This window comes from Leptosomus discolor, chromosome 4, assembly GCF_034619465.1.
Source record: "Leptosomus discolor isolate bLepDis1 chromosome 4, bLepDis1.hap2, whole genome shotgun sequence".
NCBI lineage: Eukaryota > Metazoa > Chordata > Aves > Leptosomiformes > Leptosomidae > Leptosomus > Leptosomus discolor.
The window spans coordinates 52785380-52857468 of NC_141394.1; the positions used below are offsets into that span (position 1 = coordinate 52785380).

Consider the following 72089-nt stretch of genomic DNA (forward strand, 5'->3'; position numbering starts at 1 on the left):
CTTGCATTTGGGCAGTTACACATTTAAATTGCATGTAAACTCAACTAAAATCCTGGTAAAGTATAAGTTACAGAGTGCTTAAGTGCATTGTAAATAAATAGGTACTTAACTAGTACTCTGCCTCTGACAAACGTTTCTCAATGCCTTTACTAATTTCTAGGGGACAGAAACAAAGGAAGAAAAGAACTAGCAGTGTTTCTGATGGGAAAAGAAAAGGGATTAGAAGATAAACTTGAGCACAACCCTGGGCTCAACAGATACTGACCCCAAAGCCTCATGTCTGTCGAACAAGAACAAGGGGATTCTTTCTTTCATCCCAGATATAAATTCGGTGCTTCGAGTTAGGCTCTTCTTTGTTATGGTCTCTGTACGACTATAGAAAGATGAAACGACTCGGGGGCAGGGGAAAATAGCCCTTTCCAGTTAGCACTATCCAAGCCTGCCTGTGGAAAAGATTCACCTGGGTAAGACAAGATAAAGAATGGGCCCCCAGGACGGAATTTTTTGCCTCTGCTCTCACTTAGATAAGATGACTCGTTAAACGGCCTCTCCTCCAGATGCAGTTTACTGGAAGCAGCCCGCCTCCTCTATTTTGACCAACTTGGCAGGGCCCACCTATCTTTGGTGAACGCTTTTGGACACAACTATTAGCAAAACAAGCACCGAAGCCCTCGGCCTCCCAAGGCAGGGGAGCAGGGGAGCAGTTCAGGCTCCGTGGTGGGGTGAGACCCAGTGATAGGCAGCTGCATCCCTGGCGGGGAATGGGCCAGTGGGAAGTAGCGCATATACCCACGGAAACCTCACAACCGGTCTGCAAGGCTGACAGTGCAGGTGGGAAATAAGACGAAGATCCACGCTCTCTTCTACCCTCCTCTAGTTCACACCCCAGAGCTCTCGAGAGGGTTTGCTGCTGTGCAGACCAACTTTGGAAGGGTCTCAGTCCCTCCACCTCTCTTCCCCAGGTACATAGAGCACCCCTGCTGGCCTCCAACCTACAGTACCTGCCTGGGAAAACTCAGGCTTGGCTGGATGTGGAAAGGTGTTTGCAAAGCCATTAGCTTCATATTCTTTTATTTCTTAAGTTCAGCAAAACAGGATTAACTAGAAAAATGACTGTACTCCTTCCAGGCACGGATCCAGAGAAGGATCACTGCAGATTTGGTTTGATCTGCAGTCATCTCGTTCCACAACCTGGCTCACGATATCTTTTGTTGGCTGTTTGTTTTTTTCTTCAGATCTGGCTCTCTACTGCAAATACACACAATATAGCAAAATATATACAGCTTCAGTTAACATTGCAATGATGCCTGTAACCGTGCTCAGCAGATTAAGTTTATGTGTAACAGCGTGTGGTAAAGGACAGTATTACAACAATGTTTCAGCTACACAGTGGTAGTAGTGAGTAAAAGTAAGAGAAATTATTGAAGTCGTCCGTCTCTCACCCCCTGCACAATACAAACAGTTAAAACATCTGGGCTGCTCTCCCAGATGCCACTCAAACATCTTCTCGTACCAGGAGAGGCTGAGTAGATGAAGCACTGCTACCCACCGAGTTAATCCTCACCGAGTGATCTGGAGCATTCCCTTGACTGGAAGGTGGAGTTGAGAAGTTTGCATAAACCTGCAGAAGCCAAAGACTGGTGTCAATACTCTGCAGATTGCTCCCTTCATGCATACTTGGAGAGCTCTCTTTTCCTAACCTTTTCCCACTGTATACTACACCCTGCCGTGGAAGGGTTCCAGTTCAGGTGTTTCTTTACAAATCTAAAGAGAGTTTCAAAAGGTCTTGGGCTTAATTGCCTTTTTAAGGAATGAACAACCTCAATTTCAGTTAGTAACAACACTGCAGCTTCCAACTACATGCCAAATTTCAACTGAGCTTGAAAAACTGCAGTCAGGTTATTACTAAACTCCCCCAGAAACCTCACTAATACTTCCTTCACATTCTTGCTTTTGTTTTAGTAATGCCTGCACCTGCCAAAAATATGCTACAGGATGCAATTGAACACCAGCAGCTTTCAGTTTCCTCTTTTCTCAAATTGTCAGGAAGCCATATACTCTGTGCCCAAACAACGCATCCAGAAGGTAAAAGGAAGCTTTATTTTTAAACCAGGTTTTAAACTTACTTTTTTAAACCCCACTAACACACAATGTTATTGCCAGAGAAAATCTCTGCTTCTGATGTGCCTCCAGTTTTAATTTGGACTGTTTTGTCCAGACACCCTCTCAGAAAAATCTTTTACTAGGGAATGGTCGAAAGAGCAGTGAATATAGTCTGTCATGACATACCTCTAAGGTTATATAAATAAAGCTAGGCGAAAGAAGCGAGAAGAGGCAGAAGAGCACTGAAAGCTCAACCCCTTTGTCCAGAAAGCTTTTCTAATAAAAACTAAATATACTTCACTTCTGAGATACTTCCCAGATTAATAAAATTTTTCATAGTTTAAAATAAGATGAATTTATGCAGCACCATTGCATTCTGTAACACCAAAACTGCTGTGCCAGTTCTATTTTGAGTGAGAAACATCAACCATGCAAAGAGTCTTCTCCAGCTGGTATGTTTTGGGTATGGGCTTAGACAGCTGCTGTCTAATGGCACAACTAAGCAGCAGTGAGCAGCCCAGACATCATTCCTACCACCCAAACTGACACTGCAAAGCTGCATAAATAATACTGGAAAACTAATGACGTGCCCAGGCTCTTTGCTCCTCACAGCTCGAGTCTAACTTCTTCCTTGAAACTGCTTTGACGCCAAAAAACTGATGACCCATAACTTACCCGGGGGGCATTATCTGAAAGCTGCTGCTCTATCAGCTGTACAATTTGTTTAAATGTGGGTCTTTGTAAAGGATCAGCATCCCAGCAACTCTTCATTATGTCATACCTGCAAAGATACTGAAATTAAGTACTGCTCATCAGGAAACCCTTAGAGCTGTTATCTCACCTCCATTATTATTTCAAAGAAAAAATGTGACCTAATCCCACAGTTTACCTTCTTTAAATGACTTTTAAGAATAGAAATAATGCTGCTAACACCTGTGCTTGTGACAACAAAGGACTCAATACTAATTGGAGTCTCTGGGCATAGTTTTCTTTGACAGCTTGCTAAGTGCCAATCTATTTACAAAACAGTAAATTAAGATGGCTCATAAAGATCAGTAGCCAGCCCTCTTGCTGTCAGGAAGCACAGCACAAATGCAGACGCTGTATAGTCTGGTGATACAATTCACTGCTTTATCTGAATTAAAAATGTTTAATTATGTTCTGTGATCTGTCAATAATATATTGACACAGAGCAGATGCCACGACAAAGTGATCAGATGGTACAAGGCATGAGAGTATTTAATTGCCTGTAACAATACAGGCATGTACTCTGCTAGGTAAAGTACATGAATTATTTAAAACATGAAAAGAACTTAAATAAGATAAGGGGGCAGTGCAATGAGCCTTAACACAAGAATGGAAGCTTCCCTTCCTTTGTGTCATTGCTTGTGTTTGGTGATTAGAGGTGCTGGTTGCTCGCTTACATTTCAGGCGGCGCACACTCGGGGCTGAACATCCTGTATCCCTCCTTGATCATTTTATAGAACTTGGAGTCCACAGGCATCCCTGGATATGGGCTGCTTCCTGTTGAGAGAGCATGTGAGCAACATCATTTCTGCATCTGCAATGAACCCAAGATGAAACAGAAATCTCCTGAAGCACAAAACTTGAAGGAGCCTACCTAAAGAAAAAAGCTCCCAAAGCAGTATCCCGTAAGACCAGACGTCACTCTCAAAGGTGTAGACGCAATTGAAAATACTTTCAGGTGCCATCCACTTCACAGGAAGACGAGCCTTTCCAGGGAAAAGGGAATAAATTGAGACAATGGATATAAGGCTTACAAAATTTACAAGACAAACTAACCTTTTCTACTTTTTATATGCTTTAAATACTTGTTAAATCAAGAAATAGAAGTAACCAACCAAAAATGGACATCTCAGCATTTTAGTCTCCAAGTACTGCATGGTTACTAATCCATCTTTCTGTGGGTCTACCAAACTCGTGCAGTTCCTTGCACTTTGAGTGTCTGTACAATGTGCAATTCCTTCTGTCTTGTGTATAAGGGACGGTAGGAAGTCAGAGGAAAATACTATATATGACCATGGCATGGTTCCTTATATAAACATGCAAGTCTGCTTCTGTAGACTGGCTACTATGGGCACACAGATGGGATTCACACAGTTAAGATGCTTCAAAGCTCTAATAAACATCTGCTTTAGCTTCTCAGTGTATCAGAAAAAAAATTAAAATCCACATTGAAGAAACACATATTGACATAAATATTTTGGGTGGGAGTGTTGATCTACTTGAGGGAAGAAAGGCTCTACAGAGGGATCTGGACAGGCTGGATTGATGGGCCGAGGCCAATTCTATGAGGTTCAACAAGGCCAAATGTTGGGTCCTGCACTTCGGTCACAACAACCCCATGCAGTGCTACAGGCTTGGGGAAGAGTGGCTGGAAAGCTGCCTGGCGGAAAAGGACCTGGGGGTGCTGGGTGACACTTGGTTGAATAGGAGCCAGCGGTGTGCCCAGGTGGCCAAGAAGGCCAACGGCATCCTGGCCTGTGTCAGAAATAGTGTGGCCAGCAGGAGCAGGGAGGTGATTGTGCCCCTGTACTCAGCACTGGTGAGGCCGCACCTTGAATACTGTGTGCAGTTTTGGGCCCCTCACTACAAGAAAGACATTGAGGTGCTGGAGCGTGTCCAGAGAAGGGCAACAAAGCTGGTGAAGGGTTTAGAACACAAGTCTTATGAGGAGTTGCTGAGGGAACTGGGGTTGTTTAGCCCGGAAAAAAGGAGGCTGAGTGAGGTGGATGTCGGTCTCTTCTCCCAATTAATGAGAGATAGGACAAGAGGAAATGGCCTCAAGCTGCACCAAGGAAGGTTTAGAGCGTATATTAGAAAAATTTCTTCACCGAAAGGGTTGTCAAGCATTGGAACAGGCTGCCCAGGGAGTGGCTGAGTCACCATCCCTGGAGGTATTTAAAAGACGTGTAGATGTGGCACTTAGGGACACAGTTTAGTGGTGGACTTGTCAGTGTTAAGGTTTATGGTTGGACTCTGATATTAAAGGTCTCTTCCAACCTAAACAATTCTATGATTTTTCATAAGGGGACAGACATCCCTCAGGATTGCTAACTGGAGCAGAGGAAAGGGCACAGAAAGCCTTTGGATTTACTTTCACTTCCTCTCCCTGCTTTGCCCTTTCCTTGTCTGACTGTAGGAGCTGGTCAGGCTTCTGTCCTAAGCATTTGTGTGGGAGAAACCAGGCCTCTTCCTTTTAAGTGGTCTTGCAACGATGTGTCCAAAGATATATTTTGACCATACTATAGAGAAGAGCCTTGATGTCTTGTAAGGAAAGGAGACCAAACAGAAAAGGAGGTAAATGGAAAGGAAAAGAAATGAGGTGGTGGAAAGGCAGCATTTGCCATGGGCTGGCTCACCAGAGAGGCAACCAGAGTTGTTTATTTCCTGAACGACACAGACAGCAAACACTCTTCCTGGCCAAGCCCCCAGCTGCTGTCAGCAGCGCTGCCTCCCAGCAGTGTCCATGGCTAGCAATGCCCCAGCACTCCTGATCTGCTTTAAGATCAAGACAGATGCAACTAGACGCCTCCTGTAGCCGCTGCTTCCTCTCTCCCCAGGCAGCTGCAGCCTATCCTCCTCTGACCCTTTCAGGCTACATAAAATCCTATTCTCAGGCAACTCAGGAAACTTACAGGGTAGCCTAGACAAGTAAAACTTAATTACTTACTGCCCACTTCCCTTCGAAGCTGCTGGTCTGCACTTCCCACTCCCAGGAACCTTGACTGATCAAGCAGCTCCTGACCTGACCCTGAGCCTGAAAGCAGCTTTCTTACACTAAATGCCACTCAGTATTTTGCCAGGAAGCCAGTCCTTAATTATTTCAGCTCTTATTGTTCCCTAACCTCAACTTCCAGGCACCCAGTGGCTGGTACCAACATTGTTTTTGAAGACAACCATTAAATCCATCTCTCCCATAGCCTACAATAGGGATGATGGAGGTACCTGGGACATCAGGGACTTCTGGGTGACAGCAGAGCAGTGCAGGTATCTCAGATACCAGAAGTGCCACAGATTGGCTGAGGTTACATGAGCACGGCAAGCCACTTCAGTGAGAAATGCTCACGTGTGGGATTTTCTCTCTCCGCCTGTTTGCCCAAAGCCAGGATAGGCAAGCTTCAGTTCGTGTGTTGTCGAGCCCCTAACTAATGACCACCCCCTGACCATGGAGTACTCAGCTGGGCTGGGGAGGAGAGCTGCCTTGTTTAACATGGATCTTCTCTCCTTTGAAAAACGGTGCTAGTGAAAGCACGTGTACTCTGAAGGCAGAGGCTGACTGCACGTAACTGCCACAGACTTAAAACACTGATCCAGGCAGCGTGGATCAGTTTGAGATGCAAAATCCCTATACTTCGTAGCACACTTCTCCAGCTTAGCCACAGACAAGCTCAATTTTCTTTTGTAGCACGGCTCCTTTTACTGCACGAGCACTTTAAAGGGGACTTTGAGTGCCGCCAAGGCTGCTGCATCACTTCAAAGTGTCTTTGTATCCCTCCAGAGGTCTAATAGGTACTAGTATGATTAGTACTCTTCTACACGGGAGGTTTTAAACTTTTCTCATCAAAATATAGTGTCTTGTTCCAGCCCTGTTATAAGGTTTGAACTATAGCTGCAAGTTAAAGCTCTATTTGTTACACATACGAGGTTAAAATCTGTATATGGAATCAGAGAAAACCAAGGCTTTTTGCCTCCCACTACGCCCTAATCAATAAATTTACACTTCAGAATCCAGTTTTCATTGTCTGAGTGATGCTTTATAGCAAAGAACAGGATGTAAACCCCTGATCACTTAGGTATTTTAAAAATAAACTGTTTCAGTAATGGACAAATACAGCAATGGCCAGCGAAAAGCTTTCAAAATAACTGTATTTAGGATTGGGCTACCAGAATACTCCAACGGCAAAACTTGCTATTACTGACAGAGCTGTAACTTTCAGTATGTTCATATATAACACAAAGACTGGGCATTATATTGGTGGAGCAAAGACATCTCCTCCGCTACAACATACATTCAGATACTGGCACATTTTTTCCAGCGCAACAACATGTATATACAAAGGATTTTCATCAGCACAAATCTACATCAGGGATTGTGCCTCCTAATGTTCCTGACCAGCATGGATATATATCAGAATTGGGATGTCTACACTTCTGCCTAACTACAGAAGACTTTTCTTTCCAAGTCAAGACAACAGGAACTCCCCTAACTTAAAACACATGGATAAACCATCATATATACTTACGTTTCCTTTGACTACATAATTTGAGTCATTCCTTATATCTCTTGCCAGGCCAAAGTCACAGATTTTTGTTATTCGGCCATGAGTGAGAAGAATATTTCGTGCAGCCAGATCCCGATGAATGCACTAAATAATAAACAAACAAAACAAGCTATTTTATAATATCCTTAACAGGCTGTTGCTTGGTTACACATTTACTTAACTAAATAACTTACAGCATTATGCATTTTGTGGCAAGTTGAAAGGCATAATGAAGCCATGTGTTAATAAGCTTACTCACATGATTAAACATTCTGGTGTAGTATCCTTACTATCATGATATTGATCTACATGGTTAAGGTCATCTATGCACTTCTTTTAGAAAAGACCACTTGCATCCACTTTGAGTTTTCTAGTATTTTACATTTGCAGCTAAAGTTTAATGTACTTTTTCTCTGACTTTTTATCAAAAAAATCACTGGCTTGTTTCCTAACACAGGACATGTAAGTAGAAAGTGTGATCTGTTTCTAAAATAACCCCAACCCCTTATTAAGTAGTTATTGTGGTCGAGGAGAAAATGCTGAAAAGCTGAAAACAGGTAAGAAAACAGGTAAGATTATGGCAACAACTACAAAGCACACAAGTCAGGAAACTCAATCACATTTGAAAAATACTCCTCCAGAAGACTTAAATTATTAAAATTGAAGTTATTGAAAAAAATTGGAATTTTCACATGCCAGTATCCTTCAATGAATAGTCATGGATTTGGTGACCTAGCTAGCTTATACTCCAGTTTTCACTTGAGAAGTGTGATGTGTTTGCAGCTCCAGAAGGGTCCCCGAGTTTCACAGAGGTAGTTTTTTCTTTGTATGTAACTGTGGAGCACACACGCATTTGTTAGAGAATGGAGGCAGTTCTCTGTTCTTCCATCTGAAAAGGAGAGCGTTAAGCTCCCACTTTACTGATGGTATATAGTACGCAGACCACAGCTTTCCAAAAAATAGCTGAAGATGGTTCACCTTTTCTCTTTATTTTTTCCTTGAAATACAAAACTCTATCAATTCCCTACAAAAACCGACTTAAAATATCAAGAATTGTGCAAATCAAACTCAGAAAATTATAACTGCAGGCTGCATAAGCAACTTAATCTGTCCCTTTAGCATGCTTACATGAAGTACTATTTTTAACGACAATTAGCATGTCAGAGGACTCTCCTTCACCTCCTAATCCAACGTATTCTTCACTTTGCATATGAAAACTACTGCACTGAAGCAGTTAAGCGAAGAAATGGCCAAGCATCCAGCATGTCTCTGCCTCGTTCCTTCAAAATCAGTGCAAACTGCACTGAATAAAGACTTTTGTCCATTGGAGGAAGACTTTGTCTTGTGATTAAGGCACTGTGTGCTTAGTAAGGGAATTACCCCCCCCCCCGCCCCCCCCCCCCCCCCCCCCCCCCGCCAGGCTCCTAACCGGACTCTTGCACAGGGGCACTTTTATGCAACGAACAAGTTGCAGAAGAGCAGCTGTGTACTCTGCACTGCTGGTCTGTGTGGGCCCTCCTTCCCCGAGGCCGTGAGGCAATCTGAAGCATCCATCAGCTCACACTACTCTGCATCTACTAGCTGGGGCTAAGAGTGTGTACGTACACAACGACCAAAGAGGACCAAGCACAGTAATGTGTTAGTGCACTGCAATTTAATTCTGTGATAAAGCTGTTAACTCTGCACTGTCAAAGCGATACTGCGCATTACTTCCCAATCTCACAGTGAGGTGGTGTTACGCTCATTATTATGTTTGCTACTCAATGCCATGGTGTCTGTTTGTATCAACGGAAAGACTATAAAGAAAAAAGTCACCAGGAATGATGCATAGTGAATCCCAGGGCTATTCTACACAAAAATAAGAAGAAATAAAGAATATGTGTGCTAAGCATTGGATGTCCTGAATAGTGAAGGATGCAGGAGCCTGGTGAAAACCATTAAAATCTGTAATATAATGTGTTTGCCTGTAAGGCCTGTTTTGAAGCTGTTGATAGATGAAAAATAAACTACAGGTTTTGGAAGGAGGAACAGTGGGGGGAAAAAAACAAGTGCAAAAGCAATTTTTAATGTGGACTTCCTTTGGAGCAGAATTAGAGCCACATTTCCCACTACTAACACAGGACCCCAGGATTACCTTATTTTCTTTAAATTCCGTACTTCTGCTTTATCCAAGGTGCACCTGTACTATCCTGTGTCTATATCAGTTACAGTGTTTACACGTTAAATGGCATTTTTCCAATAAAATGTAAGAATAACCATTGGAATACCATAATTATGCTGTGCTTAAGACTTCTTTATAAATCTCTTTCTGTTATGGGACAGCTCTCCTATGAAACCCAGAGAAGTGTCTATTATGCTCAGGGTAGCCAATAAACATTCTTTGTGGGTCTCTAGGCTCATTTTATCTTTCCAGAAAATTAAAAACCAAGGCATATCCTGTGCATTAAGACATACTGCTAAAAAAAAAAAAAAAAAAAAAAAAAAGCACATGATATGGTAGCTCCCCTGTTTAGGGCACTGTTCTGCATGACAGAAGTAGCAAGTGCGGTGTTGTTTAAAACTCATGCAAACAGATAGCTTTGCAGCTGTCTTCGTACTGTTCTTTAGTTTGTAAACTCTCCAGCAGAGCCACAGAGAGTAAATCTTAAACTCTTGAGATTTAATTGTTTTTGAAGGTGTGAACATGTTGGATTTCCAGTTCTTTCCTGAATTCCATTTAATTCCAGAGAAGGGTGAAGAAATAGCTCCTCAGGGTTCCTATGGGTTTCACTGCATCCAAAGCCATCAGGAGTTCTCATGAAACTACCTGTGTGCTCCACGAAAAAAGGAAGGGCTGAAGATCAAACCCATAAGAAGCACCACCCAAGCTGGGCAGAGTTCAGCTGCACATGCCATCTCCCAACACGTGGCATTATTAATCAGTGGAGTCTCGGGGTGCAGCAAATATACTTGGCTGCGATTCCTCTCCTCTGCCTCTTCTCTTGACATTTCTAGGACTAGTTCCTGTTCACGAGCAAGGCCACTGATTCTGCTAGCCTGAACTGCGGATATGCAATAGCACTGCTTCATGTTGACTACTGTGCACCCATTATTCTGTTTTATGGGATATGAAACACCACTTTTGGCCAATGAGCACAGGAGAGAACTCCAACATTAGCCAAAGCTTCAGGTACAAGAAGGAGCATATTGTTTTTGCAGTGCTTGTTGAAATTAACACAGAAATATTCAGCATTTAAACATGTGAGTCACATTAATACACTGAAAGTGATGCTAAAGGAAATCTGTCCAGCTCTGAAAACTTCCTAACTTACATTTTTGGAGGCAAGGAAGCTCATGCCCTTTGCCACCTGGTAAGAAAAGCTTAGTAGATCTTCAACATCTAGAGCAAGTTCATCATCTTCTGACATAGAAAGGGTAACATCCTGATCGGTGTAGGATCCTACACAACATAAACAACAACAGCTTTTGAGTGGAGCAAATGCAATAATTTAGAAACAGAGTTGTTTTAACATTAAACAAACCAGTGATATGAATAAGTACCAGACGAGTCACATAGACCATCACCAAAAAGCAAAAAATAATCTTGATACTCCATTTAAGTGGAGAGAAATACAAGACATTGCAATTTAGCATATTGTTCTTTCTCCAGCTTTCTCGTATCAATTACTGAGTTTTAGTTGTCTACATTCATTTACTGAGTTTTAGTTGTCTACATTCATGACAGAAAAGTATAATAAAACTGAAAAAATCCATGAAGCTGTTCTCTCTGTACTCCCATCAGCAAACAGAATTCCTTGACACTGTACTCACCAGACTTCACTGGTCGTTTTTTATCAGCTTTTGGTGGGACTGCATACGACACTCCTGGTTTCATGTCCATGTACTCATTGGCAACGTCACTGTAGAGGCAGCAGATGAAATGAAACATAGTTTAGTGAAAAAAGTCTCAAAAGGAATCCAAACAAAAAGCCAAGCTTATGGCAACCTTCTGAATATAACGCTTTAGAAATGGTCAGTAGATTGGAAACTCATGGATGTGTAAAAATAGATGAGGAAAGGCCTGTACAGAAGGAGACGTTTGTCAGTACAGATAATGATACATCTCGAAGTTTGGAGTTTGGCTCAGGTGAGCAAACAAAACCTTTCACATGTCTACTGTTTATACAGACTTCACGCTCTACAAATTAACATCCAGATGTTTCACAGGATCTCCAAGTGCTTCCTTCTGCTTACTCCAACTTCTACCACAGAATTTCAGCAACTCAAGTGGTAATTGAAATGCAGAAGACAAAGGCTACAAAATGTTAAATTCAGAGATCCCCAAGTTCCATAGGGGATTTGTATGTATTTTGAAGAATCGGCTGAGGCTTGGGACAGCCATCTGCTACGTTTTTTAAGTTTAAGTTTTCTTATTGCTATATATAAATCAAATGTATAGATTTTCATACTATATGGTTTATAAATATACAGTTAGGTACCTCTAGAAATGGTGGATGTGCTTTGGCAGTTTTCATTTCATCGCCATTAGAACTCATATACATAGCCCTTCTTTACCTTGAAATATCTGTTTAGTTTATTGAACAATAAAAGCAGCCACAGAGCTAACATGGAAAGGAGCAATGAGATCACCAATAGCTTTAGTCACCACCAGAAACACATCTGATGCATTCAGCAGCTGCAACTGTACAGTAAATACTTCTGTGCCCTTCACTGAAAAGAGGGCACACCTCCAATGGCAAATCACAGCTTTGTGTTAAGCACCTCAGTCATCCCAACCTCTCTGGAGCATCACCAGCTATCCATATACTACCACGGCACAAACAGTTTCACCAGTACTACGTCTTGCTGGGACAAAGGACTTTACCACCTCCTAAGGGTCTGCCTAGTTCTTTTGTGTCTGCCAACACAAGGTAGCGGGCCCACTGGGGCAATAAACAGACTAAAAATAAAAATGGCCAGGTAGTGTAACAGCCCCTAGGTGTTGGTAAGTTATGTCTCCCTCACTTTGCAAAGGGAAGGAGCCAGCAGGAAATCTGCTTGGAAACGTACTTGGAAAGAGCTCTCGGCTGGTATCTAAAACAGAGTGGTTAAAAATACACAGATGAAGTAACTGAAAAGAATCAAGGTACACGAGCAATCTCAGAATCGTGACACGGGTCGTGTCATCACAAAATCTAGTGAGCCATCAGTGGCAGCTTGCCTCTGGTACTCTAAGACACTGGTTGATTTTGTAAGAAGTCATTTTTGAAGGCAGGAACTTAGGAGAGGTCAGAATATTAACGCCCCAACACTGGGGGAATTGTCATTCAAGCTGCTAAATAAGCACTGCCAATGTTTAATGGGAACGATAAACACAAACACATACAAAGATTGGAACCAAGGAGTTGCATGAAGTAACTACAGGAAATTTGATAAAGAAGTAAAACAAAGAGTGTACACAATCAATTGCACTCTGTTAGAATAAACCACCCACTATACAAATTGTCTCTTTAATTAAATTGTTTCCTTGCACAGCAAAGAATCTTTAAAGCCTGCTGCATGAAAGGTTTCTTCACACCTCTTGTCCCTAATAAACTTTGATATCTCCTCCTTCTCAATCTTCTAAAAACACAAGCACGTTTCAGCAGGTCATACTTACGCTGCAGGCTCTGCCTGATGCAAAAGGTTTTCGTAAACTGCTGTTTCTGCATGTTCTTCATGTTTTGAACAAATGAATGAATCTCGTTTCCGTCTCAGAAAATTTAAAAGATCACCATAGCAGCAATATTCTGTAATGACCAGAGTGGGACCTGTAGGTATACATGAGGTTTAGAAAGCAGGTGAGTATTGTTTTTAAAGCAGAAAGTCTTACATGAAGATAACATTCAGCCAAGCACACAGACTGGGCTATTAAAATCACACTGCCTAGCACTGTCTAGACTTGAAAAGTTATAGAAAAGTAACCCAGCATCTTCCGTTTCACAGATCAACAACTACGGTCAAGCTGAAGCTGTGCTCCCAATTAATTTCCCTCCCCACAACAGCATTGCATTGTACAAAAATTAAACAAATAGGTCTTTTTCTCTTTCTTCACGTGATAATGTTTCTGGCCAGACACATCTGTTTGATTTTGCTCACTTCCTAAAGGAAGTTATTTGTTCCAAATGTTAGAGTAATTCAAGCTTCAAACATTAATCCTTTTGATTCACTTTTGTTTACAGTAGAGCTTCACACTCCTTCAGTAATGTTTTGGAAATGATGTAGAGTGTTATATTCTGCAGTATAATAGGAAAAATCATTCAAATAGAACAGCCTGCTGCGACAGAAAACTACATTGCATAAGGCCTTAGAATATTAAAATGAAATCGGAAAGGAGAATCAAGTCATCTCCAGCGCGGATGTTTATAGATCAAATATATGTTTTCTGAGTGAATGACTCCAGCTACGGCCCTTGAATATGTAATTGCACTGCATGCTATTTCATCTGTAAGGTTATTCTGTACCACCATTTCCTAACCTCACTAGTTTACTTCCATTTTTATGCACTTAAAAATTATAGCTTTTGTAACCGCAAAAGCAGTGTTTGTGGCGGGATTTTCTTACAGATGCCACATTTTTTCAGCCGAGACAAACATGCACTCAGGGCAGTGAGTCTACTTTGTCGACTGCTTAAACAAATTTGTTTCATCCTATTTTTAAGTCATTAAATGTGAAAGTAAGAAATGTTTTGCCTCCGTCTAAAACTATGAATTTTTACAAGCCCCTTTTCTTTGAAAAATGCAGCAAGAGCTTAAAGGGCAAATATTTGTGTAAGAAGCAACACCATCTTTCATACTAAAATGCACATAAATTAAAAATACAGGACTGTATCACTCTTGTATTGACGCTTCACCTGTTTTGTAGCTTTTACTATGCATGAAAACAAACTTATTAAGTTAATATTAAATGTGAAACATTTCGGTTGTGCAATAGTTTATCTGGAAAATTTTTTTCTCAACTTTCTGCTGCTTAGAATGTTATAACTTCAGTGGTGCCTTAACAGATACATTTACAGTTTAAACAGAAGGCTGGAAGACTATACAAGACAGGCCTGTTGACTTCACCTTGGATACCAACAAGGAACCAGTTTTCTTATTCTGAGAAACAGTGTGGTTGAGGAAAAAACTTACTCCATACATTTTGCCATCTCCCAAGAAGAAAGGGCTCAATGGCTTACATGAAAGAGAATAACAGCAACCTTCCTGTTTAGCTGCAGCTACGGTGGTCTCATTACCACTTTCAGGATGAGCCTAAAATCTAGACTCAGTAATTCACAGCTGATAGTCATGATGACCTGCAACCTGCCCAAGCAAGAAATGTATTTAAGATTCCTATACTTAGCACTGGATACTCCTTCACAGGATTCCTCCTTCTGGCAGTAAAAAAGGAACAGAAATAATCAGTAATCCATTGATAACCCCACCTCCAATAGTGCAAGCTCCAAGCAGATTCACAATATTAATGTGGTTTCCAAGGTAACTCAGCACTTTAAGCTCCGACATCAAGGCTTCTCTTTCTGTTAAATGGGCACTCGCTGCAAAGCAAAGCACAGTGTTCAGTACATAACACGCTGACCAGAAGGGAGAAGCAGTTGTACAGCAACTTACTTTTCAGCATCTTTACTGCTACTGTCATAGCAGCATCAGATTTAAACAGACCATAAGCAGTGGCTTCAACAACTTTTCCAAAAGCTCCAGCACCAAGGGTTTTACCTGATAAAGCAAAACAAAACACTCTGTAACAACTTGGAGTACTTCCTCCTGAAGAGGTCAACATTTTATTTGATGATATCAAGGAAGCTATCGTGAATAGGCTTGCTTGCTTTTTGTCCCACAGTAAGTATGTGCAATTATCGCTATTTGCATTATTGCAATACGTCTTTTTGACAAAACCCTGCTTTGTTTGACCAAAGTCTCATATGAGACTTGAAGATTTCACCTTGCAAATGAAGTTAAATAAATATAAACTAACCAAAACTCAACCGGTTTCTAGGAAATTCCCATTTGTGATCATAAGGAAGTTGCGTTGGGTCTATGTAAACATAGTTGTTTCCATTTATTTCTTCAACAACTTTCCACTGAACTTCGTATTTGGGTTTCTGGAAAAGAAAGAGAACAGCTGTCGCTACCAAAGCCTCCACAGGCAGCTCACACACTTTACTAACTCAGGCATAGGGGCTTCTGATTTTACCTGCAAATATATGTACACCAGGATCATGACTACAATGCACATCAGTCCTGCAGCAACTCCAAACGCAATTAGTAAAGGGGTGAAGAGGGTATGGGTACGGATTTGTTCTGGAAAGAAAGAGAAAATTCTGTTTAAATACTGAACAACAAAAACTATATTGAAAATATGCAGGTGAAAACCTTTCCTTAGTTCTTCCTTGTAAAACAGTTTGGGGTTTTGACTTTTCCAGATGTGCTCCAGGTACATCAGAATGGCTTGCCTGAATGAGCTGTGGGGCACAGAGCTGGCACAGAAATCATCCCGTTTGTTGCGTCCGGAGTCTCAGTTTCATCAATTCAGGAGGTGTGACACCAAGATCAATTGATGCAAGAGCTTGCATGATCTCAGTCAAGTTAGGTTAAAGAAAGAAGCTTTCTTCTGAAGTCCTCATTTCTTTTCTCCCCGCCCCCAAGTATGATCTCTACAGCACAATCCTTACAAGTAGAGGTTGTGCCAAGTAGCAAAGGAATACCATTCCAGTAAAACCCATCTGCCCAAAATCTGGCTTATTTGTTTATATGTTATATCTGGGTGTTAACAGAGAAAAAAAAAAGCAGCAGAACATTTGATTTTGCAAAGAAGAGCACAGATTTACAAACACATTTCGAGTCATCTATGTTCTAGTGCTTCTTTTTCCCCCACAAACCCACAAATACTGCTACAAAACTCATAAGCCCTTTCGCAGTAGGTTGTTCTTCTTTTAGAAGAGCAAGGCCCTTAGGCTCCAGGCAAGTTTTGGACTGCATTTTTTGTGAGACACTGTAAAAAAAAAATGCAGTCTTTCCTTGAAAAAAAAAGTGATGGCCTAAATAGTTGAAATAGGAAGAGAAAAGGGAGAGAGGGAAAGACAGTGTAATCCTGTAGGTGGTTTGCCCCTGTGCTGCATAGACAGAAGAAAACAAGCTACCTACTGTGCTGCAGATCTGCGGCTGTAAAAAGATGGTATAACAATATTAATTGAAAAATTAAACCAATGCTTTGAGACACACAGAACATGTGGCATAATACGTTATCATACACTCAGCCACAGCACCATAAACTTTCTTATGGCAAAGGTAAACCACTTAAAATCCTCTTACAGAAAGAGCTGAACAGCACCCACGTTTATGGTCTCATTCGCTCCAGCCATTACCTTTAATAGCAAAGTTGAAGAAAGCAGAGCTCCTGTCCCCATTGCTGGAGGCCTCGCAGCACACGGTGCCGGTGCTCCTGAACATGCTGGCGTTAATGGTGCTTTCAACCAGGATTCGTTCAAATGATGGCACTGATGAATTTGTGTAACTGATTTTGACATCCATGGGGGATATTGTCGGTGAATCAAAACACCTGGGAGAAACAATACTGACAGTTACCTGCCACGGATGACAGGTCCTGCTGTTGAGGCAGGTAGACACTGACAGACCATCAGATAACTAAACAACACTGTTCTACAAAGAGGTTCAGCCGAAGATCTTATCCTCGAAACTTAGCCTACTCACGATGTCTCATTGTCTTCTGTGTAGTGGGTGAAATGGATACATACACCAAGCCTGACCCAACTGGACACAATGAGGTCTTTGCGTTTGCTTTTGGCTAGAGATATCTACAGCTGTAGGACTACTATGGGGTTTGTACCATTCAACCTGCATCTCCAACTTCAGCTTTCAGCAGTTGTGATCTATTACCTACCCTTGGGAACTTCCCCCAAGCATCTTTTTATTACATCACAAAAAAATTCCATGATGTACATACAACACCATCTAGCTTATATACAGCCAGAAAACAGCCAGTTCTGTTCTCTCAAAATGCTACCTCTCCTTCTTATGTCAAATATTTACTACATGAGAACACAGTTACAATCAAAAAAAGTACTATGTAAAAAAATTAAGGAAATAACACATATTTTGGCATAAAACAAATTACACACGTGGGAGACCCATGATTTGCTAGTATGAGATCTACAACCACGGTGAAATTCAACCAAAACCTTAAAACATGCTTCACCAACGCTCACTTCACAGTGAAACTCTACAATGTTTTTAGGAATGTAGTAATTAGACATCAGGTTTTACTGATAATAATTCTGACTTGTTTACTTGTCACATGCTTCATGTAAATAGAAATCTAATTATGCCTTGAAAAATGATATCATTACACAATAAACCAAAAGATAACAGCCATATTCTGTGATTCTATGACTGTCATTCTGTGAAATTGCATAGAGAATGTGTGTCATTTGAGGCCAACTGATACAAACCTTAGCTAGCTTGCAACAGAGAGAAAGTTTGGCTTCTTCTTTTCCAGAGCAGAAATGTTGGTTATTCCCCTTTCAAGGACAGAATGCAAAGGGGGAAAATGAAACATACCCCTCCCTTCCCTCAAACCACTGCAAATAATGCAATGCTGAAAATGATGAAAACAGTGATGCAACTTTTGAATATAACTGTTACAGAGTCATTTTATGTTCTTAATTTTTAATTACAAACTGGGTGTGTTGCATCTAGAATAACCTTTGGTGACTCTGGTTTACTTAACTCACCTCTGCTCAGTTCCTGGGCAAAAATACCAGTATATGGTAGGGGCTGGGAATCCAGCTGCTACGCACTGGAGAATACCATTGCTAAGTATATCCAGAGTAAGAATCTCCGGTTTTGCTGCAATAAACAAAAATGAGAGTCACACATTAGGGGAACATAGAATTTGCATTGCCATTTGCTTTTCACCCCAGCAACTTTTGTGCATCATCATCTGTGGAATTACTCCAGCGAACACAGCTTTGCATGTTTAAGAGTGTCCGGGGCTGAATCGGTGTCCTGAAAGCGCCGATCATCTGTGAAAATATCAGTTCTTACCTTGAATGCTTGGGCTGGATTTCAGAATACCTTAACATTTGGTTTGATGAAAGATCCTGAACCAGCAAAACCCAGAGCTTAAAGAACCCTAAGAAATAGGTGCTTGGAACAACAGTGCAGTTCCAGTTCCTGCACAGCATGATTTACCCACCTGTAAAAAGGACAGTTTCTTCACAGTTATAAGCGTACTAAATCTGTCAAACCACATCTCTCTTACATCTGCCCTGTGTACTAAATATTACCACCGCAGACAGAAAAGGAACTACAGTGCAAGGCAACCAGTGCAGTCCTCCCCATCCCCACAAGACATACGTCCCTCTAAGATACCACTAATGAAACGCCCAACTGCCTGACTCTCTGAAACGCTGCATGCAGAGGAAGCTAATATTTGGCTGAATATATTAGCTTTCCGAATGATAATTCGTGACTGCTCTGGTAGTTTAGAAAGCAATCCAGCCAGTTGATGCCTCCTGCCACATCCTGCACCGGAGCTAGTCCTGCAGTTGGTTCAGGAGCTGCTGTTTCAAGTATGGCAGGAAACCAGAGCAATCAGATGGACTTTACAGTCATTAGTCCAATGTCATAGTCTTCCGCCAAGTGCACCACCAACACAGCAAGAGGTTCTTCTTGGTGAAACTTGATTTACAGCCTTATTCCCCATAACTACCTTAACGTCCTTACAAAATCACCCAAAAAGAAGTTAATGGGAAAACCAGACTGTATAGCTATGATGCTTCTCACCTGACAGTACAACTTAAGAGCCCATTATCAGTTAATACAACTTTACAGAAACGTAATTAGATGAACTTCTAATATTCTAGAAAGTAGTGAAGCTGTATAGACTGCAGTGGGAAAATGCAGATTTATTTCAGATAAAATCCACGTACAAAATCTGCACGGAGTTAGTTTTTAATGAATTTCTACTTGCTGATTAAATTAGAGGCAATAAAGCACACGTATATTCTCAATCACATAGCATCTCCTCATGACTCATGTTACAGGAACCGAATGTACTTTCATTTCTAAATCCGCCTGTTGTGTTTTATGCAAACCACCAAGAACCAAACATTGTTGCAAAATGTTGAGATGGATCTTCAGCATTACTCATTTGGTGAGGAACCTTTTGAGAGCACGTGGCATCTCACCCAGCCTCAGCACTCATGGAATACACATAATTCACGTATCTGAAACTCCTATCAAAATGGCTGAATTGTAAATTGTAATTAGCTAATCTACTACCCATGTGGAATTTGTTTAGGTATATGCTATGTTTTAGGCAATGTTACAATGCAATGTAACTCAAGAAATGAGAGAAATGAAAAGTCAAATACAAGAGGAATATGAACATTAAGCCCCAGAAAAAACATTGTGCCAGAGTTGGGCTGCATCTACCATCTTCTGACTTTGAGTGAGGGAAACAAAAATGCCCATGCTAGTCAGGCTTTTTCTGCTGTAAAAACCTAGTTCAATAAAAGCCTGTCTACACGGCCATGAGTCCACATGGGCTCACCCTGCAGCAACAGAGGGAGATGAGAGGCCGCACAGGGTTAACACCTCCAGAACCCCGGGCAGAGTGGTCCAGACCTGGTGTCATGGGAAGAGCTGCAGCTGACTCCTGAGAGCAGCTCTAGCCATTATGTGCCTGGTGAAGCACTTTGATGTGACGATTAGTGTGATCAGCCTCTCCCCACCAGCCTGGAGGGCTCCCAAGCCTCCCCAGCTCAGAGAAATAAGGGATGCGTTTCACTTGCGGCAGCAAAGAGCCCTCCACAGCCAGTACCCAAAGGGGCTGAGGCGGTTGCTCCTGCTGTCCCCCGGGCTGTGCCTTTGCTGGCTCAGGCCACACACATGTCTCAGCACTTGCACCCCTTTCTGGCAGTATCTTCCTCACCCGCCAGCGTAGGTGCTCCAGGGGACGCTGGAACAAAGACAGACTGAGCGTCGCAAACAGATGCTAAGCTGTCACCCAGCATCTTCTTTTTAAAAGAGATCTTACTGTACTAGATTTTATGAATTTCACTGCCTAATTACCCCTGGTATCAGACAGGCTCTTAATGACTAGACTTTGCTTACTGTTGTGGCTTTAACCCTTTAAATATTTAACATTTCATTACATTGCTCAGCTTATATACACATCGCCTTCCATAATCAGTCATTAGATGTCTAAAACTTCTAATTTCACTAAGTTTATTAACTGCTTTCCAGCTTTATTAATGTTGATTCTGAATGTATCTAGGAGGATTTATAAGAGGCCACTCCTATTTTAATTAAATATATAATATTGTATATTAATGTTGTGCATTTAATTGCTTTCTATTACCAATTTCCTTTTCTTCATCATTAATGACATAAATGTTTAAAAAGTAACACTTCATAAGTATTGTCTGTCATTGTAGTGAAAGCGCGAGAGCTTTCCTCCTGGAGCTACATTTCCTGCATCGGAATAAATCTTTTTATAATATCACGGTGACTCCTCATTTGTTCACTGCACAATCCAATGACGGGAAAACCGCTGAGCTTGGCTTCACGTGATCTATAACACCGTCACCAGTCTTCTTTTTGCAGCATAAGCCCCAACTGCATAGATAGTATTTTGTAGACTATAATTAAGCCCATATATTAATTTGCACTAAACTCAGATACTAGTTGGAAGATTCCTCCACTAATTGCTAGAGACACCGTACCTTGCCACTCTGGAGATTTGCACAATTTCTTAATTGTAACTCAGTCCAGCAAGCTGCTTGTCAAGTTGTAATTTTCTTTTTGGCTCCTAATTTTGGAGCTCCTTACTTACTTTATGTTACATTTACTATGAATTACTACTTTTTTTTTTTTTTTAAAGCAATTTGGTATTGTTTCAGATTAGCATATGCAATTGCTAAATGTGTTTAAATCCAAGGCAAGTATTTCTGCACTGGGTTTTTCACATCTTTCAGCAAATGCTTCGGCATCAATTTTTGCTTATGTTAAGATATTCTCCTGATTATGAATCCTGTTTTACCTGTTTGATTACTTTCTGCTGATTACTTGCCCAAGCCAGACATGTAAACATCACGAGCTACACCCCAGCAATTTATGCGAAATCCCCACTGACAACAATGCCAGGTCAGAACACACCATTAGATCGGGATCTGACCCGCACACACATGACTCACCTTTGGCAGTTACTCTGCTATGTCAAATAATAGGGTATGTTGCTGTGCAGTTTGTGTTTCATACCTAAATGATGAGCATTTTACAAGCCACTGAGAACAGGTTATTTTTCTTAAAAACAAACCCTAGAAGGATCAATCTATTCCATCTCCTCTTTTGAAAGCAAAAAAATATTTGTAGGAGCTTACTCAAAATGCCAAAATAAACTCTTTTTGAGTCAAGTGTGTCAAATCCATCTGTTTCGGCAACAGCTGCAGTCTACCCAGGGACACGGTGCATAGTAACGTGAGCTCTATGAGACTGCTTAACATCCTCCTTGCACCCCAAGACTGATCTTACTACTTAGAAGACCAGTAGTTGAAGCAAGCGGGAAGAAGACTTGCATACTGCTGGTTATACTGACAAGCCATGCAGAAGAACTAAACTGCCTATGCTCCCGCTTGCCTTGGCCTGCTTCACCATGCTCTTCCTAGCCTGGTTTCCTAACCATGATCCACAGGGGTTTTCAGCTTTATCCAGTAGGACATTCCTCAAAAGCAGCAACGTGGAGCTCTGCACCAAGAACCGACACCTGGTGATGACAAAACTGTGGGTTGGGGTTTTTTTTGAGTTCTTGTGCCCAGATTGCTCTCAAGCAGCCTGCAGAGTCTGGAAGGGCTGGGAGGACCATGAACAGCCCCTTGCTTCAGACACACGTATGATGCTGCAAGTTGGAAAACACCATCCAGCCTCATGTGAAATGACAGTTCCACAGGCAATCTGCAATTTCTTCCACTCTTTCCCAGAAATTAAACTTCTGGCTCAATAATTTGCTCCGCTAATCTGTAAAATAGTAGAATCATCCCCCGCACTCATCCATGGAGACAAAGGACATCTGAGGTTGCCAGTGCCCTCATCTCAGAAATCACAGCTAGGAAATGGAAAAGGCGCAGGAACACAAATGACCAACACTCACAGATGAAGGAAGAAATGCCATGTTCTGAAAGGAGCCCAAGAGATATTTCTAGACCCAAACTATGACGTTGCTAATAGTAACACTACAAATGTTGACCTTCAGTGACAAATAAGAATTCAGGAATTAGTATCCAGGATTTCCTGCATTTGTGGAAGTCTCAACAGTCCCCTGCATAAACCTATGCCTGGAGAAGGATACATTGCTGCTAAAGCATAGCATCAACACAGAACTGTATTTGCAGCCCATTCACTCATTTTCTATACAGTTCCTCCTGCTGGACTTGAAGGCACCATTGTCTGCCTCGCCTTCATTTCTCCAGTTTGCCTGCAGGCCCTTCCTGGTTTAATTTTCCTTAAACTTGACCAATATTTGTCTGCTGAGAGCATGAAATGCTCTAACAGGATGGCTCCGCAGGACAGGGTTTCCTGAAGGCTTCATTGAATTCATGTTGAAGTTTAGCTCTTGTCTTGAAGAACACTATTTGGAACCGAGACCAATGCTCTTTTTCAACAAGGATGTCCCAAAGATGACAGCACACGCATTTGTAAAGCTATGCAGATTTCTCTAAAACAATGGTGATTTATACAGAAGTATTTAGATGCCAAAGGCACAAGTGAATAATTCTCCTGACAAGCTTTCAAACTCTGCATCCAACTCAAATTAAAGACAATTAATTGTTTAACTTGCCCCCGCGCCCAAATGCAATTTATAATATCTGTATATCCTGCTCCACTAAATTATCAAAAGTTTACGATAGATGCCTATTTTTGAGATCGTGTTTCCAGGTGCTACAGCTTTTTTCCTGTATAAACTACCTAGCCACTCTCTGGTAACTTTTGGAATATGTTCACTAGAATGTAAGGTCATGCTGGATAGTAGGTGGATTTGTGTAAGTACTCTGCACTTTTATATCTTGACATTTAAATAGTTTTCCAGCATGTGCTTCACTTCAGAAAGCCTCTCATATGCTGAACCACACTGTGACATCTTGTGCATACATTATGTTGTATAAAATACAATGACTGTGATAATGAAATATTTCAGACTGTTCACTTTACTTACTTTTCACATAGACATTAAACGTTACAGAGGAGCTGGCATCAGAATTGGACACAAAAAATGTGTAAATGCCTCCTTCTGTTCCTTTTAATCGGGTAAGGTGAAGTTCACTTGTATAACTGCAAAGAAAAAAATTAAGCATTACTGATGCTCACAACTTGTGACAAACAGGCAATTGCTGCATGGAAGCTAAGAAGTGACTTAGTAGTGCACTGTCTTCTGCAGACACCGTCCATGCAGACACTCATATCTTGCATCACAACTGCCCTTGTACTACAGCACCAAAGAGTTTTGTCACTTCTGACACCCAGATGTGTGCCCGGGTGACAGCTCAGCACCAGGCTCAGACCCCACATGTGCACCACTGCCTGCTCATTTTCTTGCTAAGGGGGGAACCCAGACACACAACCCAGGCCACACGTGCTACATGCTTCACTGGATTTCTGGAGGACCAGGACTCAGGAGAGAACAGTGCCCAGCAAAAATAAAAGCATAAGCTTTTGTACAGAGCATTGGGCTCTGCTGTGGTGGTGGAGGGCATCTCCACACATAAACAACTTTAAATTCTTGGTTTTGCTTATTGGGCAGGAAAGGCATCTTGTAGGTGAGTTATGAGTATGTGGCATACTGGTTGTCAGACGGCATGGTTAGCTCAACACTATTCAAAATCTAGGTTAGCAGACTTTGCACCAGTCACTGTGGTAAGCCACGTGTACTACAAGATCTTTTATAACCATCATTTTCTCAACATCTCCACTTTCTTCTTTCCGGAGCAGACTCTAGTTTGCTGTTCCAAAGTGAAATTCACAGTAATTAGTCATTTGTATTACCTGTTACTGCCCACAGTCTTGAATTTGACATAATGATCTGATGAATTCTGTAATGTTTCATTCATGTACATCCAGACTTCTTCCTTCGGTTTTGGATATGCCTCATATTCAACTGTTAAATTTCCATTTTGTCCTGCATTTATATCTATTGTGGTATTCATTGTTGCAAACAAATGGACAAATCCTTTAGCTGATGGCCATAAGAGGAGAAGAAAAACAATTTCAGGGCCATTTAGAAGATTGTCAGTACTCTTAACCACACTTAGACTACTTCAAGATCAGGATCAAACATCCAACTGTGAAACAGGAAACTTTTTCTACAAAGCAGAACTTGAACCCTCACCTGCCAAAACAAAGGCCACTAACTATGTATAGCAATAAGGCAGAGAACTTAATGCAACCTTGAGTGCCTCAGCAGAAGTAATTCCATCTTCTGGTCATAAATACCCTCTACTGGCTTTTGAAAAAATGCAAGCACATGTTTGATTCTACTCAAGTATTTATATTTTTCCAAAAATCAGAGTCGCTAACTGCCTGGTATGAAAGAAACACTAAGAAAAAAGCAAGATAAATTGATCATTTATGACAATATACTACAGCATTTAAGGTTTCTTTGTAAGTGTAATTAAGAATGACATTACAAATGAAGCTATTAAAAACTGTAATTAGAGAAAAATGTGCTAAGTCCACAGGCCTCGATACCAATTGTCTTAAATGAAGGCATTTCTGATCATTTACTGCTGAGTCTTAATCTTTTATTTGGCAGATACCATTTATTGTTGTGCAGTTCTGTTCCAAAATATCATGTAGAGCAGCATCCTTACTGCAGTGGGTTTAATTTCATTAATAAACTCATCAGCTTCAGGATTATTCACTTTGAAAAGACAAATTTTTCAGTCCTATTACACAAATTCATAGGGGAATTATCAGTTTGACAGGCAGATTGCAATTACAAGGAAACACATTTACTGAGAGCGCTTGAATTTAGACCAAAAGCCAATCTCAGATCCCTCCTTCTTCCCACTTTCTAGTAATCAAACTGCTGTGGCCAGCTGGGCACCTGAGCTCAGGAAAACCAGAGCCAATGGGGCTTGGTGAAAGCATATGGAGCTGCCAGAGCCCTTGACAGATGCTTTGGAGAAGAAAGGATGAAATAAACTCACAGCAGGCAGGTATGCTCTAAAACGCTCTCCATCATTAGAAAAGAGAAAAAGGTTTTAAATCTGGAACTTGAAGATTTTTAGTTCCTTCACAGAGCTTTCTTTCTATTTTCTGTACAAACACAGGATCCCCTATGCAATCTAGATTCAAAATCAGACCCAACAGCCTGCAAATAAAATTTTACGATTGTGCTATCAGTCCCCAAAAAGCAGTTCTAGAAACTGTTTACTGTTAGATAAATTAACAGTTAAAAAAAAAAAGTAATTAGGAAATTTACCAAAAGTACCCATTATTTCTTGAAAACTTTTTGGCTAATGTTAAAGCCACAGCAATTTACGATATGGTACAATCCCAGGATCTCTCCAGTACATGTCGTACACCGTTTCCCAGGACCCTGGGAGCTGGCACGGTTCAGGTAAATAAAGTCAGTTTGACAATGAATGGTGAAAGGCATCCAGGAGACAGAGTTTATTTTATTTTAAGTCAAATTTGAGAGGGTGGGGAGAGAAACATTCTTGAAAATGAAAGATTTCATTTTTTCTCTGGCATTTTTTATTAAATACAAACTTTGCATTTTACTAAATATAAACTTGTTACTTTATTTTCTACTTTTTATAATGCCATGCTTTATTTTAGTCCTCAGAGCTTCCAAAGTCAATCCTTTTTAAAGCCACATTTGCATACATAGTAGTCCTGAGAATTTCTGTAGCTAAGAACTTCCCTTCTCTTACAATAAAAGCTTTCATATTGTTCCCCTTGGGGAAAAGATTTTCTTTCATACTTCACACTGTTTCACTCTTTTACATATGAATTTAGCCTCTCCTGTAAAAAAAAAAAGAGGAAAACCCAGCGTTATGAGCCCTACCCCCTCAAACAGCAGAGCAAGGTTAAGGGCAGTCAAACTTCTGCTGCTCTGCTCAAGATCTGACCTGCATAGGTCAAATACTTCTGTTTTCTTTAAGTTACCAGGGAAAGCAAAACAAGCAATGTTGCAGGAGTATCTGTGCCACAGAAAAACTCATTTGGAAAGGAAAAAGGATCCAAGGCTACACGTCCTTCAGTTTCTACACCCTTGAATGATAAGGAACTGAAATGGTTGTAGCCAACTACGCAGACTTCTTCAGAATGATCTTATTACCTACACCAATAGGTCCTTAATTGTCCTTAATTTATCACATTAGCAGGTTTCAGCAGCTTTAAAATTTAAAAGACATTGTGTGTCATCCAGGTTAACATATAGCAGACTCTAAACAAGTGTTATTAAACAAGAGGAGGGAGGGAGTTCACCCATTGTTAAGGGATCCAAAACCTGTGGAAGTGATGGATAGTGGGTTTACCACAAGGCTGAGCTCCGCAACAATTTCATACTGCCTATGCACACCGCAGTATTCCTCGCAGCATTATTTTAAATAGAGGTACATATATAGCTTCTACGTAAAAACACATTGACATGCCGACGTCAGCAAAATTTCCCATGCTTGGAAGGCAGATATTAAAGATATGCTTTGTGCTTGTGCTGCCAAATTACTTAAATGTAGGGATAGTACCAGGCAAAGGTAAATTACTTGCTTCGTTAAGACTGGATTAAAATTAAAATTAAACCAGAAGGGATGAGACAAACCAGAGAGATGGAAACATTGTTGAGTGGTTGTTCTAATATCACATTCCAATAACAGGCAAAGGGTTATAGAAATTAAAGTAGTCATACGCACCACAACACTTCCTGCGCCATCCCATATGGTACCAGTCAGCAATAACCTTTTAATAAAGCAACTTTACTGTTGACGTTTGGGGAAAGGAGAGAGATGGAAGGGAAGGCTCCCCAGTGTTCTCACTTTCCACATCCCACTTTTAGAAATGTTAAGATTTCTACAAGAACTCTTTACCTAGTGCTTTCAAGGTTACTGTGGCATTGGTTTTTCCAAAAGGGTTTTCTGCTTGGCATGTGAATTCTCCAGAATCATTAACTCCCACTGAACGGATGTTCAATGTTAATTTCCTTTCGTATCCATAATCACCCAAATTTCTGCTTTTGCTTGTAACAATCTGTCGGTAAAAAACAATTAACATCTAAAACACTGTGTATGCAGCATCTTTCCTAGATAAATTAAAAATAGAAGTAATTATAACTTTGCTATATTAATATTCATAACTTTAAACCAGAATAATAAGCCAGGACGACAAACCTGTCACTAGAATCTCTCCACGCAAAACAAGTGTGTGATCAGCTGTCTTTGGGAGATAATGTCCTCTCTAAGTCCTATCCCCTCCCCTTAGTCTTTATTTTTTTCCTCCTCAAGCTCCACTGAACTCTCTAACGGTTGCAACGCTTCCTAGCGAATGACAAGAGAGAATTTAAGGTGCTGGAGCTTCATTTTAAACTGGGTTGCTCTATGCCCCAAATCCAGGGCACCTCCTGATTGCAGAGATCTGCTGGCAGCAGGCTTTACAGGGCATCCTTCCTCTGGTACCCACTCTGATTCTTGGTCTATAGCAATCTAGATTTATTAATCTTAAAGGCAACTGGAAACTTCATTCTTTTTTCAAAGCATTGAGTATATCATGACTCTATGCCTACATATGCATAGGAAAAATAAATGCGTTGAGGTGTTGACTTTAGTTTCTGTGAGAACACCCAGTGTCGTTAGAAAGACTGATAAATTTACATTGATTAATCCAAATGCAGACTTGGACTTGTGATTTTCTAGTAGAATAATTTCAATTCTTGGAGGTTCCAAGAGCTTATAGATAAATTTAATCTTCTCAACACAATTTTGATTCCTCCTGAGCTATAATGATCACAAACAGAAGTTTGTTTCGTATGAATGTGCTTGCTTATGACAAATCTCCTAATTTTCAAAAGTGGCGATAACTTCAGTCGTACAAGGAAAAAATGTTTGGTGGTTTTTTTTTTTCTCTCATCTATTCAGGATAAAACATAATTCTGCATCTATTTAAACATGAATTTTACGTATTCTGTTTCAGTACAAAATTTAACCTGATAGTCAATATTTAAAAGATAACTTCCCCTGATATTTACCAGAAAGGACAGAAAGGTCAAACTTATTTGGTCAAAAATATTTTCCTCATGGCTTTTACTCATAAAGCGAAAAGCAATAAAGCACAAAAACTTAAGGGAAGGCCCCGATTTCATCACACTGTAACAAAGAAAAGGGAGAGGAACAAGAGAAGAAATTAAGTTCTCAGGTGAAGGACTTGCAGTTGACCTTGGCACAGGACCAAAGCCCCATCTGCATGTCCCACACCACCTTCACGTCATTTAGATCCCCTCAACCTTTGGAGCTGCAAAGGGGCATTTCTGGAGCAGCAACCACTTAGCGAGAGCAGCTCTGCCACAGCCAGCGGATTAGCTAAGCATGGCATGCCCAACCCCAGGGAACAGGCTGCCCATTCGCTATCTGCCCAAGGAGATGTGATTTATCCAAACACCACAGCATCACAGAGGCCTTTTTTTCTATACACACATGGACTGCGAATTACATATTCTGGTCACTACCATTAGTGGTAACAGACCGGCCAATTAGCATGGGAGTGTATACAGCAGGAGTTACTAACAGGCCTTCACAAGGGCTTTTAATTAATTTAAATTTTAGGGTATACCCAGAAGACCAAGAAGTGTCCTTAAAAACAACCCAGTGCCTGCTGCTTGTTTCAAAGGCAGAGCTGGCAGCATGCTGGCTGACTGGGGGAGGGGATCTCTCTGCCCCTTGTCCGCAGAATAGCTGTGCTGCTGGTAACGACTCTGCTGGAGCAGTTAGCTCGCCAGTATTTAATTTGGTGATGCCAGGCAGTAACTTCATCTATCACTATAGGCAGAAGCCAATTCACTAGTTCATTTTTCAGAACGTTCTCGGTTAGTGAGGCACACCATGTAATTTAAATGAATTAATCATTCCTGCGAATGCTTACTACTATTCCTGTCACACACAATCCCAAGCTAATTAGCAGGTATTTTACTGTTAATGATAACGACTAGAATATGTAATTTGCAGTCCATGTGTTGATATTTGCAGCTCCCATTGATTGCAATGTGATGTGTAGGCACTCCGTGCTTCCGTATTTAGGCAGCCCAACAGAGGTCACCTAAACTTCACATTGAGGAGCCTAACTTTAATTTCTGTTTGGAAAGAGAAGCCCATGTAGATGCTTTTCCTCCCAGCCATCTGCATGGGCATGGGATGGTTGCTGCTGGCTCCTCACCAGTCTGTGGGGTGCGAGAACTTTGGAAATGCAACAAATCCAAATCAATATAGCATCAGGGATTCAAGACAACCACGTGAATGACTACAGAGAGTTTGTGTACCGGGCTGAGGCATACATAATGCAATTAAAGGAACTCACCGCACTTTTGTGAGAAATCCAACTAGCTTGTACACTGCTATCCACATCTGTGATTATGCATGTAACTTCAAATTCTTCCCCTTCTTTGAGAAGCTCGTAGCTTTTGGATAAGGTGATGACGGGAAGAGTTTTGTGAACTGGAAAACAATTTAGAAGTGCATTACTTTTCATTAATTCAGAACTTCCAGGGGGGTATGAAAATCAACAGTCATTAACCTTCCAATAAAATTTCAGGCCTCCGAGACGCATTCAAATTTCTTTAACATATTACACAGTGGTTCCTTTACAACAAGCACACTTCTGCTTCAACCTCCCTTCAAATTACACTTGAAGTTATATAATACTTGCTAGAGCATAGCAACTTGCATGAGGAAACCTGAATGATGTTGAACTATCAATGAGACAATTCATTCCATGACCATGATTAAAAAGTTGCACTCTGGAACTGAAAACATGGTGAGGATCAGCCACTGAAGAATCACTACCTAGCATTAACTGAAACTTTTAATTACAAAATACTACAGCAGACATGAAGTGCTGACTGACAGGTCCCTGAAAAGCCCCTGATGGACAGACTAGGAAGGACAGGAACAGCTCCAGGACTACAGCACACCCATTCCTGAAAGCACCACAGCCTCTGCTCATAGCGATGGTTCACAGAGGTGGCTAGAACCAAGACCGTGGCCAAGTTCATCACCCAAGAGGTAGGTGGTTACAAGCAGCCATGGGCTAGCTGTACCCCTGTTCTGCTTCAGGGTGTCTTTTGGCAACAGTCAAGTATATCTGAGAACTATGTGTCTCCTATCTCTGCGAAGCTCTTCAGCTCTTCCTGTGTTCTCTCCACAGTTTGTTTTTGCATTTTCCTCATCCATTCTTCAAATTTTCCTCATTTATGAGACTCCAGTGAACTTCCCACTATGCAGGAAGACTCACTTTCAAACTGTGAATACAACATTTATCAGATAAGGTCTTCCAGACTCTCTTCCTGCCTCTGACAGAGTCTTTGTAGTTGTCTTAGGTAAATTATATGAAACTTATGAAAAAGCTACGCTTTTCAGCCATTCACACTTTAACAATAATGTTTTCCTCATGTTGCTGTAAGCAGCTATGGAAGAGAACAAAGAAACATGTTTGCTCTCTTCAGAAATAAAGGCTCACATAAAAATCCCCCTCAGCATTCAGCAGTACCCAAGAGACAGGAGGAAGTCTGTGCAGAAGGCGTGCTGTGTTCTCACCCGCCAGAAACATCTATGGACAACCAAAAAAAAATAAGCTGTAAAGCCATAAAGGCCCTCATTGTTTTGAGAAGGGCTGGACATAAACACTCCTTCTGCTATCTTAGCAGGGCTGGTGTATGTCTGTGTACGCCTGCACAGCTCCCTGTTTCACGGATGCCTCTTCTGTCTTTCTGCACCAGAAGCCCAGGTCTGGGGGTCCGAGTGTCACTGTTATGATTACAAAAACATTGCCCACCAAAAGGCCTCCAATGCACTTAAATCTTCAGCCAAGGAGAAAGTGGGAGTTTTACCTGGTGAACTCAGTAAGGATTGAACACCACAGCACAGTAATTACAACAGTGAAGATGACAATACTGCTTTGCTGCTGATGGCCTTCAGCAGATGCTTCCACTTACTGCATGCTTCCCCCCAGATGGAGAACATGGGCAGAGACCCCAGGTCCCACTGGCCACCTATGGCTGCCCACCATCAGTGGGCCACTGGTGATGGATGCCAGGTCAGCACCTTCCCATCTGAAGTCACCACTGTATCGGGCAAATACATACTTTTATCTCATAAAAAAATTAAACAGTCCAATCCTACAGCTTGCACTCTCCTATGTCAGAGAAATGCCAGTTAGGTCAATCAACTGCTTTCTTTACTTGGCCATCAATGAAAAAAACAGTTGAAAAAAAAAATTGTTACAGAACAAACGAGAGACAGCAAGAACAGACTTGATTTTTGTCGTCAAAGAAGAATGCCAGAGATGCCTGCACTAATTAAACTTTTGTTCTCTTTTCAATTGAAATTAAGTATTCATTAAAATTCACTATATCAGAGTTCCCAAATCACAAGGAAAAAGACTTCTTCAATTTGTTACAGTAAACTGCACACTTGAGATGGCCCCTGCTGCCCACCCCCTGTCCCACCATCAAGGAGCACGGCACCGGGCAGGTCACACAGCCCTGGCCAGGTCACACAGCCCCAGTCCTGGAGCAAACACCAACGTGTCACCTCATCACGCCACGGGGCAGCCCTCCTTCACCAGCACAAGGGGTGGTGCTGGTGGTGGCCCGGCCTCAGCTCCTAACGCCTGGCACGAAGAGGCAGCGGAGGGAAGCACACCAGCCCACTGCCCCGGGCCGTGCACCCCCTCCTCCAGCAGCAGCCTCGGCAGCACCGCTGTGATGGCATTGCTGGTGGCTGGATGCCTCTGAAAGCACAAAGCCAACCAATGCGGCCCCTACCCAACGCTCTCCACAGCAAAAACCCAATGGGACACCTTGGCTGCACGAACAGAAATGCCCTTGCAGCCAACAGAAACTCCTGGTGCACAACCTACGCGTGGGCACAGACAGGGGGTGCTGCCTCCCCAGACCTTATTGCAGCCCCTGCACCACACACACGCCTTAGCACACACACACTTTCGGCTGCAGTGAGGGGTCACTTCATTCAAACAGCCCCAGAGCTACACAGAGAATAACCTCATTTACTTGCCCCTGAGGAAACGCCGAGCCAGCCTGGCTTGCTGAACCGCTCCCTCCGCTTCTCTCCTGGGCATTTATACAGCGGATTAGCAACACACAGGGTAACTGTAGGCTCCAATTTGCCCAGACAAAACCAGCCTGTAATGTACTGCACAGCTGGGCATCGGGCTTCTTCTGCTTCCCAAACGCACCTAACCACCCAACCCTGGGGCACAAGGGCGTGTGAGGGTCAAAAGTAGGGTGTCACCAACCGGTCTGCAGAGCTAAGTGGTACATCTAGCAGCTCAGCTACAACGCAGTCCTCATCATGATCCGGGCATACAGTTGCTGTTGTGACCATCCTCACTCACAAAGATGGAGACAAACAAGGGCCCTCTGCTCCCCCAAGCTCTGCCTCTCCACTGAATCTTTCTTCTTCAATGCCATCAATCAGTTCCTCCTGCTGTCACTTGTGGGCAACAGACATGTGAGTCAGGCACCCAAATCTCCACCTTGCCTGCACAAACCTGTCCAAACCTTAGGGCGCTGGTTTGCCCTAAAAGTTTAACAGCGCAACCCACATTTCTTAGAATGGTGAAAAAAACCAACTGTAAATCACCAGGAACAGAAAATAAAAGTGATCACGGACAAACCTGCTCAGCACAGCCACAAGCCAAGTGTCATGGGATCAGCCTGTGCCCTGACACAACTTGCCCAGAACAAGCTTTCTAAGCCCACCACCTTCCTTTGGACAGCCCACAGCAGCCAGAGGCACCCCAGACAATCCCCTGGTGCACAAGCACCTCTGGCTTTGAGTAGGAGAAGACTCCAAAAGCCTCCATAGGTGACCACCAGCTCCAGCCTCCCCATGACAAGGTAAGGACATAAGGTGAGGCTTCACAGCCACTTCCCATCAGCTCCTGGGAGCTGAAGGGTAAAATCAGGTGCTCTACAGGAAGGCAAAAATCCTGTGTTACCTGGCCTCACATTCAGGAAAATGTGCTCCGATATTTTCTCCACTCCATTGTGCTTGGCCAAGCACTGGTAGCAGCCCTTAAATGACCTCTGTACGTTCTTTATAACAATGCCTTTCTGAGGATTGGGAATGAACGTCATATTTTTGGGTAGACGTTTGCCATCACATTTTCTCAGCGTGAAATTTGAAACATCTGGATCTGTCAGCGGACACACTAGCAGGATGTCACTGTCTTCTTTTCCATAGATCAGAGAATCAACAAGGAAGAGCACGTCTGGATCTGTGAAGAAATGTAAAGACCTGTCAGAGAAGCTGACACTGCACAGGGAACTTCTGATGACTCTAACTCTGCAATTGGGCACATAGATCAAAGAAAGTTTTATATTCAGCCAGTAAAACTGAGTATTACCCAATTCATGTTTACAAAGAGACATCAAATTTCATCCTAAAAGAGCAGCATGATAGGAGATGTGCAGTAGCATTCAATACCAGATACACTAAAGAATCATGTGCACTAAAAATAATCTTACTGCTTTTTTATTTGGAGATGGAGATTTTTTTTTTGCCTTGTTTAGCTCCAAAATCACCATCCCCAACAACAGTAAACAGATTTTCACAGCCCATTAAAAGTAATTTGCTTTTAGCCAGTGGCAGGGCTCTAAGGTTTTATGCCCATAGAAGGATTTTGAAGAAATTTATGAGCAAATGGAAGTTGAAAACTAAATTATGGCTTTCACTTCTGTAAAATACATAATCTAAATGAACACACATTGCTACCAGAGGAAGCACCAAACAACTTCTCTCTCTCTCAACTCTCCCTGAAAGCAGGGGTTATTTTTAGCCTCCTTAGAAAAAAACTGGGCATACAAACAGCATATCTGATTGAAAATTCATCATGTAATCTTTCAAAAGGTAACTCTTCTGAAGCATTTTTTCTCAGCCAACCACACGATACAAACATACAGTACTTTAAACACTTTTACAACCAAAGTTGAAGCCCATGATAGGTGATGACCTTGAAACGCTAAGAACCTGGCCATTAACAACAAACACAAATATAAAGGGTGGTGTGGTGACAAACACTCTGTAAAAGCTTATTTCAGCTCCCATCCACCCTCCCTACACAGCAGCATGAATTAGAAATGTAGAAACAGAGGGAAAAGTTTTCTTTCTTTTTTGCAAACTGGCTTCGTACAACTTGAATGATTAGAAATCAACAAACCATGACTTAACAAGGGAGACTGAGAGAATCTGGTTAAAATGATGGACAATATGCATTTAGTTTAAGACAAGAAGTACCAGGCTGAAAATGAAGCATGGGACATTTACGTAAGCAATTAGGAATTGCTAAGCCAAAGGGTGCTCATCAGAGAAGTTACTGGTTGGTTTCTAGCTTAGAGTGAGGGTGTAGTTTTAACCTCATTTGATACTGCCACCTAAGAAGCCCCCACAAACTAAAAGCTTTGAAGCATCAGTCTAGAACTAGAGGATGGAGACTACTAACAAATAAAAATGTAAAGCATGTCTGAACACAACCGAAGTGTGATGTTTTGCACATGGGGATACTTAGAGAAATGCTATGAATAGCTGTCACTCCTGAGCTGGAAGAGCATGAACTAGAAGAGCTCATCTACATGACCCTGCTGTCAGAGACTTAACTGATTGGTTTCCTCTCAGTCCACTTTTTCTCCAACATGGACAAAGCCGAGGTATCTTCAGTATGCAGAAAGTATGGATCCCCAGAGAAGAAAAAAAGACATTTTTGAAAACAGAAGAAAGGAACAAAGACCTGTTTCACTGAAGCTGAAATTGCAGGGAAGTCCTTAGCTGGGGTAAGCAGAATTGCTGAGGTCCTTCCCTTCCATCTTCCATCCCCCTCTGGAAGGGAGACATCAAAGGATTTGCTATAGGGAATCCAGGCACAAACAAGGCTGCTCATGGTCATGTTCTTCCCTTCACAGCTTTCCATCTCAGGTACATCTTGGGTAGCACTTGCTTTCTGGGCACACCTCAGGTTTCCAACACAACATGTGGTCGTGCTTATCACTGCGTGCGTCTGAAAAGACTTGAGATCAAAATCAAGAGATTTTTCTCTCTTATGTAGGTGTCTGTACTAGCTTGACCTTCACTAAACTTGCTTGGATATGGACACAAACTGCTTCTATAGACACAACGCAGGCACCTTCTGTGAAAGCAGAAAGGTGAGAGGTAAGCAACTACAATCTGTCAACACTGTGTCACCCTTGGTCACAGAAGCATAGAAAATTTGTTTTTAGTAGATCCAGATGGACATAAGAGATAAACAGCTGCCATCATTTCATGTGTCACTTGGGATTGCGCAAGATTGAGGTTCTTGGTCCTGTTCTCTCTCCATTCCCAGCTTTACAAGCAGAAAGTGTATGGGGTGCTTGTGGCAACCTCACAAGCAGGTAAGCTCATGACAGCATCTTCAAGGTGATCTAAGATGTCATTAAGACAGCCTATGGCAAAATGATTGTCAGCCTCACAAACTTACTTATTTTACTGCCTTGAACTTGTCAAAGTGAAGCTTGCACATTTTCCACACAATTAGGAAAAGAAATTTACAACATGTTGCATGAGGGCCACACAACATCTCTGATGTTTTGATAATCATGCTTGGTGGGAGGGTTGCCTGCCATCCTGAGGTGAAGGAGTCACTCACTTAATGGAGGGCACTAACAAACAACTCTATGATCATAGCCGTCTGGGATAATTACCATGACCTTCAGGAAAACAGTTATGGTAGATAAAGTCAACAATGTTTGTCACATATAGGTAAAATACATGCCAGGTTTCCTTTAGTCATAGTCTCAGAGAAACACAGAAGGTGAAGAAAACTTATCCATGGTAGCTGCACGGCTATTTGGACAACTCAGGAGCAGTTAAAGATGCACTCTTTAAATTGTGTGGCCACTATGTCAGGTATGTTTCCTTTGCTCTTTGCTGTGCAGTGCTGGTTGGTATTCTCCCTATCTTGGAGAACAACCTCGCAGTAATTCTCAAAGGACTAGCACGGTTCAGAGGAGGCTCTTTGAGTCAACCCCTGTTGCAAAAGGAATGTTATTTCCAAGAAAGTGGATGCTGTAAGACTTTTTTCCATCAACAGGGGAAAAGGGCCACCAGAGCTATGAGAAAGAGAAGTGAAATAACTGTCTTCTTTGGAAAGGAAAAGGGAATGCCAGGCATGGTAAACTGTCAGCTTGAGGGCAGCTGATGAAGCCACAGACCAGAAGCCAATGAAAGAAGAGAAGAAATCTGAAGAAAACACTGTACAAAGAAGAAAGGTAATAAAGGATTGTGAAAATGTGTCAGACCAGAGGCACTTTCTCCCATCTGAGACATTTCTGATCAGTCACAAGGTAGATCAGGGCTGGAGGCATAGGAATCATCGTCGCCTCCTGGCTTAAGCCTGAGAGTGCAGCTTCGAAAAGCCAAATCCTTTAGCCAACTGCCTCAATAAATCAAGAGCTTGGGGCCAAACCTTACATGACTCCAGACTGATGTATGGCATGGAATTAAAAAGACATTTCTACATACTGCTTGCTTCCTCACAGTACAACTGACTCATATAACTGATTCAGATCACTTGGCTAGCTTCTAGAAAGACAGCCTAGCTATACCGTACCACAAAACAACAGGGATGTAATGAGAACTTTGCTCTGGTGACAAAGGCCATTGCAAGCAAAGCTCGGAGTCAGTTTTCTTTCTACTTGACAGGGAAGATTTCTTCCATCAGCCCACGTTCTCCCTCTGTACCTCAAATTCACTCCCTCCTCCAGCATTTACTGTCCTATTGTTTTGGGAGTGGGAAGTGGGGCAAGGGGGGGGGGGGGGGGCAGGAAGCAAAAATAATGCCTTCATTGATATTTACCTTTAACAAAAACATAAAAAGACGTGACAATATTCCCTTTGCTTTTGCATATATATCTGCCTATGTCTCTGACTGTTGCATTTTTGGTGTACCATTCTTTCTCATTGGAACTCCTTGCTTTCGCTGATGGGTCTGAGTTCTGGAAATTCCAAGTCACAGGACCATCCTCATTGCACCTCAGCCTTAATTCCTCCCCTTTATTTACAACCAGTGAAGATTCCTCATGGGGCAGTGAACCACCTGGAAAAAAAAAAGCACAAAATACAATGCCTGTCAATACAACACACTTTCTTTTCTGCAGCAAAATTGTTATTTATAGTTGTATTTTGGGAGTTATTTCTTCAAAATACTAAGCTGCAATGGCACTGTGCAATTCTACAGACACCTTTTGGCTTGTTAGACCTTCTGCACACAGAGCAAACAACCACTGCAGATGGAAACTGGCCTTTAAAAAACCATTTGAAACTAGTTTCACATGCACCAGTTTCTGCAATGGTTTGGCTTTTGAATGGGAACAGACCCAAGCTATTTAAAAATTAAATTCAAGAACATATGAGCCTGATTCTACATAGCAGCACTTTTAATCATTCTTTGTCATTTACTCAGTATGTTGCCAAGAACTAAAGTTTCCTTGCTCAACAGTTATCTTTTTTTAACTGAGCTCTCATGTATGCAGAAGCTCCACTCACACTTAGAAGTGTCCAGTTTAATGAAGGCATCAGTACATGCTTTCCATACTTGCTTATTTCTTTAGTTGAAGTGCTAATTTGTCATTTCTTACCTCCAAAAAAATTCCATGCAAATTATTCTTCAAGCTTCCATCCCAACACTACCACACAAGTTTCACTGAGGCAATAATCTCCCAGTCACCAAAGCTGCTCTAAATGACCTCTCAGCTTTTTTTTCACTGAACATGCCATAATGCGACTTTTAAAATTTATCAGAAAATAAAGCCGTGATAAATTCGCAGCTTTGATTCACAATTCCCAACCATTTCCCAACTCACACTGTGTACTTGGAGAAAGAAGCAACTTCAGGCTTCTCTGGCTCCACTGTTAAGTCAAGCTGGTGGTCGCTGAGTTAGCATACCCCTGATGAGAAACGTCTTAGTGAATTGACAAAATGGAGTTCACAGCCGAAAATGCAGCTAAATTCTTACTGCTACGGACCTATTTGCACATCAGAACACATGCAAATATTGAGGTGGTCTTGCAGGAACAAACCCTTCCCCTTTCAGAGTAGCTCTTTAGTCCTACAAGTAATCCTTAGCTTACAGTAACTGTGCTGTTAACTAATGTCCTTCTCATCTGAAGCACAGTTATACAAAACTGTACAACATCCATATGTAGTAGCAGAGTCATGCCACTGAAAATACTACTTGCATTCAAAAACACACACTGCGGCTCCATTCAGAGGCTGAATTTCCCTACCCACACAGATAACAACAGACGTTCAAGCAAAACAATCGGATAATTAGTTGGGATGAGGTTACATACTTCAGACTTAATTCACTCATCTCACAGCTTTAGTTCTTCTTAACGTATATACTGGATTAATAAAACCAGGCCAGGTAACTGCTCCTCTTCCTGACAAATCCACCACTGAGTAGGAAGCAAAGGATGGTCAGACCACCTGCAGAGCCTAATTACTTTGTTTGTGGTCTGGCTTTTGGAGGGAGCCCTCATTCTCTCACCGTCTCTGTCGTCTTAAGATTTATTTATCAGTGTAAACCCAACAGGCAGTCATTTTTACAGTGCCACCAGAAATTTTCCACACGAAGTCCACTAACCCTGCATATAATTAAATAATAATTGCGAGAAAAAGGCAGAAAAAAATTACTTTTCATTTCGGATCTGCTACCTCAAATTGCAGGTGTGAGCCTGCACTGTGATACAGCAGCTCAAACAAGGACAGTGACAGCCCACGGTCTCAGAAGCACAGGTCCCAGCAGTGGCTCAGCAGGCAGAAGAGCTGGAAAACCCCTTTGCCCTGGACATAGAGGCACCTGACAGCAGGGTAGAGGCCAGGAGACCTCTGATTTGCAAACCCCTCAGATCACAGCCAGCAACTTTTGGCACTTGAGAAGGCAGAGGGCAAAGACCTCTGAGAAGGTCTCATGAAAGACCATGCAGGTGCTTCCTGGAGACTGGAAGACTTCTCTGCTGCTTCGCACAGACCATAGGGTACTTCAAGTGACAAATGACATGAGCTGGAAAAAATAGCTAAAGTGCACTGTGGTATACCCACTCTGGCCCTAGGCTCTCAGACGAGTCAGGGAAGGCTGGGAAAGGAGATCAGGACATCCTTCATTGGCATCACTAAATGCCTGCAGCTAGCAGGGTCTCAGCCTGGGCCCTGTCAGGGAAGATGAGAGTGTGGACATGCTGGGAAGGCCCCTGCTGCCCACCCCCTGTCCCACCATCAAGGAGCACGGCACCGGGCAGGTCACACAGCCCTGGCCAGGTCACACAGCCCCAGTCCTGGAGCAAACACCAACGTGTCACCTCATCACGCCACGGGGCAGCCCTCCTTCACCAGCACAAGGGGCGGTGCTGGTGGTGGCCCGGCCTCAGCTCCTAACGCCTGGCATGAAGAGGCAGCGGAGGGAAGCACACCAGCCCACTGCCCCGGGCCGTGCACCCCCTCCTCCAGCAGCAGCCTCGGCAGCACCGCTGTGATGGCATTGCTGGTGGCTGGATGCCTCTGAAAGCACAAAGCCAACCAATGCGGCCCCTACCCAACGCTCTCCACAGCAAAAACCCAATGGGACACCTTGGCTGCACGAACAGAAATGCCCTTGCAGCCAACAGAAACTCCTGGTGCACAACCTACGCGTGGGCACAGACAGGGGGTGCTGTCTCCCCAGACCTTATTGCAGCCCCTGCACCACACACACACGCCTTAGCACACACACACTTTCGGCTGCAGTGAGGGGTCACTTCATTCAAACAGCCCCAGAGCTACACAGAGAATAACCTCATTTACTTGCCCCTGAGGAAACGCCGAGCCAGCCTGGCTTGCTGAACCGCTCCCTCCGCTTCTCTCCTGGGCATTTATACAGCGGATTAGCAACACACAGGGTAACTGTAGGCTCCAATTTGCCCAGACAAAACCAGCCTGTAATGTACTGCACAGCTGGGCATCGGGCTTCTTCTGCTTCCCAAACGCACCTAACCACCCAACCCTGGGGCACAAGGGCGTGTGAGGGTCAAAAGTAGGGCGTCACCAACCGGTCTGCAGAGGAAAGGGATACTTTGGAGGTAGGAGTTCATAGACTAGTGTTATAACTGACTTACTAAATGAATGCGGATCTGTCAAACTATAGGCATTGCTGTGAGGTGTGCAAATACTGACCCGTCCTGTAGCAACAAGCCCTTCCCTTCCGAAGGCTGGCTTTTTAGTCCTACAAATAACCATCGCCCAGTGCCTCTCTAATGCATAGCACAGTATTGCACAGTTAGACTGGATGTGTAATAGCCATGCCTGAGCCAGGGGAAAACATTTCACAAAAAACCAACACCACTTGCATTCAAAAACACACACTGCGGCTCCATTCAGAGGCTGAATTTCCCTACCCACACAGATAACAACAGACGTTCAAGCAAAACAATCGGATAATTAGTTGGGATGAGGTTACATACTCCAGACTTAATTCACTCATCTCACAGCTTTAGTTCTTCTTAACGTATATACTGGATTAATAAGACCAGGTCAGGTAACTGCTCCTCTTCCTGACAAATCCACCACAGAGTAGGAAGTAAAGGATGGTCAGACCACCTGCTGAGCCTAATGACTTGGTTTGTGGTCTGGCTTTTGGAGGGAGCCCTCATTCCGTCTCCATCTCCCTCCGATCAAAATCTATTTATCAGTGCTAAACCTAACAGGTAGTCCACCATCGCCTGTTTTTCCAGCACCACCAGAATTTTTCCATGAGGTCCACTAATCCTTTACACAAACTCAAATGACTGAACATATAAGAAAGCATCCAAGAAATAATAATTGGCAGAAAGATTAAGAAAAACATAATTTCACATTTTTATGCAACGTTTGTGACTTTTACCTACTCTTTCCCCTAGCATTCATCCTACTCATTCAGGTTAGGAGCTCAAAATTTTACAACACTTACTATCAGGATTATCTAGCAAGTTGTTTGGAAGTTTTTAAAGGTGGTAAACAACACAGCAGAGCATGACTCCATCCAGAGGCACAGGAAATACGTTACTTACTGGAGCTGGGCAAAGAAAGGCAAAGAGGGAACAAGTGCATTGTGGCACTCCACAACGAAAGCCACGATATTCCAGTTGAAATCATCACTTATATTTCAAGACAATCTTGCTATGGTTCCTCTTACGCAGCCTACGAATTCTCAGCAAAACAATTTACAGATTGAATTAATGCTTCATGCAAAGGATTCCCACAATGTAAAGGGTTTTTTTGCTGCCTTCTGAAAAGAATGTATCTTTAAGAGAAGTATAGCAGTGTACAGACAACAGGTTGTAAATGCAAGGACTATCAGAGATGCTTGATATTTTGCACCTAAATATTTCCTGTCTTTAAAAAAGAAGAATTAAAATGGCACTTAGAAAGATGGGAATTTCTTCTCTTTGGAGGAATAATTAAGTCACAGAAATCTAAGAGTTTAACCAACAATTTGTAATCCAGTGTACTAATCCCCACAGCATGTGTCCATCTGCTATCTCTTGATCTTTCCTCAGACTGCTAATGCCTCACATCTGAGACTGTTCCATTTGTACCGCACCTGGGGCTCTTCTGGGCCCACTGTTGCTCTTGCACACTCCAGTAACACCAATCATAAGCATGTGACATAGCCATGACGCTAACACTAATAATCTGGGAATTAGTTGTGTTGGCAAGATATACGCCAGGGATGATAAGAGAACTCCAAGTGCCAATCCCCACAGGATACAGCGTCTGCTGCCTCCTCCCAGAGTTCCATGTTCACCCCAGGCAGGATCATGACTTTACCAGTCACCAGCAGGATCCTAAAGTCTCTGAGCACGGGATGGAGGAATCCATCGTTATGTCTCCACTGAAGATTTTCAGGTGTGGGTGTGCATCCTTACTCTGACCCATATCTGGGCACATCCCCACCCTCTCTCTACCTCCTTATACCTTGGACAAGGAGGTGGACCATTACTTCAAGTATTCAGCTGAGCGTCCCCACCTCAGTGAAGCCCACCCAACCACATGGACCCCACAGGACAAGGGGAAGAGAGGAGACCCATCCTATGCCCCCGTGGCTCCTGCGGGCTCGTGGGGGCAGATGATCCCACTCTCGGTCAAAGAGTGTGGAACCCTCTGTGAAACATCCAGCACTCCCCACAGACTGCACAGCCAGAGTACCACACTGGGGTCCTGGATGACCCTCTAGAGTTATTCTCAAGGGCAACTAGCAGGTAGTTATTATATGTTAACAAAATGTTGATAATGGCAAATATTTAATAATAAACAATGCAGAAAACCCCCATGAAATAAATTACAAAGCTCACGGACAACCCAAGATCCATTGTGGATGTTCTAAATTTGTGTACCACAGCTAGAAAGAGTCACTTCCACTATCTTAGGTTCTCCTTGTACTATAACAAATTTGAGTTAAAAACTACGACAGCATCACTTGTGAACAAGGCTGTATAACTGAAATAAGAAGCAGAATATATGAATATATGAATATATTACAAGCAGCTTCCTAAGCCCTAAAAATGAAGGCAGAAGGAGGAAAGAGGAGGAGTACAGCAGTTGTGACTTCTGCATGCAGAAGGAACATCTGGAAAACCAGGCTGGAGGAATTAGAAAATGAAACAGCTCTAGATAATACTGATAGGAAATGCAGGTCAAATTGCAGGGATATGATTAAGGACAGCAGAATGTTCCTGTAACAATTAAGGGATGTGCAAACAAAAAAAGCTTTGGCTAAGGAGTGCACCATCCTGGGAAAAAAAAGATAGTTTATTCTGGAGCTTTTCAGCCTCAACCACAACATGGCTGTAGCACGGAAAAGCACATCAGGTGCAAGTCCACGTCACGCTCACAAGCAACTGGAAACCATCTCCAGCCGTCAAGCAAACAAAGGACGTGGGACTGCCGTGGAATAAGACGAAGAGTGAAGCACTGTGGATTTTATTCCCAGCTCTGCCACAGATTTCCTGCACAACTTTAGGCCAAGAGGTTAGTCCCTCTGTTGCCGTTTCCCCTTTCAACTCTTATCTAAACACGAAAAGGAACAAGAAGTTTGTGGCAGCTCTCTAACAAAACAGATTGCTTTCAGATAAACAAAACAAAGCAAAACAAAAACCCTCTATGCCTTATCCCAGCCTCTTCCACCTTAAACTTATCTCAAACATCTCCCAAGACAGGGGCACAGTGCAGTTTCACAGTACGGCCACAACCTGCTCACATCCAGCTCCAGCCTTTCCACCAAGCCCAAGGCAGCAGGTTCATTGCTACCTAGCAAGGGCAAACCCCTTTCCCTGCCTCTCCCAGGGCTGGGGGCGCACTGTAAGGGCACAGCAGGCTTTCCTGAGCCTCTGCCTCTTCCCTTTGTGGTTGCCCCCTCTAACCTTCACGGTCATCAGCAGTCCCCATGTAAGCTGTACAAACACTGCACAACGAAAATAATGACCTAACCATGACCTGATCCCAACCATGATTTCTAAACCAGTTAACGTTTTTTCTATGCCAAACGCACTGAGGAGCTAAACTTCAAGGGGAAAAATGTCCACAACTTTCATGTAAGGTTGTGGTGACTGGATAAAACTAAAGAGACTGCTTTCTTCTCAGTGCCTATTTGTTCTGGGCACTGGGTTCCTTTCAAGGGCTATCACACAGGCCTCACACCACATTTTTCAGTTTCTCATCTGCAACAACATACGAGAGCAGAAACAAGAGATACACTTTATCAGTTAAAGTAGTGGCACTGCTGTAGATGCAATGGGCCAGGGATATCAGCAAGACAAGGCTTGCAGGGAGGCAATATCCTCTTTTAGCATATCCAGCACTGCTGGAAAAATGAACATGTTTTCAGACACACAAGTCTCCTGCAGGTCTGAAAGAAAATCAGAAGCAAAAACGTCTCTTTTACACAAGTGCAGAAGTCCTACCCAGAAGCCTGCCTGGTCTTCTTTATAATATTAGTTGGTCTAATTGAAGGGTATTGCCTTTCCAACTCTGACTATTTGTTAAAACCACTATAACTCTTGACATATGCTATGATGGAGACGAATTTAAATTATATTTTCTTTGTCCTGCTATTTCATGCCCCAAAGACACAAACAAAGTGTCAAACTCACATGTTAATCACACAGAAAAAACTTTCATTTACTCTGATGTATAAAATCTCCCAGATTTTTCAAAGGAGAGATGCTATCATATGGTTACTTGTTTCGTTCCACTTCACTAAACAGACACTCTCCCTTATGCTAGATGGAAAGTTTAGCAATGGCAAATGTCAATTTTAAATGATTTGATCTGAAAGCTACATCAGATCCCGTTTCAGCTAGGCTGCAGGGGAAAAGAAGACGCCCCTTACTTTGCAAATGAAACCATCCACGCCAACACCCGTGATAGCATCTTCCTCAAAGACACAGACCAAAAAAGACCAAAGATATGATTGTCCCCTGCAAACATCACGGACTCTCGGCATACATGAATGCCACAAATCCTTGCTGATAAGGAACACTGACCAGCTCCTCTGCCCCAGCTTCGTCTTGGAGACTGAAAAATAACTGTCACCATGCACGTATTAAAGGATCTAGACTAATTAGGCTTCCCTGCAGAACTAGGTGTTTGTTTCTAATCCATTTAACAAAGTCAGTGCTATCTGCTGACCAACAGACTCCAACACTGTGTGCTTCCCAAGCAGAAAGGCAGAGCTCGTGTGCTTGTGCTTGCTCTGAAGTTTTGGATCCTCAGAGACTGTATGTTACTAACTAGAAAGCCAGGGGAATGGATTAGTGGGGGCTTTGACATTTACTGAGCTGCATGACGGCAATCACTGTCTTCACGCAGCCTTCCCCCCGCAGACCCTTCATCCTGAATGGGAAGGGGGCAGAGGAAGGGCATGGTGGAGGGCAGAAGGCAGGAGCTCATCAGCCCAGCACTCAAAGGTGCAGCCAAACCCATTCCATCTGCAGGCACCATAAAGAAGAAACAGGTATCCCTGAACACAAAGAGCAAGTGTGGAGCCAGCCAGCAGATTCCCACCCATGGCAAAACCAAGAGAGGAAGTGGAAGGAGGCTGGAACAAAGGTTGCCTTTATCATCTGTGGAGGCATGAGTGTAGGGAACCACAGAGGCAGCTGGACCTTGGCTGTGAGACACCTCCCTTTGCAGTAATGCCTCATAGGAAGCTTTCAGCTTCACAGTTTGGGATTGCTCCTACACGGACCTGCCTCACTAAACACCTCACACCCTGGGAGGGCACTCCACAGGACAAGTAAAAGGCACTTGGTGCTTACCTCTTGGAGAGAAAACAGCTCAGGCAACTGAGGAGACACCCAGCTACACCTGAAGAGAGGCTATGCACCCCTCCAAATGAGATGCAGTTAGTTAGAAACAGCCAGCATCAGAGGCAGGTGGCAAGAAGACAAATCCAGCTAGTTCTCTAGCCCCCACACATCCCACTCTCTCACAGGATCTTCAGGCAGGACAAGCGTGAGGACCCGGGCTGATCCCATTTGTGGGTGGAAGCCAGCAGATCCTCCTGCAGGAGGTCTTGTCACAGCAATTAGCAATGTTGCTCATTGTCCTTCGCTTCCTTATTTCGGAAGCAGGCTTAGCAGAGCAGATTCTGCACATGACCTCCAAAGCAAACCTATGAGAGCTGACCTAGACATGCAAGTGCAACACTCCCTCAAGGACAGGGGACTGTGGGAAGTAACTGCAGTTTCCAGAGACAGAGACACACCTTCCTCTTCCCCCAGTCGCTTTGTTTTCCCTTGCTGGGATGAGGAAACTCCAGCCATGCACACAGGGCACTTTTCCTGCCTACCAAGCAGCTTGCCCTTTCTGACTGGCATGCCTCGCTCTGCTAATACAGGCAACAGAGGCATTGGTCAAAGGCAGACATGTAGCTGAATACAATTCTAGTTTAGCACACATACTAAATGGCCACAGCAGGATCAAAGCCATGCTTCTTTCCATGGCTGGGTATGACACCTTTTTTAATCCTTTTTCTGGGAAGTCATGGCCTTCGGGCTTTCTCTACTGTTTTGGGATTTTTGGGTTTGTTTTTTGAAGGAGCGCCATATGCACTAGAGAAGTCCAGCCACTCATCTTGAAGCACTATAAGCAATAACCTATTCTAGGTGATTAATTCATTTTATTACAGCACATTGACGCGCTATGGTCTCTTATACCTAAACTTCCCACCACAGAAGGAATCTACAGGCAAGGTACTAATGAACAAAAACAAACCCAAAGCATGACTGACCTATCAAGCCTTTTTAAACTAGAATGGTCTAAGCTTAAAACAGCTACCTGCTAAGACTTATTCAAAGAAATACACAGAGGACAGATAAATATATACATATGCACACGCACATAAATAAGACTGAAAAAAAGTAAAAAGAGCAACTGTTTGCCACAACACTTGTCAGCACTGAGATTTATACATTTAGACTGATCCTTACTCCTACTTATTGCCGCCTTCCCTCTAATTTCCAAAATTGCTTATTAACCAGCTGTTCTCATAGTTAGTTTTATCAGCTGTTAGACACATAAACAAACAAATTACAAAGTAAGTACGGAGAATGCTTAGAAGGAATGAAAAAATGCACTAATGCATACTGTATTGAAATTCAGCTGTCATTCATCCAGTCTATTCCTTTAACGGCTTTTTCTTCTCACTTCTCTTTGCTGACATTTACATTAAAAGGTGCAGTGTCTTTCAACTTCCATTTTGAATGAAAGTTCCTTGTAATGAGTAACATGGGCTTGAAAGCACGTTTGCTGAAATGTGGTAAAAAGGTAGTTTTAATGAAGAGAAATGAGAAAACCAGAGAACAGTGAAACGTTTTGCAATCTGAATTAATGCCTATTTGGAAAAGGCTCAACCGAGGAAGGAGATGTAAGACTTTTGGCAATGCAAATTCTAATTATTTCAAGTCTTGGCAGTAATTTTATCAAATAGTAGCAATTTCATTAAAAGGTGCATTGGTAATCATCTATGTAAGGCCTCTAGAGGGGAAAATATACCATTAATTGCATAATTATGTTATCATTGCTCTTATGATGGACCACATTAAATACCACAAAGAGCACTGCTTTTTACTTTCTCTAGATATTTAGTTCAGTACTTTCTTCTAGAAGATTACAGCAATAAACAAGACTTTCGGATTAATAAACATGTTCACCAAATTTTGCAGAAAAGATACAGTTACCTTTTATGTCCATATTACTTTGTATTCTCTTTCCCTTCACTGAAAGAACTGACAGATTCATGAGAAAAATACTGGGTTTAGTAATAAGATCGCTAAAGTATTTGCATAGCTCTGTTACAGAAATACAAGTCATTGTATCACGTGTCATGCATCCATTTTAGATTCATTTTGTATTCATTTAAGAAGGACGTTTTGGAGTATTTCCATATTTATCCATATAAGTTAACTTTATCCATTCAGTGATTGGATACTTTGCTACTAAGATACTGGCAAAAAAAAATCTTGTAAAAAGCATTGTTTCACAGACAATACCAAATCTAGTAAACATATTTTTAATAGGGGACCAGTATTAGAGAAGCATCTTTGCACATGCCTTCTGAAACTGTGACTAGGACAACTTCTGGAGGATTCATCGGCACGTTCTTCAGAATCTCCTAGGGTGAACAAATCTCACCTCAGATAATCACACTAACATCCAGAAAGATCTGTCACTGATGCTGTCTTCGAAGTGCCTTGAATACAGAGACTTGGATATATTTCTGAGAATCCAGTTTGATTTCCCTAGTCTCCTGGCAAAGAGATACATAACTCAGCTGTCGAACTTAATCCTCAGTGTTAGCAGAAGTCCAACTTGCTTTTTTTGCTTGAAAATTGTACTTTATTTCTATTTTATTAATAAGCCCTATCACAAATCGCATAAACATGGCATACATATAGGTAGCTGCTTACTGAAAAAGTGGTCCTCCTTCCTACCCCCAGAGAGATACACAAGAGGGCATCGTGCTGTGAGTGCTGTCCGAGTACCTGCCTAAGCAGGGAATCCCATTTCAGCATTGCTTCTGATGGTATCTAGTTTATGGGAGGAGACCAGACATACAGGGTTTACTTCTGCTCCTTCTATTTGACCTCTTTTATTGTGCTGCATACCTCAAATCCTAGGTATGATGATATTAGCATTACTGCAAAGTCAGCAATCTTATGTATAATACCTGGAAGTCAGACGTGCTACGGAATAGGAAACTTCAACAGCTTGTGTTACAATGGACACTACTAGGAGGAAGCTTTTATTTTGTTGAAGATAGCGTAATTTCTTTTCAAAGTTAAAAAGTTATACTCATCCAGGCATAGAAAGCACTTCCATGCCATATAAAATACCAAAAAAGAGTTAAGCAGAAAAAGTAAAGAAAAGAGGTGGGCAGTTAGTGAGCAGCAGAAAATGAATAGCAGTAGCAGGTCCTAGTGCAGAAGGCCACCTAAGGCATATGAACAGAATCACTTCAGGTAAAAATACCCTATTAAACTGCATATTTAATTTACAATTACATTAAAAGTAATGCACATTCTCCTTTTAAAAATTAAAAATATTCAACAGTAATTTTGAAAATATAACAACATTAATTTAAACTTAAACTCCTCTAATCATTAAAAAAAATCAAAGGCAAAAAAATTATTCAAGCCGTACATTTGCTGCCAACATTTTAAAGATAACCAAACTATCAAACTCACAGAAGCAGCTGCTGAGCACCTCTGGGCAGGTTGTGCTGCAGCAATAAAACCAGCCTTTGGCATCTGAAGCTTCCTAGCAGGTGCAGAGAAAATATTTCTTTTATTTGAGTTCATTCAGCTCAACTCAATTAAGCAACTAGTCCATTCAAAGAGGAGCTACTGATCAGGACTTAAAAAAACCTCATGAATGTTTCTTTCCATTGCTGTTCTAAGAATAAAGAGAGGATGAGATAGACTAGTTCTAAAATTTTTACAGCATAGCGATTAGAAACCACCAGTTTTGACTACAGATAGGCCTTTCAGACATTAATTCTCTATTGCAAAACATTTCTCAATGAGTTTTTTCTTCTGAATTGGCTGGCTTCTATGTGGTGCTATTTATCTAAAGGAAGAACATTTCAGAATTCTCGTTTCCTTCATTGTAATCGATGCAAATCGTCAGTAAAAAAATCAATTATCTAATACAAGAAATGTCAACACTTTCTATTTTCATACTAAAACATACACATGAAGAATCAGAATAAGTGTACATATAATAAGCTACCTAATTGCTTAAATACAGGCACAGTGATTAATCAAAGTAAGTATAACATTAAGTGCAAAGGCTATATTTAATTAAAACTCTATCTCAATGGTAATAAAGGAGGTTAAACCTTTCTTTACAAAATGATTAAGTACAAATGCAAAACAGTTAAAATGAGGCTTACTGTTGGCTGATTTAAATCATGATTAAAATCAGATTTACAATGCTGTGAATCAAATTGAAAAACATAGTACATGGAAGGGGAGGTAACTGTTTTGTTAAATCTGGGAGCACTGCATTTCTTATCTGGAGTCAGATGCCAATTTTACACATCGTACCCAGAGGAAATGCAAGCAAGTTGGAGAGGGATGAGAAGAACAAGAGAAGGAGTTATGAAAGATGCACCAAAAGAAAAGGCTGAAAAAGGTTTATCATAGGAAAGGGAAGTCAAAGGTGTTTTACTAATTGCCAATGTGTAAAATGTTATTATAAAGAGGATGGTGATCAGCACTTTGCTATATCCACCCGAGCAGAGAAAAAAAAAAGGATGGAATTAAGCGACCAGCAAGGGAGATGAGGTTAGGTACCTGGAGAAGCTTTTGACCTTTAACTACTAGTTACATACTTGAAAAAAACGGATGGTAGACTCTGCACCACAAGTCTGCCTTACAGCAGGTTACACAAAAGCCTGCCTGGGAAGATCTGATCTGTCTGACCCTGGGAGAGAGCAGGGGACAGACCAGACGACCTCTGCAGGTCCCCTCCAGCCTTACTCTTACAGTTCTGTGGCACCTTCCTAAGACTTGCTGTTTCTCTTAGAAACCAAGCTGCAGGAGGCAGGTGAATGTGTGATAAAATCAGATTTCATTCCGCAAAGAATGAAGTTTCCAGTCCAGAGGGGTGTGGACAAAATCTTCAACATGTGATGTCGATGCAGCCACTAACTCCTGAACATAAAACAGATCAAGAGAGCCAAGTGGGAGTTTTTAATCTCATTATATCCTTGAGCAGGAACCTGGTTAGCTCTGAATGGCCTAGGTATGTGAATACCCCAAACATGTCTATTACACTGCTCAGTGGGACCTTTTCTCCCCCCGTGAAACATGCAGGCTCTGAATGACAGGTTATAACCAACAGGTTTGATTTCTTTTTCCTGTGTGGCTTTTGCACAAAGCCTTTCTTTAAAAAGAAGCCCACTGTATTTTATGAGGAGCATGTTCACCCAGCACAAGTGCAGGAGCACTACTTAGCTTAAGACAATTGCTGATGGGAAAAGAAAGGAGATGCAGGACTAACCTGGCATTTGCCAGGCTTCCAAAGAACCTGTAAGAGATGCATATGACTTTCAAATTTCCTTGATGCATTTTTCATCTCTTCTTAACTTAAATCAGCCCATGCATCCTCATTATCACTTAGATTTACAACTGTCAGTGCCTAGTTAACCAGAGAATTTTTCTCTGTATCAGATATTTAATGATTATGTTACATATGTTTATGTAACATTAATGATTATATTACATATGACTCAGCTGTCAAGATCGCATTTAAAATCATAGCCATTTAACACTGTCAGCCCCCCAGCGACAAAACCCCCTGTAACTGGTAATGTTATTAAATGATGCTTCATTTTAGTTACAGTTTCCAGGAATGATCCGTATGGAGAAGCGCAGGAGTTGCATAGCATGGTAACAACATCAGAAACTGTTCTGTTATTTACATGCTTGCTTGCTGTTAAAGATAACAGAACCAAGACCTTTACATGCTGCACAAAAAAAAAGAATCTGTTGTGACATAACAAAGATCATTAAAATCCATTTAAAGGTATATCTGAAAACCTGTGTTTTCCGAATAAATCAATATAATCCCCAAGAGTAAATCCACTGAGAGATTAACATTTACTGTGCTTTCTAATTGCTATACACTAGAAAATAGGAGTCGTGTTCTCCCTTCAAACACAGATGTTTACACTCCCCTTATGCTTTTATCACTAACGGCAGCAATCTTGGCTGGTGGACAAACAACACACTTCGGTTGCCATTAGGTCTGGCAACCAGCCAAGGAGACTGCCTTACATGCGTAAAATTACGTTCATTTATGACTGTTTGCAGGATTCATTGTCAAAGAGGGTCCTTTTGGAAAAAGCCCTTCTTGTTTCCTAAAAGTCACTGAATAAGCCCAGCATAATACTTCTGCAACAGAATAATATAAAAGATAATTTTAAAATACTTTTTACACCTGATCCTAGTAATTTGTATGTGCCTTCTCTTCAGATTTTTTTTAATAAACGTCCAAAAGGCGTAACACACCGAAATCTAGATCGCCGCTTTCATTAGATGCCTTCAGCATCAGCTCTCCTCTTCCACCTAAGGTTACAATGAACACCTTAAGTTCTATTAAGGCTGAAGAGCCTCAACCAGGGGGGAGCTGAGTTTCTGAAGGACAGAAACAACTACGAGTTGTTTTCTGTGCAGGGAGATATTCAAAATGACATTCAGAAATTACAAAAAGGCAAATATACTTTTGTATATTTGTACTTTTATACTTAAAGTGAGAGGGTACTTACAGTAAATGCAATGCATTAGGATATTAGACCTCATTTCCTCTACCCATTCTCTGAACAGCTGAAAGAGACTTAAGGAAATGAGTCAAAATCCTGGAAGATGTTTGTACTAGATGAAAAAGAAAACAACATCTGTAAAATCATGTGTCACATGCATAGAGCAAGACAATGTGCAACGCTTGATCTCTGCAATAGCATTCATCTTCATGGACAGAGACAAAAAGCTGAAAAGTGGCTTAACCTTGAGCAATTACTCTCTCTCTTCTACAAGATTGCTATGAGATTAGACCAGTTGTCATGTATTGTAGATAAACATGTATGTTGTTGAAACTGATGCTGTGTGGTTCCTGTTTCATCCAGAATTTGTTATTCCTTACCTTCGGATTACACCAGCGTTTACTGAAAGTTCAGGCTAGAAAGCAGCTTTCTTTCAAACTAGAAATGTGCAGTATTTGGTATTTAGTTTGACAGCTCCAGATATGCCTTAAAAATCTTTCAAACAGCTTTCACTAACAACGATTTATAGTTCAGACAGAAATCCACAGATCATAGATGTATCACCAGAGTCTCTCACAACAGACAAGAGAGAAAAGGACAAGTTTCACTACAAGAAAGTCCTACCAACTGGAACATGACTCAGATGTTCTTCCTAAGACCTGTCCTAGCTCTGTTTACATATGCTAAAGACATATCCTTTCCAATTCCACCTGTGTCCTGGTGCAACATGTCCCTTCTGGAGGTGACTCAGAATCCTTTGATCAATCCAGGCACCTGCAAAGAAGCATTACTGTTTGGACAATCAACAATAGGTTTCTGGGAGGGCCGAAGCGAGATGGAAAGCAGCAAGGAGAGGCAGATAACCCAACAGTACTACAGCTTCAGTCATCTGTTGACAAGAGGCTCTCTCTTGCAAAATGAGCACATGGAAGTGCCTCCAGTCTCTATGAATGGTACTTAAAACAGGATGCAACTGGGAGTCTCGCATCTTGCCAAATTTATCACATTCTTTATTATAAAGCCTGAAGAAAAATCACTTAAGTACTTGCTGGGAGAGGGTTCCCAGTTGTAACGGAAGAAAAAAGAGACAAGTATTGAGCAATCTTTGACATTTCCATTCTGCTCCTGGCAGTGGCCTTGGGACACATTTCTGCACAGGAGAATCTGCACTGCCACAGGGGAGGGAGGAAAAGGAGAAGGAGAGAGCAGAGACAGAAACAGGGGAGTGGGGAGGGCAGGATACTCAGAGGGTTTGAGGGGGTCAAGGCAGCGACTGAGTGACAGCAATCAGAATCCTCATCAAGTTCAATCTTCCTCCTTCAAGCCTCCTCCCTCGTGGCTGACAGGTAGCAGGAAGCATCATAGAAATAGACATTCTTCCCTCTGGGCACAGGGAGAGCCTCCCATTACTCTGCAGCTGACTGAAAAGAAAAAGGCTGTATTGATGGATGCTGAAAGGAACTATGTCCATTCTTCCATGACCATGGGATGGAAATGCCACAGAGACTCTGGCAGAGAACTGGGGGGCTGGGAAACAGGGTGAGCCTTGGGGGAGGACAGGAGATGCACAGATAAAAGCTCGTTCCAGAATATTGCATAAAATGAGGACTAGGCAATCCCCAAATGGAACGAAAAGTGGAAGCATGTTAGGATGGCAGAAAAACGAAAAGTAGGAAGGGGTTGTGGACAGAGAAGATGAATGGTTTACCCTCCAAGAGGCTATATTAAGGTCTGTTTTCTACATCCTACTTTCCCGTTTGCAAGCAAAGGAAGAAGTTCTTGACTAAAGGCCAAATAAAGATACTTAATATAAATTTGTGTACCAATAAACAACAGGAAGGTCTCAATAGGGACTGTGGGAGATAACCCAGTCCAAGCATCTGCACTGAGGCAAACCCAAAAGGAACCTGGGGTCATGTTAGCTCCAGAGCACTCTAGCACAGCAGACCAGCTCTGTCCTGGCTGTCACTTCTGATGCCCTTCGTGCCCATGCCAGGACTCAAGCCATCACTCTTGATACCTCCTCCAGCACAAAACTAGCCCTGAGTATTCCTACATCTGTGTGATATAGCTGCTTATACATACCCCAGTCAGTTGTCTTTTGCAACAGTTATTTATACCTACTACACAGTGTATTTTTGCCTGCACAAGGTTGTCTGATGTGCCCTTGAGGTGAAATGTCTGAACCCAGAACCAGAGGAAGGGGCCCGAGAAAGGTTCCCTCCTTGCCTCTCCAGTACTCTGGAGCCTGCAACTCATGTCTTCCAGGAGACACTGCAGGTCTGACCTGTTTCTTAAGCTTTCTGTAAGGACAGTCTAATCGTATGATGAAGGATAACCACCAAGTGCAGGCAAGAAATAGACGAAATAAAGAAAGTTGGCAGGTATTAATCATTTCAACTTAAAAAAAAAAAATTATTTCCTTTTTCTTTCCCATCCCTGTGGCCACAGCACTAGCATTTTGCAGATGTATGTGGGTATTTCTAAATAGGAAAGTCCAAATTGTCAGATACCACACTCTAGTTCAGATTATCAATAAACAAAAGGAAGCAAACCCAAACAAAAATAATAACAAACATGTTCATAAATCAACTACTGCCCCCTCTCACATCCCAAAGTAAAGTGCTTACAATGAAGACGCTTAAATTGTCTCTACTGTTAGTTCCTGGTAATTTTAGTTTTATTTGCTCCCAGTAGCAACGGGCAGAGACTTGCGGAGCCCTCACCGGCTGCTCTCCCACAAGGTGCTCTGCAAGGCTCCTCTCTGTTGGTGGCAGCAGACGTTAAACACCTAGCACTGTGCATCGCTTCCCTGGATCCTCAGCTTGCTCTTCGGGAAGTAGCAAAATACCCTTTGACGTTATCCGCTTTCGGACTTCGGCGCAGGGGGCCAAATTTCCTCCCTGGGTGCAACTCCTCGAACACTAGCAGCGACCTCAGCACACCACCTCCCTCTGCAGACCCCCGAACGCCTCCCAAGCCTACAAGCCGCGCAACGCGCTGCGCGGCGACTCCGAAAGCCATGTGCAAAGTTGCCCAGCGCTGCAGCCAGATGCTGTTTTGAAAAATCACTAGCCCCGGCCGCTAAGGCTGGGAGGTTCGGCAGGGAAACCCCCTTTTACCAAGGAAGTGGAAGGGAACCTTTCGATTTACACCCGACACACCGAAGTTTTAGCACCGACAGACCTCCCGAAGGCCTGAGCGGCACCGCTTGCCCTCCTCTTCAACGCGGAGGATCGGCAGTGCAAGGGCACGGCGGCTCGGACGCCTTGTCCCGCGGCCAGCCGCCGGCCCGGCCCCTCCGGACCGCGGGGTACCGACCCGCCGGGGCGCAGCGGCGCACCGACCCCACCACACCGCCCCCCCGCCCCGGGGAGGCTTCACCTCTGCTGGGGAGCGCTGGGCACCTGACGGCGGCGGCTCCTTTCCTATTGTTCAGCGAGCACTTCAGTGCGGGGACATTTTGTACCGATTACCAGATAGTTTATTATCAAAACAGCCCGGGGAGATGGGGACGGGGTCTCGCTGCCAGCCTCGGGTAACCGCGCACTGCAAACAAAGGACTTTCCACCCCTCCCCAGCGGGGCGTCCCGCAAAGGCGATGCCAGGGCAAACCGCGGGCTGCCGCCGCGACCCCCCGCCACGCCGCTGCCCAAGTTTTCCCCGCAGCCGCCCACGCCTGCCCCGGCCCCGCCGCGCTCCGCGCCCGCCCGCGGTTCCCACCTGCGGGGAAGAGGCTCAGCAGCAGCACGGCGTGCGCCAGCTCCCAGGCGAGGTACGCGCCCTCCATCCCGCCGCCGCCGCCACCCCCCGAGCCCGGCGCGGCGCGGCTGCCGCTCGCACCGCCCGGCGCGCAGAGATGCCCGAGCCCCCGCGGGAGGGCTGCGGTGTACAGCCGGCCCCGCCGCGCCGCCGCCGGCTCCGCCTCCGCCGCCCGCCCCGCTCCGCGCTGCGCGGCCCCCCGCGGCGCCCTCCGCGACCCCGCCCCACCTCGCCGCCACCGGGGATGGGCGCAGGTGAGAAGCTCCCCCCACCCCGCCCCGGGGGAAAGGGAGCGTCCTGGTTTTCCTCGGTGGGGCTTACCATAAAGACACCACTCCCCCCAGCCCCCAAAATGAGATGATTTTAAAAAGAAAAACCCCTGTGGCGGAATACGCACACAGTGCTGTGATGGGGGAGAGATCGCCCTCTTCGCGGGGTAGCGCTTCAGCCGCGCTGGGCACTGGCAGGTGCTGAGAGGAGGGGTCGGGGCTGTGGGGCTGGGTGAGCCCGGGGGGCAGCGTGGTCCCGGGGGGGTGGGGGGGAGGTTGGGAGGCGGCCGGGCTGGGCAAGGGGCCTAGAAACAGAGGGAGCATCCCTCAAAGGGCAGGTACAAAGCCGTTTGTCGAGCTCTGAAAGCCTCACTCATAGATCCTGGAGGTGTCACGGCAGATTCTACGCACCAAAGGTAACGCTTCTGCCCCGGCTCGCACCGCTGAGCTCTCAAACTGTGCCCGCTCTGGGCTGTCCCTTGTTAAGGGTCAGTCAGAGCACCAGTAGTGAGACTTAAAAGTGTGTGCTGTGACACAAAAAGAAGGATTGAAAGAACTGGCTGGTTTGGTATGGAAAAGAGAAAGCTGACAGGGAGCTTAAACATGGAAAATGTTCTTACAAAGAGGATTGTGAGCAATTGTTTTTCATGTCCCTCAAGGGCAAGATAAAAAGTAATCCATTTAGTTCTCAGCAGAAAAAAAAGAAATAGCTTAAATGTTAGGAAAGCACTTGCAAGGAGTAAGGAGAATTTGGTCTATAAATGCATGGCAGAGAAGGGGTTTTGGAATCCCACCGAGGGAGTTTTTCGAGCACCAGTGAGGCAATTGACAAGGAAGATCTGGGAGCACTTGCTTCTGTAGCTACAGAGCTGGACCTGCTCTTCAGGCAGAAATAGTACAAATGACAAAAACGTCTGTCTTTAGCACTGTGTTGTCTGTCAGTGTCACATGCTGCAGAGGTGAAAGAAAGATGTATAGGTGACCTTATAGTCATCCATGCATTTGCCAGCTGCCTTCTGCCCAGGTGTTCACAGGCAGCACCCTAGCAGGCAGGTGGGGGAAGAACACACAGACTGTCAGAAACCCCATACCAACCCTTCTGGATGTACAGAAAAGAGAGAGGGACACACAGCAAAACCTTCACCCGTGGAAAAGCATAAATGTAGATTTCTTGAAATGTGTTTGTACAGATCAGAAAAGTTATTGAAGGTAAATTATTCCTTTTTTTTCCCTTCATCTTCTTTTCTTTTTCACTCCTGTCAGATTTTTTTCCAAGGTTAATAGCACTGTCCCATATGGTCCAGCATGAGATGAAAGTCTTGTCTTATATGTTTAAAATGGCTCTCTCCATTTCTTTACTCTCTTTCATCTCTGACAGCCAGTCTCTTTTGATGGGTGAATCCTTCCTCTGCTGCAAAACGGAATACATTTTTGTTAGCACACCAACAATTTCAAAATCAAACATTGTTTTTAAATCATGTCTCTCACTAGGTGCTAGCCTCATCAAATTAATTCTAGGTAGAGGGGAAAAAAAGCTGAAATACTTAATTTTTCTGTGCACTCCAGGTTTTCTGGGTGTCTTTGGCTTTTATTTTTGTAGAAGAAAAGAAGAGAGTTGGAAATTTTTTATATAAATACTTGAAGCATTTATAGTTTAATTTCTTAAAGATGCAAAGGCAGTGGACAATATGTTACGAGAGGCTTCCTCTGAGACATTATCAAGAAACATGTGATGTTGTTACTGTGACAGGTTTCTCCCTGTTCTTCTTGATTAGTGCTCTTTCAGTTAGCGGACTGCCTTTATGTCCTGCACATCCCTGATCACATGAAGCCAAACTCCGCATGGCCCCACATCATGTGCCTCATTTTCATGAGCATTAGCTGATTGTTAGACAGCTCAAAATCAGAGTGGCAACAATATTATTCCATGTACTTTGCCTGGCTATAAATAGCTACAGTAAGTGGGAAACAAAGGTGAATCAGTTTAAACCTTGCTACTTCATTTATTTTTAATAATCATAATGATAAACACAGTTGCCCTTTCCACCTCTGTCCAATGTATTGCACTGAATGTTGTAAGTTCTCTCATCTGTATTCTGTTTGCATTATAGAAGAAAAAGAAAGTTTCTTAAGCAGTGGAGGATTCTTTTAGGTCTTTTTTCTACCTTTGTCCAAAATATGTGAGCTTAAGACAGAAAGGATCTTCTCTGCGTTTGCAGCCAGCCTCACACGTTCCTCTCTTCAGTCATCACTGTGGTACTGTGGCAGTATGTTAGGACAGTTAGTGCTGTCGCTCCTCATTGTCTGCTGGAACCAACTTGCAGTAGGTTGATGTTGGGGGGGGGGGGAGGTGGGCAGGAGAGTGGGGCAGAAAGAGAGCTCTACAGACTTTGAAGACAATGGACGAAAGATAAGAATTATAAGCTTGGAGAAATATGTGAAACCCTGTATTTGGAAAGCTCACTTCAGCTTGAAATCCTTGAAGTGATTTAACATTTATGGACCAGCTCCTTTGAATAGTCAATTCAAAAGATTGCTTTTACACATCCATGAGGCTGCTTACTGGAGTAAACACTGGATAGATCGATAATATTGGTAACATTGAACAACTGGTGCACTAATGAAGGACTTAGGTTATTTCTGTACTTGAATGAAAATGCATTTGGAAATTAGCTACTTTGATGGTTGCAAGCAGTTTATTTGTCAGGGCTATGAAAACCTTTTAATTCTAAATCTTTACAGCATAAATAATCCGTGGGTTCTATTTTATCTATGGCATGACATATCTAATGAGAAGAGAGGAAAATACCCTTCTGATACAGCCAATCAATGCCAGCTAAAATCCTTCCTGATAACCCTGTGATAATGACTTCTTCTGTAAGGTTATACTTTCCTTTTTCTAAGTTGCAGATTGATAGATCTTGGTCTGGGGCATCACTATTCCATATAAACTGGCAGCCCCAGCAAGCCAGACAGCTCCAGAATTAACTCCTCTGTGATTCCTGAAGGCTTTGAGAAATTATGAGAGTTTGAAACGTGTATCGATTTACCAATGTTGATGTAAAAGCTATCTAAACATTGGCATAGAAGTTTGTTAAGCTTTTAAAAAGTGAAAAGTGGTTAAATTTCTGCGTTGTGCATTCATCTAAAACAGCATTTTTGAAGAGTGGCTGTCAGGAATGTCATATGACCACCGTGCAAAAATATATACTCAGCACTCTGCTGTATCTTAATTTTAATCGACAAAACCATAGCTGCGGATTTTCTAAGCCTCTTGTTTATTAATAAAAAAAAAAAAAAAAGTGATTTCTGCTAGTCTAAACTGTTGGTACAGCAAGGTATAATCCAGCTGGACCTGTTTTCTAGAAGCCTTGAGATTTTGGGACATCCCATTGCGTTTAGTTTTATTAATTTCTAGTCTTCTACATCCTCACACTGACATGTAAGGGTGGGTAAGTGGAGAAAACTGATGGTATTTGATAGACATATGTCTTAAAACTTCATCTGTAGACGGTAGGATTATAATGTCTTCCATGCAGTTTAACTGAAGAAACTTCTGCTGTTTTCAGCAGGGATGACATGAAAATAAATGCAGATAAAGTGGACACCTTTATCTCATTCCCCCTGGAATATGAGCCTTCAAACCGAATCCATTCAGTCTTACTAAAGTGGGAGGTATCTCTTATTCCCTTTTAATCCAATTTTGTAAAATACTCATTAAATCCCATTGTGCTCGTGTTCTCAAATCAGCATTGCCATCCTAGTTAATTAAAGCATTTTCCAGCATCGAATGTCAAGAGCCTAGATATAATCGTCATTGAAGCTTGAAATATATGCTATTTTTAAAGACATCTTGTATTATCACATGCATAGCACACTATTGTAAAAACTGTCTTATCAGTATAAGCTTAAATGGAAAATAAAGGCTCTAATCTTCTTGATAGCATTTTTTGTTAGTTTATAGCCTGCAATCTTACTGAGAAAAGAGATTTGTCTTTACGAACTGCCAAGTACAGTTCTTGCCTTTATCGCTTGCTGCTTTATTTGCACAGGCCGCTGTTGAGAGCTGACTCCATGCAGCAACTTAGGTCTTTTCAAGTGTTGTTTTTGCTTCTTTCATTTTGTTGCTGTGTTTTTGTTTTGTTTTGTTTTGTTTTTAAATAAGTTTAATATATCAAAATAATTGTGAAGTAACAGCTGATGTGGCTTCCTCAAAACCATTCTCCTTTTCCACCTCACTGCCCTTCCCACCCTTCCCTGGCCTTCCCATTCATGGCAGCTCTGGACTGCAGACCTGGAGAGCCTCATCCTTTGCCCTCTCTGCCTACTCCCAACAGGATATCAATGCCTCGGTTGCTGAAAACATATCCCGGCTCTGCATCTCATGACAAGAACTAACTTTGCTTTGCAGTTCATAAAGAGTCCTTCTGTGTTTTCTCACAGTGCTTTGCCATATCTGAAATCTAAATAAATGGCTAGAGAGGGATTTTGTCAGGCGTTTTTCTTCAGAGGTGATTAAAGCCACATGAGATCCAGTTGACTCCGTTGGCATTTTTGTTAAATTGCATTATTTTGCACAGGAATTCGGGGATCAAATAAGAGGAAAACTAAAACAAAAGCAAAAGAACCCCCTTGATTGAGATTACACGTGTCAAAACCATGATGTGGAGAATAGGGTGCTTGTCTTGCCTGGATTCCCTGAGTAGACAAACTGAAAAACTTGTTTGTTTTATCACATCTTGTTTGCCGCATCACCTCTCAAAGTATTTTCATTTGACCTATTTTAATTTATCATTATTTAGGTGTGTCAGAAATTGCTCACATTCTTTTTAACCTTGCAAGGCATCTTCAAATTTCTTTAGGTCCCATTTTGATCATGTTTGTGTAGTTTGCAGAAATGTGTCGGTTCCCCTTTATTCAGCTTTAAAACTTGTTACTAACCTGGGTTGTACTTTATGAGTGAGTGGCCTCTCTTGACTCCTCCTGCCAGTGCTTCTTTCACACGTCTGGCCTCGAGCATTCAGCCTTTGTCAGGGGAGTATCATATGAGCCTCCTGCTCTCTCCCAGTCACATCCTCAGTGCCTGCTCTGCCTGTCTCTTTGTACAGAGCAAGGCAGATTTGTCACAACCCTGCCACCTCAACTGGAACAAGGATATCAGTGTCCAGCCTTAAAAGCGACTGTTTATTAGTCAAAGCATTTCAGAGAAGGCAGTTCTTAAAATAGTAAACAGGCTGCAACATGTGATCCGTTTACTATTTTTCATAGAAGGACCAAGAAGCCTGGTTTCCCTAGCTGCTTCTCTGCAAAACTTGTCTCATTTTTGCTCGGTTTTATTCAGTTCCTAGGATGGCCATGGGCAACTGAACTTCTTAGAGCACAAGGCACATTTTAGTTAGCACCTCCATCTTTGAGCAGGTAACTCCCACATTTGATAAAGCAAAGCTTGCAGTTTGCTGCAGGTCGATGAAGGATCGACAGAGCTAACAGCTTCTCTGTAGCATCTCACTTCAGCCCCCGCAACTTTTTGAGTAACCCCTACCAAATTAAAATGCTGTAGACGTTATTGCCCTTCTATATGGGGTAGGTAACCTCTACCAAGGCAGTGCTGTGGTGTCTTAGGGGACCGCACAGCAGGTATGTGTGTATTTATGTTTTCATTACAATCTGTCTTCACAGTTCTTGGTAACCAAAAGTCTCTAAGAGATTATTTTCCTATCAATCTTACTCCATTTTCATATGGCTATCTTGTACTGCCAGAGGCCTTTGGGGCTTTTTTTTTCGGCTGTGTATATTTACAAATGCAGTGTATATTATAATCGCCAAGCCCAGCACTGATAGACAGCAGGAAAAACACACACACCACTGGAAGAGTAAAGGGCAGTCAAACGTGCCTCCCCATTAAGAAGGTCATGCCCATCACATTTATCATCCAATCCTCTATTTTTTTCATCTGTAGCAGCTTTTTCAGTCTTTTTAATAAGAGTTTTCAATCTGAGATGGTGCAGTCACCTTTGGAAATTTACATATGTAGCTTGTTATGTAGTGTAAGTGAGATTCTGCAGACGCTTTCAACCACCTCCCCAATGGAAGCTGGCTGCCCAGCATCCAGGGAAGGCCTGGGATCGCACCTTGGTGAATTTGCATTTTGATGACTTAGTTTGTCCAGGCCGGATAACCAGAAAGAATGTTCAGACTCAGTCAAATGAGTTTCAGGATATGTTTTCTGGGACCATTTTCCTATTTTATCTCAGTCCTTTTAGGGAGTTGATGCCTTACCCAGCTGTGCAATGTTTATCTAGATGTTTCTGCACATTTTTCTGTACATACCTGTCTGATATGCAATATAAACAACTGCATTAGTGTAGAAAAGTCCATTCTAAAGATCATATCTGTTTTTGTCCTGGTATGTTCAGCTGGTTCCCTCTTGTGTGTTGTTTCTGCTTTTGAATTCAAGAGTACTTCTGGCAAACCCCTAATCCAGGTTGCCGACCGTGCGTAAAGCCAGGCTCTGGCTTGTGTACAGGTTCCCACGCTCAGAGGACTCTGCTGTTAGGAGGTGACCTCCAGCGGCTGCACCAAGGTGTGTTCTCAGAGCTCACCGGCTCTTTGTGCCACCAGTGGAAAAGCCCTGCCTTCACTTCTGCCTGTTTTGAATCTTACAGAAGTTTATATCTCAAAGCCTCTCTTCCCTGCTCCAGGTTCCTTAAGTAACTGCCTATAGAGCCGTCCCCCACTGAGAGGCAGCTGCCTTTGGGCAGGGAGCTGTTGTCACCTGGCAGCACACAAGGCCGGTTTGGGACGGGAAAGTGTCCAACTAAAACTGAGATTTGGGATTCTTTGGGGTTCGCATAAGACATTATGGAGCATCCCTTTGCCATCTGCTCCTTGTTGGAAATAATGCAAATGTAAATGTCAGTTTGCAGCTTATGAGCCCGTTACCCCTCTAGGCATACGGCCTTTCATGCTGAGGGGATGTGCATCCACTGGGACGCAGCTTTCACAGCTGATAGTGTGGTTTCTATGTCTGCCTCCACCCTGAACTACTCCTGTGTCATTCAAGCCTGTGTTTGTCACATCGGTTTGCAAGACACTGGCCGTGAAATAGGCTTAGGAAGGTCCTGACCCTTCTCTCCCTAATTCTGTCCCCTGCTGTGGCACTTTAACTCGCTAGCTCTTTGTTTTGCTGCTGCAGCTATTTTGAGGAACCACAGAAAAGGTTATTTTTCAGTCCTAATCTAGACCGTGATCTGGTTTACTGTGTGGCTTTGCAAACAGGTCTACTGCCAAGCTGAGGGAGGAAAAGCAATGAGATTGAGCAGTGAGAAGTAACTTACACTGGCTTGCTGCCAAAGCCAGCACCTCGCAGAAGTAAACCCTTTTATTCTACAGGAGCCAGCCTTTAAATACCAAAGTAAATGCTATGATGCCTCTACCTGAAGCCAGGTGTGAAGGTACTTACAGGGGATTTCCGCATTGTAGATGGACACCTAAATAGCCAGGGCAGTTTAAACAATGCAAGGCGGCAGCCAGCTCCTCCTAGGACGGGATATCTTGGTTATTTCAGAGCTATTTCGCCTGCCTCACGTCAGCTGGCCGATTGTTCTGTGCCCCATTTGGGCTGCTGCTGCCACTGCCTTTATTTATCCTTATATTAAGTGTTATACAAGGTGTCAGTTATAGGTACAATCTGGTAAATGCATGATCTCTGGTGTGCTACCAGCCCTCTTTGTACAGCCCACATATGGCCCATTGTTAACACAGATGTCAGCCCAGGAACAGCTTGCTTATCTCGCTGCACCTCAGAGAGCGGGCAGCTCTTCCCTCCCAGCTTTTGCTTGAGTTCATGTGTCAGAAGCAGATCATTTGTCTGGGGCTTTGGGGATGAAATTAATATAGCAATTAGGATGTGGCTGTGGCAAACGTCCACTCATTAGTCTATGACAATGTGCACTGGATTTGTGACAGTGACAAGAAGTCAAAATAACATGGTAGGGTAGGTCCTTTCAAAGGCAAATTTAACAGGTGCTGTTTGCTGAATCTGAGTCAGAGTCTCAACCTGGGGTTAAATCTTGGGTCATTATTATCTGTGGAACCTCGATGCCATGTCCATAATTCTCACTGCACAACCACTGTACAGCTGATAAGTGGAAATACACAGAAAAATGTTGTAAATAGTATTTAGAATTCTTCTTTCATCTTCTTTCACAGATGATTTCTCAGTTTCTCTAACACGATCATATGATGAAGCATGTGCCATTTTGACCCTTGAAAGCCTGGAAGAACGTTAGCATCTCAAGTTCTTTTCCAAACACTTCAGAAATCCTTCTGCAGACAAACACTGGGGATATCCAGAACTAGCAACACATCACAGCCCTTGGGTTAATGTTTGGCTGATACTGTCAGCCACCGATAAAAATAGAAAACTACAGCCTATGTTCAAAGTGATAACAGGGTCCTGGAACAGCATGTCAAATGTCCATTCATTTTGTTTTCATGTCACAGAGTCATGTGACCAGCTACATTGGGTAAAATGTTGTTGATTGACAGCTTGTTGAGTTTTGTTTCTCTTAGTTCTTTAATAAAGACAGGATTCCTATTGAAATGAGCCAGCTGAGACTAAGATTCACCTGTGTCTAAGCCAGATGACTAGGTCCTATGCAGAAATGCAGGCACCTCTGGAATGATAGTCACCCAACCTGAAGCAGGTGAGATGAATCATGCTCTGGAGATGTCTTTCTCCTCCTTGGAGGGAATCTAGACAACTACATGAATGTTGCATATGCTGCTTAGTCTCAAAGGTTAACAGTCATTTCCTTTAAATGCTTAGAAAACAACAAGGTGGATGAATCCAATCAATGAGGAGTTTCCTCTGTAAATAAATCCAAAGCAGTACTACAAAAATATTTAGACACAGAGGCTCTGTCACAAGCACAGATCTGTCTAGATCTTGCATCACTACCAGCTATATCTCATATCACTTCAACATTTTCAGCTGTGAATGGCACAGCCTTAAACACGTCTGCAGGTCTCCTTGCTCACTGGGGAAAAAAGGACCCTGCAGCTGTCATATGGCACTGGGATTTGGGATTCCCCTTGTGCTGCCACACTGGAGAACTTCAGTGAAGTTTCTGTGTTCCACAGTGTCTCCAGCTATAAAGTGCACTGACCTCCTTTGCAAAATGCTTGTGCTGTGCGGCTAATGAGGGCATTGTAAGGGCTAGGTATTAGCCTCCCAAAGCAGTTACTGAGCATCTCCATTCAGTGCCCCATTCATTTCCAGTATGCCTCTGGGCCTTATTATCTGGTATGTATTCCTCTGAAGCTCCACTCCTTTCTTTACATCAAAACCAACATAGCACAAAGGCTGCAGGTTGCAGACACTCTCTCACTCAGTTTCCCACTAATACCTTGCCTGAACAGCCATCCTTCCATTAACAGTGATGTGGAGCGAACAGTATTTCCTGATGCAGTCAGCAAACTCAGCAACCGTATTTGTAGATGAATTCCTCTACTGGTGCACACTGCCATGCTTAATCCTTTAGGAGTACTTGTAATCCAGTGAGACAGGGTGTAGCTGAGTGTTTGTAAGCTGGACCAGCAGCAGTAGAAGGTACCAGAGCCTTCTGCATCCCTGCGTTACTATGATGCCCCAACACCATGTATTCTCAAAGTGGTTGTACTGCCAGGTCTGTAACTTACTTGTGCTTGCCTCTCTCACCTCCATTGTGCTGGGCAAAGGTGTGTGTGGCCACTTGATGGATTCAGACAGGGAACTAGCCTAGCTGAAGTATTGCTGTAATACAAAAAAGGGAGGTGGAGAGCAGGGTTGCTTAAATGAACACCACTGCCAACGAGGTGCATCGTGGACTGCAGCCCGTGCAGTTGTTTTCTAGGTCTTCATTGTCTCCTAGAGCTGACACTTCTGGCCACTGGCTCTGATAAAGTTTTCAGTTCCTTCAGCTAGACTGTGGTTCCACATAGATTTTTAAATTTCCTTCTACGAAAGATGTTTGAGATAAATTGCAGCTCCTTTTTCACAGACATACTAAAGGAGGCACAGGGAATGCTCTTCTCAGCTCACTGCACTGAATCTATGCCAGCAGGTGCAGAGCATCCCCAAACAGGATGCACTTTGGGGCAGGAGAAGGGGAGGGGGTGGAGATGGCTGCCCAAACAGTCAAAAATACTTTTCCTACAGCTACAGCAAGGGTCTGGCCTCAGGAAGCTCTGCACAACAAACAGGCAGCATTGCGTGTTTCAAAAAGGGATTTCCTTCTGGCACTAGCTTTTGTGTGTGCTCCAACGTACGCCCAAAGCTCTCACATCTGTATCAGCTCACTGGCAGGCTGGGAGCAGAGCTTTAGTGCTACTTGTGCCTTGTCCGTGTGATCCCCTTTGCAGGGGGTATGACCAGAAAGCTGTTACCCTGGGTTATATGACCTATTTATGCTGCTGTCACTACATTAAATAGCATCATCAAAAGTAAACCTGTTGTAGAAGGACCATGGAAACAAATTATTTGTGCACAAATTGCTGGTGGGCTTGGGAACATTCTCAGGTATGGTGTTTCTGAAAAGGCTCAACTTATATGTTATGTTTTCCACAGACAACTTTAATTCATATTTATTCATAGCCTTCTTGCACTATTTGATTGACTGCAGCTGGATAAAAAGGAAAATGTTTGCTAACGCCTTTTTAGCCAAGTATGCAACAGCATCTCAATTTTAACAGCAAGCTTATCTTTAGAGGGCATCTTTTTATTAAACAAGTTATTATAGATTTTGCCCAATCTATAAAAGAGCAGTTTGACTCTTCTTCTGATTCTCTTTTACTTTTATGATAATCTGAACATTTATAAGACAAGATATTGTTTGGATGTTCAAAATAGAATCATATTTTTGGACCGTGACATCAGTTTTTATGCCATTTCACTCTATTTTGAGCTACAATTAAAAGTTCTTTTTTAAACAAACTGTATCTAATTTCTGTTCTAAATCAAACCAGGCAGCAGGGAATGTTTTTACTTTTAACTAGAATGTCGTTAGAGTCAAGACATGCAAGTACAATGTGGAATTGTAAGACATCTCCGCAAAACAAAATGAATTGACTTCAAAATCTTTGTCTACACTAGAAGTGGGTTTTTTTTTTTGATAGAGAAATGCCAGCAAACCCTCATGAAAAGCCACTGCTTGCACCATAATAAAGTGATTTCCCACTAGAGCTTGTTTCGGTTTTCTGAACAGAAGCAGCAATACCAAGAACAATTTTGCCAGCCCAGCAGCATTTGCGAGCACAACTGTGTTGCTGAAAGCTGTGTAATATTGTCTCCTCCCTGACATAGTTATTCCAGCAAAATTTTGGACCCAGCTAATGCTGCAATTAGGCGCTTAAACCAACAGAATTAGAGCAGAAGAAACATTCAGTTTTACACATGGAAATAGTATGCAGAAAATGTGCAACAAATATTTTTTCCTTGTAGAATATTAAGTTTGTAAATAGACCAATGCTCCAGTTATTTTTACAAAACTACATGTTGGGCCTAAATTCCTTTACAGTATGCCTTTAAAGGGCCACACATTGCATATACATATATAAGTTATACATAACTTTGCTATTTCTTCAAACATATCATTGTTCTCTGAGAATAAAGCCCATGGCAAAATATGAAGTTTTGAAAAGCAACTTGCTTTTTGGGTTTGCTAGGCGAAGAAACAGCATATGACCAGTGTCTACTGCTGTAACCGGTGCTGCAGTTAGGTTAAACTGCATTTAGCTAAAATCCTCCAAAAATTGTGCTGATTTTTTAGCCACTGATGACCCGGGCCAGAAATTCAGCCCCTGTGGAAGTATTGTCTTCAGCGTGATGCTTAGACCTCAGGGCCTCCCAAAGAAAGTGAAGAGTTGAATTCCTTCCCTAGATGGTATTGAAGAACTGGAGCATTACCTGTGACCCAGGGGAAGGCTATAGTATCAGGGACTTTGATGTCTCTGGCACTAGTCAGCCTTGATTTAAGACTGGATATGAGCTAAATGAGAGGCACATGACTGTGCTTGGTTAGCTGTAGAAAAAGTACTCAAAGCCTGAAACTATAGTCTTAGATCTCTACCTTTAGTACTACCAGTGACTCACAGGGAGGCTCACAGGGTCCTTCAGCTCGCTTTTGCATTACTGTGGGTCTCCACAGCTCCTGCTGCAGGAAAATGTGTCTTCCTGGGTGTGTCTCGGAGAGCTGTGCTCTGTGGTGGGGCAAGACAGGACGAGAGGTAATGGCCTCAAGTTTTGCCAGGGGAGATTTAGATTGGATATCAGGAAAAAATTATTTACTGAAAAAGTGGTTAGGCATTGGAATAGGCTGCCCAGGGAGATGGTGGAGTCACCATCCCTGGAGGTGTTCAAAAGACGTATAGATGTGGTGCTTAGGGACATGGTTTAGTGGTGGGCTTGATAGTGTTAGGATAGTGGTTGGACCTGATGATCTTAAAGGTCTTTTCCATCCAAAATGATTCTATGATTCTATGATTCTAAGACCTGAGCTCAGTCTTCTGTGTTACTGATGGCTAGGACCTGCCCATTCCACTCCTCCACCTGCTGCTTCACTTTGTTGTGATTTTTCTTGTTTCCAGCTTCTCCTTTCTCATTCCCAGCCTCCCATCTGCCTCTCCAGCCCCTTCTCCTGTCACACTGCCTCACTGACAATAATAATTTTCAAAAGCTGAAAGTGGTGAGGACCTTTCCCAGGTTATTTCAACTCCTGATAAATATGAACATCTCTGCAGGCATTCAGGGCGGGATGCTGCTGTGAGAGACTGCTCCCTGTCCTGACTTGGTGCGTATACCCAAGTAGGAGAAAGTAAATCCCTCTATTACCAGTATGGCTAGCAAATTTGCATCTCTGCTAACCCTGGGAAATGTCTCCCAGACACATATGAATTGCCTTCTTTGTTTGACCTGTTTCCTATCTATTAAGCAGAGGGGACTTTCCTCGGTTTCTTTTTGGTCTCTTTCATCTTTTCTTTTTTCTTTTTTTTTTTTTTGGCTTCTGTACTCCATTATAAATAAGAATTTCCTAATTATTTCTCATCTAACCCTTTAAAAGTTTCACATGATGATGACACAGTAAGGAAATGAAAGAAGGAAGGTATATTTGTGAATTGATCTGGTCACCCTCAGGCTTTGAAGTGGGAAAAATTTAGATCTAGGCAATCCATTTCTCATGTAAATGTTTCAGCTATATATCTGCAGCCCCCATTAGTGAAGGGACAATCTTTCATACGCGCTCCCTATATGAGATGCTTTGTGCCCTTGTTCTGTGAAGAAAGAGTTGTAAACACAGAAGGTGACTATTAAATTGAGGGACTGAAAACACCACTAATAACGTTCATTAATGGCAAGAGAATGGGGTTTTTTTAATATGAAAGAGTAACAGAGAGATTTGATTTTATTGATATCTGCAACATAAAAAACCCCCCAGCTATTAAGTCTCCACTTAAGTATACTTCCTTGCAACATGAAACAAGTAATTCCATGGAAACAAACACACAGACATAAACTGCAAAATGCTTGGGGGTATTTTTAACTCATTAGCATAGGAAAAAGGGATAGTAAGTGTAAGTGTCACAGAAGCTATAACCAAAATTAAGAGAGCATGCGTTGTGTTTAAATCTTACAGGTAATGTACTAAAGATTAAGTTGCATTCTAATAACACAGAGCACACATTTTAAAGTGATAACACACAAATCGGATGAAAAGAACAAGTAATAATTCAGTAACATAAGATAAATTATGATCATATTAATATAGATCTGGATCTGGTGCAATTACTGCTCACATTTTTAGGAGGCCGTTAATTAAGAAACTGACATTAGTCCTATTTTTCTAAATTGCAAGCAAAATGCAAGGCCACAGTTGTGTGTGAGAAGGATTTAACCTCTGGAAAATCCCACTGGGTGCATTAGAGAGACAAAGTTTACTAAAACTGATGTCAGATTATAGAAATAACGATTCTAGCAGCTACTCTTCTCACTGATGCACTTTGGCAGCGTTGTTTCATTGTTAATATCATTGGACAGAGTTGCAGGAGCTTCCCTATGGGAATCCTGCTGCAAACTCAAATATTAGCATAAACAGCTGAGTTTCTACCAGGTTTGGTGACCCTGGAAAACGCTGCTGCAAGCTCACTTGAGCCTGGAAAGCCGCGCTGTCCTGTAAATGACTCACTGATCATTTGTCTTGGCCTTTCATACCCCTGGTGCAAGGTTGGAATAAAGTAAGATAATAATTACATTCATTCCTCCAGATGTGATGGTGAAGCCTGTGGGCAGGTGTATTGCTTGAATCTCATTTGCTCAAATTGATTTAAATTTTATGGGGTCTTTTTAATGAGTAGGACTGGTGGCTGCTGCCAGGAACATAGATGCATACGTGGAAAGGTGGCAGTAATTACTTTGTACATGTGAACACACAAGGTCTTTCCTCACTTTTCTCTTAAATCCTGCACCAGAAAGGCCATGCTTTGAAAGACTTTTCATAGTTCATAGGTAGAAACTAGTGAGGAGAGACTCTTTCGAAAATCCCTTCTCAGAGCTTCAGCACAGGTAAATCTGTGTTATGCTACACAAGGCTGGACTCTGGCTCTTTGAGCTTTGACAATAGGGCAGCAAGCCCCAAGTCCAGCATTTGTTCCAACACAGGACCTAAGGAAACTTGGTTAGCTTCCAGATTCCTACATTTTCCTGCCTGTTAAGCTGTCATACATCTGGGGCAGCTTGATTCTTGAGCATCTATTTCCTGCAGAAATTTTTGTAAAGAAACTTGAAGTTACCTTTCTCCTCCACTTGTCTGGAAAAGGCACTGAACTTCTGATTCAAACATGTCCAGCATCATAACATGTTGGGGAAGATCCTCCGGGCATTCACAGCTTCTTCAGGCACTGTCGGTCATATTCGGATTCAGATATGCTGTAATTTATTAACTTTCCCTCTGCATATGTTGTGTGTCTCCAGCAGACCTAGTTTTGGAGGAAAACTTTATAATATGGTTTTGCAGAATGCTTTTTGCATCTCTAAAATAAGAGTTTCAATCAAAGGGAAGTGATTACAAAGGAAAAGACGGGAGAAAAGTGAAAGTGCTGCAAAGTTCAGAATGTTTCCAGCAATTACTAGCAGTTTTATGATGCATCTAAGTGTTGCAGTATGAATTACGTCTTCAAGCAGTTCTTGAGCCTTCACAATACAGATTTTCAGATATATTTGTTTATGACTGGGGCTTACTGCATAATGTAAATAGTGTAGCAATACAGCAAGCGTGAAGCATGGCATAAAAAATACGATTAATGTCAGGCTCACAGATCCAGTGTCTGCATGATACGTCCTCAAAGCGCCCTTCGCCTCTGAGTTACACATTTGAAATCAGGAAGACATAACCTAATTTTCATTATCTTTGGATGCTCAGCAGTGTTAATAAGAATTAAACTTATGCATGCATTTTCTCATAAGATCAAATCTTGCTTGGGAAACTTGATAGCTTTTCTTTGT

General features: G+C 42.5%; 1 protein-coding gene across 1 annotated transcript; it reads right to left on the bottom strand.

Annotated features, from left to right (window-relative positions):
* Positions 1-1495: 1495 nt before the first annotated feature.
* KIT (KIT proto-oncogene, receptor tyrosine kinase) lies at positions 1496-56310 on the bottom strand. Its single transcript, XM_086464042.1, has 21 exons — positions 56244-56310; positions 37538-37777; positions 33647-33925; positions 29987-30123; positions 27511-27670; positions 24464-24653; positions 23637-23752; positions 18154-18268; positions 16768-16961; positions 15597-15703; positions 15378-15504; positions 15014-15118; positions 14830-14940; positions 13027-13177; positions 11199-11287; positions 10700-10827; positions 7371-7493; positions 3725-3836; positions 3528-3627; positions 2779-2884; positions 1496-1621 (listed from the first exon to the last, which is right to left on the bottom strand). Exons 1-21 carry the CDS (start codon positions 56308-56310, stop codon positions 1496-1498), a joined length of 2883 nt encoding a protein of 960 aa, XP_086320168.1.
* Between the last annotated feature and the right edge of the window lie 15779 nt (positions 56311-72089).

Bases quoted from the DNA above. Each gene is read 5' to 3' on its own strand.
- KIT (XM_086464042.1), bottom strand. From the start codon at position 56,310: ATGGAGGGCGCGTACCTCGCCTGGGAGCTGGCGCACGCCGTGCTGCTG. The intron at 15,505-15,596 runs GTAAAATCAGAA...TTTCTTTTCCAG, and splicing joins TGGTGTACATATATTTGCAG to AAACCCAAATACGAAGTTCA. The intron at 15,119-15,377 runs GTTAGTTTATAT...TTGCTTTATCAG, and splicing joins TAGAAACCGGTTGAGTTTTG to GTAAAACCCTTGGTGCTGGA.